The sequence below is a fragment of the Erythrolamprus reginae genome, chromosome 4, assembly GCF_031021105.1.
Source record: "Erythrolamprus reginae isolate rEryReg1 chromosome 4, rEryReg1.hap1, whole genome shotgun sequence".
Lineage (NCBI taxonomy): Eukaryota > Metazoa > Chordata > Lepidosauria > Squamata > Dipsadidae > Erythrolamprus > Erythrolamprus reginae.
In genome coordinates this window covers 66,473,344-66,535,782 of record NC_091953.1, presented here as the reverse complement: position 1 = coordinate 66,535,782, position 62,439 = coordinate 66,473,344, and the positions used below count along the sequence as shown (strand labels likewise).

The 62,439-nt window shown below is 38.9% G+C and overlaps 1 protein-coding gene across 1 annotated transcript; it reads right to left on the bottom strand.

The window, feature by feature from the left end:
- Nucleotides 1-2,140: 2,140 nt before the first annotated feature.
- DIPK2B (divergent protein kinase domain 2B) lies at nucleotides 2,141-41,050 on the bottom strand. The gene is made up of 5 exons (XM_070751792.1): nucleotides 40,719-41,050; nucleotides 31,781-32,045; nucleotides 10,945-11,118; nucleotides 7,978-8,266; nucleotides 2,141-2,807 (listed from the first exon to the last, which is right to left on the bottom strand). The coding sequence occupies exons 1-5, from the start codon at nucleotides 40,922-40,924 to the stop codon at nucleotides 2,467-2,469; spliced, it is 1,275 nt and encodes a 424-aa protein (XP_070607893.1). The 5' UTR covers nucleotides 40,925-41,050; the 3' UTR covers nucleotides 2,141-2,466.
- Nucleotides 41,051-62,439: the final 21,389 nt, after the last annotated feature.

The window sequence follows — 62,439 nt, the reverse complement described above, 5'->3', positions numbered from 1 at the left end:
GCAATGGTCATCCCTATCTTCAAAAAAGGAGACCCCTCTCTTGTCGATAACTACAGACCAATTTCACTATGCTGCGTCCCATGCAAAGTCATGGAATCAATTATAAACCAATCAATTACTCTCCATCTAGAAACTAATAATTTGCTCTCTAAGAAACAATTTGGTTTCAGAAAAAAACTATCCTGCAACCTGCAGCTCCTCCACTACAAAAATATATGGACAACTCATCTAGATCAAGGGAAATCTATAGATGCAATTTATATCGACTTCTGTAAAGCCTTTGATTCAGTGGTCCACGACAAACTACTCCTCAAACTCAAATCCTATGGCATCTCAGGATCCCTTCAGAGCTGGATTACAGCATTCCTGTCAAACAGACAACAAGTGGTCAAAATAGGAAGCACCATATCCACCCCCGTCCCAGTTAAAAGCGGTGTTCCCCAAGGTAGTGTACTGGGACCAACGCTCTTCATTTTCTACATCAATGACCTTTGCGATTACATCACAAGCAACTGTGTCCTCTTTGCTGACGATGTAAAACTCTTCAACACCACCGATAATACAACTACTCTCCAAAAAGACCTGAACTCTGTTTCTGAGTGGTCTAACACATGGCAACTCCAAATCTCAACTAGCAAATGCTCTGTCCTACACATTGGGAAAAAGAATCTGAACTCCAAATACAAACTGAATAATCAAATTATCACAGATAATCCCCACTCGGTTAAAGACCTCGGTATACTAACAACAAAAGATTTAAGTTCCAAAGCCCACTGCAACAACATAGACAAGAAGGCTTCAGGTGTTGTAAACCTATCCTACGTAGCTTCTGCTCTGGCAATCTCACACTACTTACCAGAGCTTACAAAACTTTTGCCAGACTCATCCTCGAATACAGCTCATCCATTTGGAACCCATATCGCATCTCAGACATCAACACCCTTGAAAATGTCCAAAGATACTTCACCAGAAGAGCCCTTCACTCCTCCACTCGAAACAGAATACCTTACGAGACTAGACTTTCAATCCTGGGCCTAGAAAGCCTAGAACTAAGACGCCTTAAACAAGATCTAAGTATTGCCCACAAGATCATATGCTGCAACGTCCTGCCTGTCAGCAACTACTTCAGCTTCAACCACAACAACACAAGAGCACACAACAGATTTAAACTTAATATTAACCGCTCCAAACTTGACTGTAAAAAATATGAGTTCAGTAACTGAGTTGTCGAAGTGTGGAACTCCTTACCGACTCCATAGTGTCATCCCCAAACCCCCAACAATTTACCCTTAGATTATCTATGGTTGAGTTATCCAGATTCCTAAGAGGTCAGTAAGGGGCGAGTACAAGTGCACTAGAGTGCCTTCCGTCCCCTGTCCTATTGCTCTCCTATATCTCCTCTACCTTTCTTCTATTCCTGTATCTCTTCTTCTATTCTTTCATTGATATGTTCTATTACTATATCTTCTTTTCTATTCTTTCTTAGATATATTTTACTATGAGTAGCTCCTCTATAACCCTCATCATGTATTTTACTATGTTTGTATATATATATATATATATACCCATTAAAACTGTCATTGTGTATTGGACAAAATAAATGAACAAATAAATATACTCAAGTTGCTAAAGTCTTGAAAGGCCAACAGGACCAGACTGCTTTATGTAAGAAGGTTTTTCTGAGAGGTCAAGCTCCCTTTTTGAAATCATCAAGATGTTTACATCATGTAACCATCTTTGAATTCCAAAAGTACTAATTTTAGCATGCTTCAATGCTATGAGCTACAGTTGTGCCTCTGGAGACAATGGGAATATTGAAAGTGTACCTTGTGTCTTGTTATACAATATTGTACCCTCTGTAAGGATCCTGGGACTCATCTTGCAATTCCTTACCTGATAAAAAATCCAGGAAATCCTGAGTTTTTTTATGTACAATTATTGTTATCCAATTAGTATGTAGTTTACTTGAACACAGCAAAATTCTGTTGTACTCCTTGAAAAATTAGACATACCTTCATTGATCTACTGATGATTCCACCATCAATTGTAACATTCTTACCATGTTTTTATTCTTTTAATTTTATTTTATTTTATTTGAAATTAGGTTTTGAATCACTGAACAGAATGAATAAGAAGCAACTTAAAGAATCAATATTTCTTTTAAAATATGTTGGCTCTCTAAAATATCTTGTGAGAAATACATCTTCTTGAAATAATTCAATAACAGAAATAAATATGAAATGAGAGAATAAGAACAATAAGATATAGGTTTGACATATGTAATCATATGGATGCTACAATTCTTTATGAGTCCTCAAAAAGTAAAGCAAATAGTAGACGTAGAGCTTTTAATCTGGAAGACAGTCAATGTCCAATACAAATCCTAATGCTAATGTTCTGAAGAATTTGCTGGTTCCACAGAAGAAGCAGGTAGTTTATATCCCAAAGAGTCCAAAAAATATTCAATTATTGTTTTGTACTATATTTGCAGTCAGGATATCGGTAAAGAAAGCGGGAATCACAAATCTGCAGAGGTTTCAAAATGTCTACTAGCAGTTGGGTTGCTGTAATAATCTCTTGGTCAGAAAGAAAGCTGTCTGCACAGTTACTTAAAGCGCTGTTAATCTTCTCCTGCAGAGGTGATTGGAATTTTTGTTTTAAGAGATTGGGTAAAAGTTTCTCGCATATCATGATGAGGTTCTGGCTTTTCTTGATGGAATTACAAGAAGGGAGCTCAGGCTCACAATCCACAGCTAAGCAGCTAAATATATCCTTGTATTTCTGTTGTCTATTCATCAAGTCTCTGCCTATTATAAAGAATGGGGAAAAATCTGCTTAAAATGTAAGTAGATTGTTATTATGTTTACTAGACAATCAATTTTCTGTGGGTAAAGCACAGAGACATTTAAAGTATAAAAATAACAGTAACATGATAATAAAAGTGTGTTGAATAAAATTGAATCAGAAACAAAGAGTAAAAAAGTAGTGCAGTCCAATATAACATTAAAATAAAAGCCAACAACAAATAAATCAATACAAAAATCTAAAAACACTCAAAAAAATTTAAAAAACAGAATAGAATGGAATGGAATGGAATAGAAAATGGAATAGAATAGAATTCTTTATTGGCCAAGTGTGATTGGATACACGAGGAATTTATCTTTGGTGTGTATGCTCTCAATGTACATGAGCAGAATAAAATACATTCAGCAAGAATAAAAAGATACAACACTTAGTGATAGCCAGGATTACTAATAAGGCATCAAATCATACTAGGACAAATAAAAACAACATAAATTGAAAGATACAAGCAAGATGATTATAGTCATAAGTGGGAAGAGATAGGTACTAGGAAGGGTGAGAATAATAATAGTAATACAGTCTTGGTAAATTATTTTACAATGTTGTGGGAGCTATTTTTTAAGGAGGGTGATGGCATTCATTCTGTCCTTGTGTCTAGTTGTTCTAGTGCGCAGTGCTCTATAGTGTCATTTTGAGGATATAAGTTGGAACAATTTATGTCCAGGATGTGAGAGGTCTAGATATTTTCACAGTCCTCTTTTTGATTTGTGCAGTATATTTGGCAAAAAACATACCCATGATATCAATACTGTTATTGATCGCAGCAGGCTATAAATATAACAAGGAAATAAATAAATTAAAATATCATTTTGTAATGAAATTCTTTCATTATAACCATATGAAATGTTGACTTTGATATTGCTTCAGTTTTCTGATTCATATATTTATTTAACAAATGACAAATTTAATTATTTGTCTTTTATCGTTAATTTTTGAAGCAGCATTGTAAGAAAACTTTATTAAAGATAATATACAATTCCATATAGTTTGACAACCAGTTCTTCAGTCTGGCTTCATCAGAAATATCTATCACATGTTCATTTTGACACTGTTTTCTGCATATGTTGTTAGTTAATTGGCCTACCATTATATGAGTGTTAAGCTGAAGGAAAAATGAATTGAATGTATTTTCAACTCACCTGTCAGTTCTACTAGATAGACCAGATCAGGAAACTGATTCTATAGGAAAACTAGAACTACCTTTGTCAAGGTTGGCTATACTAACAATTTTGATTGCTCTATACCAGTGATGGCGAACCTTTTTGAGACCGAATGCCCAAAACGCAACCCAACACCCACATATTTATCTCTGAGTGCCGATAGGACAATTTACTGTGTTTTTCACACTATAAAACAGACCAAGATTGTGAAGAGGTAAGTTAGAAATTATTTTTGTCCTTCCTTCCCCCCACCCCCAAGCAGGAGCACTTTGCAGGCCTCTCAAATCCTTTCTACCCCACTTTTCACAAAAATGGGTGAAAAACAGGCCCATTTTGCAAAAATGGGGCACACAGAGGGTTTGGGAGGTCTGCAGAATGCTTCTGAAGGCTCAGGGAAGGCACATAAGTTCACCATCACAGGGCTAGGGAATGAACTTAACAGAGAACAGTTGATGAAAGGGATTTGCTTCCCATTTCATTTTATGATGCAAACTCATAAAAAGGCTGCCAGTTAAACTAAACTCTTTTCATTGCCAATTTTAGAGAATGTCATACAAGTAAATTTGAACCAATGCTGCAGTCTACCAAGCAGGTATATAATGCTCAAAAAAATAAAGGGAACACTTAAGCAACAGAATATAATTCCAAGTAAATCAAACTTCTGTGAAATCAAACTGTCCACTAAGGAAGCAACACTGATTGACAATCAATTTCATTTTGTTGTCAGCACATTTAACTTTGTTCAGAACAAAGTATTCAATGAGAATATTTCATTCATTCAGATCTAGGATGTGTTATTTGAGTGTTCCCTTTATTTTTTTTGAGCTGTATATATGGGCTGGAAAGTCACTGGCCAAACAGAAATTGCTGAATTTCAACTCCCTCCTGCCTCAGCTAATTGATGCCATGTTGAGCATTTTAATTCAGTAATATCTGCAGGGCCACAGATTTCCTATTCCACTCAAATACTGTACTGGTAAATAGCTTATGGTCATTGGAAAATATCACCCAACTTTTTGGCACCCACTAGCTTGTGTTTCTTGAATTCTTTCATGTCATGGGCAAATCTTTGTATATGTATTTGGAAATTTATTTGATTGATTTCTATAATCACCCATCTCAGCACGCAAGTCTCTACTTCATAGGGCCCTTTGGAGTAGAAGACCTGGTCTGCACTCCACAGTATGAGCAGCAGCCTCTGTCATCAAAAATACATTTTGAAATCTCTTAAGTCAAATCTAGTCTGTCTCATTTTCTAGAGCAGATAACCATCATGGATTTTTAAATTTGAAGCCCTAGGTGGGCAGCCTACCTGCATCTCGCTGCATTTAGGATACCAGATTGGATAAATTCACGGAGGGAAGGAGAGAGGGGAAGAGAGAGAGACAGAGAAAGGAGGAGGATATTTTTGAGGGGAACTGGTTAACCCAGGGGTTTCCAACCTTGGCAACTTTAAGCCTGGAGGACTTCAACTCCCAGAATCCCTCAGCCAGCAAAGCCTTTACATCATAAGTGACCTAAAGGGAGATTCTGGCCCTGCCTCCTTTTCTTGCCACACAGCTCTTTTCTCACTTTTTTCTCTTGTCGCCAGGCAGCTTGAGGGAGGAATCCTGTGGATGGGGAAGGAGACAAAGCAAGCACCTGAAAATGCCAGCTTCTTTCCTCTTTCCTCCTGCCCATGCCAAATCTTTGCTGGCTGACCAGTAGCTCTAAGTGGCTTTGGGTGTGGAGATGTGATCACTTTCCTCCCTGTTCTGCTCTCTTGCCGATGGGCGGCTTTAGGCAGGGCATCCTCTTCTCCTTCACTTCCTCTGTCAGTAAACAGCTGCCCACTCCAACTCAGCCAGCCCCTCCCCCCAGCCCCTTGCCTTGCCGCAAAGATGACTGGCAGATAGAATCCTGGGGCAAGCTGGTGAAGGGAGCCGTGCACTCGCCTCCCCCATCCAAATCAGCCTCCCCATATCTTCTGCCCATTTCCTCCCTTGCCCCTCAGGCAGTTGGGGCTGCAGGAGGAAGTATTGACAAAGATCAGCTGCTGTCAGACAAGGATAACTGCAAGGTGGCAACTCACTCCGGTGTAAGGTGGGAGGGGGCAAGAGGAGGGGAAAGAAGTAGGTAAGTAGACAGGCAGGGAGGGAGAGTGAATAAAAGGAGCGGACAAGCTGCATGCACACACAGTACACACATAAACACAGACCACGCGAGATCTGTGCAAGGGGTGTGCAGAACTTGATCCTTTCCCAGAGCTAAACTCCTCCCCGCTATCCATCTGCTACATTTACACTATCTGCAGGGGAAAAGTGGTAGAAAAAGATATTTGTATAAAAGACGGCTTACCCTTAACCCCGCTGTCTTCTTTAGTTATCAAAATACCAAACCACACAATTGTAGCAAGCTGATATAATTTAAAACCTCATGCTTCAAATTTCATACTCTTAACATTTGGAAAACACTGCTCCATCTGTTGAAGTATTTCTTTTTAAAAAAGAGACCAGACCGTTTCTGAGGATGGGAGGGGAGAAGAGCCTGGCTGAAGCTTTAGCCAGACTGGAGCCATGCGGGAGAGGTAGCTGGAGGCCAGGACAGTGCCCATATATATGCACGGCAGCTTCCTGATTCCTTTTGTGTGCATGTGTGTGTTAAGGTGCGCGTAGGGAGAGGCAGTGGTTGTGGCAAAGGAAGCAGAAAGGTTTGTTTGGTCTTTGACAGAAGAGGTGAGGAGGAGAGCTGGGTGCTGTGAGAGGGCAGGAAAGTAAGCCAGTGCCTTTTCCGCTTTGCTCTTTAATTCTTTTTAAAAGCAGACTGGAGCCGCACAGGAGGGTTCCAGCCACCTCTCCTGCACGGCTCTGATCTGCCGGCAAAAGCTTCAGCTGGGCTCTTCCCCGCTTCCCTCCCGTCCTCAGAAACGGCCCAGTCCCAGCCTGGGGCCACCTCTCTGGCATGGCTCCGGTCTGGTTTTTTTAAAGAAAAACTTGAACAGACAAAGAGCAAAGTGGAGAAGGCACTGACTCAATCGCCTGCCCTCTCACAGCACGCAGCTCTCCTCCTCACCTCCTCTGTCAAAGACCAAGCAAACTTTTCTGTCTCCCTCACCACAGCTGCCGCTACCCTCCACGTGCGCCTCCACATACACACCCACACCCCACGCACATGGCAGCCTCCCGATTCCTCTCTCTCTCTCTCTCTGTGTGAAGGCTCACATGGAGGGAGGCAAAAAGGTTTGCTTGGTCTTTGACACAGGAGGTGAGGAGGTGAGGAGGAGAGCCGGGTGCTGTGAGAGGACAGGAGAGTGAGTCAGTGTCTTCTCTGTTTTACTCTTTATCTGTTCAAGTATTTCTTTTTAAAAATGGACTGGACCTCTACAAGAAAGCTCCAGCCGCCTCTCCTGTGTGGCTCCAGCACACTGGCAAAAGCTTCAGCTGGGCTCTCCCCCGCTTCTCTCTTGTTCTCAGAAACACATTAGGTGAGCTCGAAGCGTGCCTGGGGTGAGGCAGGAGTGCACCTACCTCTCCAACTCCTCTAGCTGTTTATCCAACACCAGGACTCCCCATTGGTACAAGTGACAGCCAGACCAGTCAGCAGCTTCTGCGGGTCCAGCAGCCGCTCCTCCCTTTTCTCTTTTCTCGTTGTTGCACATGCACACCAGAAACCTGGATGTTTCATGGCTGCCGCCTGGGGTGTTTGGCAAAATGGCTCCTTATGCCACCTGTGGCACACGGGCCATAGGTTCGCCATCACAGCTCTATAAACTCTCCCCCCACACATACTTTTTAAACTTCAATGAATCAGGGAGGTGACTGCCTGCTTCATTTCTGAATATTATCTTGTTTCTCAAGGCTTTAAAATGTTTATACCTCCTTTGCTTACATAACGGTTCTTGCATATATCTATTAGTCATTGTAATCCCTCTTCATAGTGCCTGCTAACTTGTGACATGTTATTTGCATCTGAATACCTTCTTGTTTGTCAATGACTCCTAGCATGCTGGCATCTTGGATAATGAGTTGTCCATTGTTGAAAACACCAAAGGTGTCAGCATCAACATGAGTAAAGTAGAAGAAATAGTTCAGGTCATTATTCATCATGAAATCAATAATAGTGAGGAGCTGAAGAGCTAAATCCGTTGTCACATCAAAAGATGAGCCATAAAATTCCTTCAGAGGTCTAGTACTAACTGTTACTATTAATCGGCCACAGGATCCCAAATATTTTGGAAAGGGCCATCCTTCTGCTCCAGGGAACATCTGCCAAAAAGAATAAAAAGGAAATGTGGTGTATCCATGATGACATGGAATTATTTTCCTAGCTTTCCCCATCTAATAGCCTCCTGATATCATGCACTTCCACTCCTTTGTCCCTAATTAAAGAAGACTAATTCTAGAGAAATCAAAGAATGGTTATTCCTTGGGTATAATTTTATTAGGGCTAGTATGGCTGAGTGGTAAAACTCCAAATGATCACTGAAATTCCAGCACTGAAAGTGAAAACTGCAGCACTGCTGCAATGTAGTAGTCACCAGTATTCTTTTTTCAGATTTTGTCTTTTCTGTATGTTTTCTAAGTCATTTCTAAGTCATTACAAGCTTGCAGGAAAATGAAGCAAACTAAAAGACAGTGTAAAGTGCAAATTCAAAATTTGTTGAGTTAAATTTGTGAATAAAATATTATTTACATTCTTATTAATTAAGTTGATAAAATTATGCAGTAATTACCAAAGAAATATGGGTTTGAAAAAAGTATTGCTTAAAATATTAACATATTAACATTTTAGATAAGTTAAAACCATTAATGTTTAATCATTAATCAAATAATTATGTCAATATCATAATATCAGTTAATATTTAGATTCCATACAAACTACAGTGTAATACTAAATTTCAATTAAATTATATTAAATTATAATTATTATAATATTACATATTATATATAATATTACATAATGTTATAATTATTAAAATATACCATGCAGAGCATGCTCCTAGAAAAACATTTTGATATGTTGCATGATTTTAGATTTCTCATTCCTAAACTCGTCCTTGAAGATTTGAACTATTTCATGATGTCCTGCTCTTTGCATTTTTAAAATGTGTACCTTTTGTTTTTCAGTTTATCAGACATATCTTGTTGCAACCATGGTGATTTCATCAGTGCTCTCGCTCTCTCTCCCTTCCTCCCTCCCCCCCCCTCTCAGAGTTTGGGTATATTTTAATTTTTTTCAAATATCTTTCCTTGTTTTTCCTTTCAGAATTTTCCTACTTTTCTCCTTAGCTTTTTAAAGTCAGCTTTCGTGATGTTTAGAGTACTAATCTGGCTGCCTTCAGTTCTCCCTACCCACTATATGGTAAAATGGAAATATTTCCATTTCTTCAACCACTTTTTGTCTGTTATTAAATATCAAGTCCAATATAGTCAATCTTCTAATTCAGAGGTGGTTTTCTCCTGCTTCAGACTAGTTCTCTACAATTGTGTTCTGCCCCAGCTATGGACCAAAGTCTGTACAAATCCTTACTTTTCTAATTAAAGACTACTAATGAGCTTTCTTAGTAGTCGTCAAACACAAATACAGTTTGAAGCAGTCTTTTCTGAACATTGCCTGTTAATTCAACTTTATTAGCAGCCAGCATGAATCCATGAAATAATAACTCAATTCTGAGTCAACAGTCTTGTAGATATTAGCAAGCTTATGGTTATTGGCAAAATGCCCAGAAACAATTTGCAGGAAAAATATCAAGAGAGAGAACAAGAGCCAATCAGATGTTTCTGGAGTCAAGATACAAAGGAATATGAATGAATGTTATTTCCTGCAAATTGCTGCCTTCATTGTCATCCCTTAATTAGGCTACAGCAATAGTCAATTAGCCCCAAGTCTTGCTCCCAAGGAGACCTCCTCCCGAGGAACCATTCCTGCCTTTTGGCAGCTCTGTGTGCTTGTGCATTGAGAATAGGTTCCTCTTCTTCCTCATCACTGCTGGGAGGTTCTGAAGGCCCTGGCTGAATCTCTGCCTCTGGCACCAAGTCCTCTCCAGACTCCTGCACAGGCTGCTGGTGCATCACTACCTCAACCTTTGCACTGCTGGAATCAGCTAGCAGCTGCACAGGCTGTTTGCTGGCCACAACAAATCAGTAGTAAATTGGTTTCCTGGGTTGGTGGAACTAGCAGCGGTCCAGCAGCTGCCATGCTCTCGAGCTGGTTCAGCAATGGCAGCAAGGAGGACAGGGAATGGTGTCGTGTGTGCTTGTTGTTTGTGCAAATGGAGCTTTGCACACTTGCACACTTGCACCACTACTTGCTTGCATGGCTCAATTTCCAATGGCCCGCCGCGCAATACTAGACTGTAGATAATGGGTTGAGAATACCTGTTGTAGAATTTGAATACAAGAGAACAGTGGTTATCTATCAGTGGTTCGCAGACTCCTGGGGGGACGTGTCACAATGTTATCAAGGTTGAGAACCTTCTATAGAATATGAATTGTACATTAGCTAAAGCAGATTTAAGCGCAAATCCATCCATTAGATTAAAACGATGTTTGTTTCCATTTAACTCTCAGAGCATAGACATGATTTAACACAGGTGTCCTCACTTTGGCACCCTAAAGTTGATAAACTACAGCTCTGATTGCCTCTAGTAATTGGTCATACTTGCTGTATATTAAAAATTGAAAATTTGGTATCTTAAGCACTCAAACCTGGGGAGGTCTGAACTTTGCAAGAGTCAAAGTGGGTGGGATTTAATCCCGCAAATGAGTAGCCATTTTTAACTTAAGTACCACAAAGAGAATAGAATCTCACACCCAAGAAAAAAATTCTGAATCCAGCACAAGGATTATCAGACCAATTCATATCTTTTCTCATACCTCAAAGTGAGTTGAAATGGGACTTCCAAAGGATGAGTTATATTACATGAAAGCAGATGACATTATACCTGTAAAATAATGGGATGAGTATTAATAGACAACATGTAGAGGAGACGCAATTTATCCCGGTCTGTAAAATGGTCCATGTAGACACTACCAGCATCTGGAACTTCAGCATATCGCCGCACTATTCGATCCAACAATCTTTGTGATGGACAGCGAAGCATTGGTGTACGAAGGCCCTATAAAAAAATAATTGAGAAGCATAGTCTTTTCTCTGCTTTTAGCACAAGAACTTAGATAAAATAAGACTGCCTGTTATTAATTTCCCTTTTACACATTCTGGAATAGATTCTCAAAATGAGTAATTAAATAATTCAATATAGATTGTCCTCTTTTAATTACCACTCACTTGGTGACCATTCAAACTTATGATGGTGCTGAACAAGTGATAAGTATGATTAGACCTCATTTTTATGACCATTGCAGTAGCCCTATGCAATAGCAATTTGCAATCTTCTTTGCCAGCTTCTCACAGGCCAAGCTAAGAGGGAAGTCAACGGGTAACAAGAGGTTGTGATCATGTGAGGTACTATTTATTTATTTATTTTAATATATATTTATTAATTTTTTCCTTTTTTTTTAAGTACATAGCCATATTTACAGATGAATCTACATCGTATATGCATGCCTATCGACATTGTCTTCTAATTACTTTTAGATTTCTTGATGTTTTATTCCAATGCTTCTTTTAAGTTTCTTTTTTTTGTCCATTGGTACCATTTTGTACAGGTTTCATAATAGTCCAATTCTTTTCGATTATTAAGTTCCATTGTCAATCTGTCCATCTCTGCACAGTCGTATATTTTCTTGATAATCTCATTGTCTTCAGGTATTTGTGGATTTTTCCAGTTCTGTGCAAATACAATCCTTGCAGCTGTTGTAATATGCAAGCTTAAATATTTTACATTTTTAGAATAGTTACCTCTCATAATACCCAATAAAAAAAATTCTGGCCTATATTCTATTTTTGTATTTGTTATTTGACACAACCAATTTATTTTTTTCCAGTATTTTCTTGTCTCTGGACATAACCACCATAGGTGAAAGAAGGTGCCTTGAGTGTTTTTACATTTCCAACACATTGGGCTGTAATTTTTGTGCATTTTAGCTAGTCTTTTGGGTGGAAGATTCCAACGGTATAACGTTTTATATTGGTTTTCTTTATATATTGTGGATTTTGTTAATTTAATATTTCTCTTCCAAATCTGTTCCCATTCCTCTATATATATATTATGGCCTACGTTTTTCGCCCAGGCAATCATTGTACCTTTAACTATCTCCTCTGGTCTTTCATATTCCATCAGATATTTATATATTTTATATATTGCTTTTTCTTCCGGGCCTGTCAATAGTTTATCTAGTGGTTGGGTAATTCTTTCTATACCTGATTGTTCCATATCCTTTTTATATCTAGATTGAATTTGTAGGTATGTCCACCAATCTATATTTATATTTTGTATTATTAATTCTTCCCTACTTTTGAGTTTACAGTTTGTATCTAATATTTCTTTATATTTAATTTTTTTTGTCAGTTCTATTGTATTTGGGTATATTAGAGCTTCCATTGTGGATAGCCAATTTGGTATTTTTATATAATGTTTATGTCTTATCTCTTTCCATGTTTTGAGTAAAGACTGTCTGATTAGATGCCTATTAAAATATTTTGGTATTTTATCTCCTATGTCCCATAAGTAGGCATGCCAACCTTTATCCAAATCATGACCTTCCAATTGTAAAATTCGTTTATTATCAAGATTGAGCCATTCTTTTATCCACATCAATGAAGCTGCTTTATAATACATTTTCCAATCTGGCATTCCGAAACCCCCTCTATTTTTAATATCTTGTAAATCTGCTATCTTTACCCATGATTTTTTACCTTGCCATATGAATTTTGATATTATTTTATTTAATTCCGTAAAAAAATTAGAGTTCAATTTTATTGGTATGTTTTGAAATAGGTATAGAAATTTCGGAAGTATACTCACTTTAATTGATGCTATTCTTCCCATCAGTGATAATTGTAGCTTACTCCATTTTTCTAATTCTACCTTGGTTTGGTTTACTAGTTTTGTATAGTTATCTTCTTTTACTGTTGAACATCTATTAGTTAAATTTATTCCTAAATATTTAATTTTTTTCATACTAGTGAATCCCAATTTGGTTTCTAATTCCTTGGTTTGCTTATTTGTCATATTTTTGGTCATGAATTTTGTTTTTTGTTTGTTAATTTTTAGGCCTGCTATTTCTCCATATTCTTCTATTTTTCCAATTAGATGTTGCCCTGACTCTAATGGTTCTTCTAAAAAGAAAACTAAATCATCCGCAAAGGCCTGCAATTTGTATTCCTCTTTTTTTATCTTTGTTCCTTTAATATTATTGTCTTTACGGATCTCATTTAACAGAGTTTCGAGTACCAGTATAAAAAGTAGAGGAGATAGCGGACATCCTTGTCTAACTCCTTTATTTATTTGGAACGTTTTTGTTATTCCATTATTGACTATTACCTTGGCCTTATGAGTAGTATATATGTTGTCTAATAGCAATTCAAATTTAGAGCCGAATTCCATTTGCTTTATTAACTTTTTCATATATTGCCAATTCACATTGTCGAAGGCTTTCTGTGCATCCAGAAAGATCATTGCAATTTGTTTATCAGGATGTGCTTCATAGTATTCAATTATATCTAATACAATTCTTGTATTATTCCTGATTTGTCTCAATGGTAGGAAACCATTCTGATCAATATGTATAGTTTTATTTAGTATTTTCTTTAATCTTTCAGATAATATTGAAGTGAAAATTTTGTAATCAGTGTTTAGAAGAGCAATTGGTCTGTAGTCACTAACTTGATTTGTATTGGCACCTTCTTTCGGTATCATGGTGATATATGTCTCTTTCCATGTTTCAGGTATTTTAGCTTCCAATAGTGCTTCATTGTAAACTTTTAACTGTAGTTGTTCTATAGTCTTTCCAAAGTGTTTATAATACTCTCCCGGATAACCATCTGGACCTGGCGATTTGTTACCTTTCTGTCTTTTAATTGCATCTTGTATCTCTATTGGGGTAATCTCTCTATTTAACATTTCCCTATCTTTTTCGTTTATTTTCATCACGTTATTTTGTTGTAAGTACTTATCTATTTTAGTTATGTCTATTTCCTCTTGTGAGTATAATTTCTCATAGTATTGTAGAATAATTTCTTCTAATTTTTGTTCATTGTGTTGTAATCTCCCTTCTACATCTGTTAATTGATGTATCATCCTATTTTCCTTTTCTTTCTTAATTTTGTGTGCCAGCCATCTACCTGGTTTGTTTGCATTTTCAAAGAATGTTTGTTTGGATAGCTTAATATTCTGACTATATTCCTGTTGGTCTATTAGGTTTAGTTCATGTTTATATCCCAATAAAGATTCACATATTTCTTTTTTCTCCAGTAATTCTTGATGTTGCTTTTCTAATTTTTTAATGTTTTCTATTATCACATTATGTTCCTTTCTCCTCTTTTTATTTCTTTCTATGTTATATGCTATAGTGCAGTGTTTCCCAACCTTTTTTGAGCCGCGGCACATTATTCATATTTTCAAAATCCTGGGGAACATTGAACGGGGGGTGGGGGGGCGGCTAAAGAAAAGTTTGGACAAAAAAAATATCTTTCCCCCCCTTTCGCTCTATTTCTCCCTCCCTCATTCTCTTCCTTCCCTTCTTTCTCTCTCTCTATCCCTCTTTCTTTCTTCCTCTTTTTTGCTCTCTCTCCCTCCTTCCCTCTATGTCTTTCTCTCTCCCTTGCTCTCTCTCTGTCTCTCTTGCTATCTCTTTCTTGCTTTTTTCTCTCTTTCTTGCTCTCTCTCTCTCTTTCACTGCCTCTTGCTATATGTCTCTTTCATTCTCTTTGCCTCTCTTGCTTTCTCTCTTTCTTTCTCTCTCTGTCTCTCTTGCTATGTCTCTCGCCCCTGGCTGCTCACCGCTGCCTTCGCCGAAAGCACTTTTGTCCTGGGCTCTCAGCCAGGGGGCTGCAGGAGAGGCGGCGAAGGCGATCTCTCTCGTTCTCCGGAGGCTGGAGAAAGTGATTTTCAATGTCGGGGGCGTGGGCCGGCGTGCGCTCTCCCCATCCCTCTGCCGGCTTACTTTGAATGGGGCAGGGGGATGGGGAGAGCGCATGCCGGCCCGCGCCCCCGACATTGAAAATCACTTTTTCCAGCCTCCGGAGAACGAGAGAGATCGCCTTCGCCACCTCTCCTGCAGCCCCCTCACTGAGAGCCCGGGACAAAAGCGCTTTCAGCGAAGGCAGCGGCGAGCAGCCAGGGGCGCGAGGGGCCTAGAGGCGCAGGGGGGCGGCCGCGGCTTCGCCCTTGGAAAAGGGTGTGCGGGGGGGTGTTTTGGGGTGCGCTGGCGCAGGCGTGCACGGCCCGGCACCCTCCTGCTCCCACCGCCCTCCCTCTGGGCCCCAAAGGACATTGGTTGCCGCCCCCGCCAGGGAAGCTCCAGCTGGGCGGTGCGCTGCTGGTGCCTCTGCCCTGGAGCTCTTGCCACCGCCATCCCCCAGCTACTACTTGGTGCCATTGCTGATGGCGCCCTCCTCCTCTTGCTGCCGGTGCGAAGAATGAAGCTCTCCTTTTTTCCCGCCTTCCTTCTTTGGGGCAGGAGAGCGCCAGCAATAGCGGCATCGGAAAGTAGCCGCACCGGCAGTGCCCCGCCCAGCTGGAGCTGCCCTAGGAGTTTGGCGGCACACCTGACCATGTCTTGCGGCACACTGGTGTGCCGCGACACACTGGTTGGGAAACGCTGCTATAGTGATACCTCTTATATAGGCCTTGAGAGTATCCCACAAGTTCTGGATGGTTGTTGGTTGTTTTTGGTTTTCATCTATAAAAAGTTCAATCTCTTTTATAATTCTTTCATTATATTCTTCTTCTAATAATATATTTGTATTTAATTTCCATCTTCTATTATGATTTTTAGTTCCTTTCCAAATCACAACTAGTGGGTTGTGGTCTGCCCAAACATTTATATCTATTTTGACCATTTCAATGTCTCGTAACATTTCACTATTTGCCCATATCATATCTATCCTTGAATAGGATCCGTGTGGCGCTGAATAAAATGTATATTGGTGTTTTTTTTGGATGCGTCAGCCTCCATAAGTCTGTCATGTTTAATTCTTCTATCATATCTTTGAATGTGTTGGGCAGTGTAGTCCTATTTGTATTTTTATTTTTACTTTTCTTATAATGTTTATCTTTATCTATAATTCCATTATAGTCTCCTATTATGCAAATGTTTTTATTTTCTAGTGTTAATATCTTTTCATGTAGTTTTTTATAAAATTCTTTTTGTTTTTTGTTTGGGGCATATATATTTATTAAATTTATTTTCCTTTTATTTAATTTGATTTCTGTAATTAAGAGTCTTCCTTTCAAATCTGAATAAATTTCTTTCGCTGTTATTTCTTTTTTAATATACGTTACTCCTTTCTTATTTTTATTTCCTAATGATGTATATAATACTCCCAGTTTTGTATTCTCTAAGTATTTTTTTTCTGTTTCTTTTATGTGTGTCTCTTGAAGACATATAATGTCTGCTTTTTCTTTAATTAATTTTGTATATATTTTCCTTCTTTTCTTTGGGAAATTTAATCCTTTAATATTTATCGAAATCAATTTAATTTCTTTATTCATTTGTTTAGTTTGTTGTTTCTCTTAGTTGTTTTCCTTCCTTTTGTTTTTACTTGTTAGTTTTTACTGCCGTCTGCTTTCTAGTTTTTACTCCCTCCTCTTTTTGGATTTGGTCTCTACTTTCTTTAGGTCTTTCCTTTCCTTCCTCTTCCCTCTCTTCCTGTCTATCTTCTTGGCTTATTCCTTCTGATCTATCTTCACTTTCTGTCTCAATTGTTTCCTCTATTCCTTGCAATTGTTCATTTATTTCCTGTGCTCTTTCTAATGTATCTACCTTGATCCTCTTTCCCTCCCAGGTTATTATCATTCCTTCAGGGATGATCCATCTGAAGTTTAAGTGTTTTCTGTTTAGAGTCGATGCCAAAAATTTGTAGTCATTTCTTTGCTCCCTAACTCTTCTAGGTATCTGTTTTAATATGTTGATTTCCCTTTCTTTGTATGGCCAAGTCCTCCTTCTTGTAGCCATAACAATACTATCCCTTATCTTTTTCCTTGCGAATCTAACATGTATTTCCCTAGGCAGATGGTGGTGTTGGGCATAGTTTGCCTGTATCCTGAAAGCTTCGTCTATTTTGTTTTTAACCTCGTTTTTATCTTTTTGGAGTATATCTCCTATCAATTCCGCTATTTTATCTTCTATATCTTCATCTCTTGTTTCTATGATGTTTTGGAACCTCAGAAAATACGATGCCCTATCCATTTCTAAATTTATTAATTGATATTCAAGATCTTTTTGAGCTTTAATTGTTCCTTGTTCTATTTTTTCTAATTTTTTTTCATTACATTCTGTCTTGAATTCTACCGTTTTAATTTGATCCTCATGTTTCTTAATATCTCCTCTCATCAATTCCATACTGGTATTTAACTTCAAAATATCTTATTTTAGATCGGTATGGTTCTGCATCATCATTTCCTGTAGTTTTACCATTGTTTCTTGTACCGTATTTAATGTTAAATTCATAGTTTGTAATAATGTTGTATTGTCTGTTTTCCCTGATTTCTCTGATTTAAATATCTCCTCAATAGATTTTTGACTTGCTGGAGATGCATCTCCAGTGGCCCCTGTTATTTGCTGTTTTTTACCTCCTTTTGTAGCCATTGTGGTTGTATTGGTGGTTGACATTTCTTTCAATATTTTATTTTGCTTTTCTAATATATCATATATTCTATCCCAAACCACCATTCATCAAATCCTCTACACAATATTCTATTATTTTTTCAGCTTACAGCTATTAATATGACTAAACAATTTCTAAAATTATTTCTAATATAGTTTCTCCTTATATCAATATCAACTAAATATAAACAATAATATTCAATATCCCATAAGTAATATATATAACAATCTATTAGTACTATTAAATCTATTATATTTGTTAACTATTGTTAGATATTATTCAATCTCTAATAACCTATAAATATATCCAAATATCCAAATCTATTTAAACTATCTAAACCATCTAAATTATTTAGGCTATATATTTCAGTTTTAAATGCTCAATGTAACTAACTTAACTAACGTGACTAACTTAATCTTTAAGTAAAGGGTAGGAAAAGTAAAAAAGTAAGAAAGTAAGAAAGAAAAGAACAACAGAGCAAAATATATATAAAGTATATATGGTTTCTACTAGATAGAAGAGAGGAAAGAAAGGATAGTTGAATATTCAAAAGGAAAAATACGTATATCTTTATAAAATCAATACTCTATTTGTACTATATCTCAGTATATATTATTATTATTATTATTAGATTGAAATAACTTATAACTTTAGCTTATAACATTATAATGATCTAAATTGAATTAATTATAATAGTGATATCAATAACAATTATATTTTCTATTTGATATAGTTATAGTAAAATTTAGAATCACATTTAAGATTAAAGTTACAATAAATACAATAAATGATAACCAGTATCTAAATATCTAAATAAGTATCAAATATATTTTCTACTTGATTATATGAGCAGATTGTTTGTTATACCATAGAAGTTGCTTCAGCATATAAGTTGAAAGTTTTTGCAAAGATTTTTTTTTTTTAGATCTAACAGGTATCAGATATCTTTTTTCACTGTTTCTTAATAGAATAAATTAATAGAATTTAATGTCTTCTTTTGAGCTTATGAGATAAGGACAAGGATCAAGTTCCTCACATCTGGGAAGCTATTAATTATTATTGTTCAGCATTCATTTCCCTTGTTAAGATGTCCGCTGTCTTCTTTCCGTCAAGTCACTTCCTCTTTTCTTATAAGAATTATTCTGCAAAATACAACGTTGTTAAAGTCTTTGGTTTATAAATTTAAGCAAACCTGAACAAAAACTGTATCTTCGATACCTTCTGCAGCACTTTAAAGCGTTTAAATCATTTACAAAGTGGTTTCTCTGTCCGGGATTTCGGGCTCTTTCAAACAACTTTCACTTGCCTTCCTTTCCCTTCCGACCTCGGACTTTCAATGCCTCCTTGCGTCTTTTCACCTCCTCCTTACAATCGCCGCTTTTATTCAAAGTGTGGAGTCTTTTCTTGCTGCTGCAGATCGGTCTCCTCAGCAATTGACCAAAGTGTTTTTAAAGGCATTCCTCAATGCAATTCATCTGAATTATAAAAGCTTCCTTCTTATACGGATCAGTATGGCTTCAGGCCGCCATGATAAGTCTGGCAGATGTTCCCTCCTGGATAGAAATGATACCCTGTGCCTCCAACGGGCGAATGCCTTCGCCCCCGCTGTGGCTCGGGTTGCTCCTCTTTCCCCACTTCAACCTACAGTCTCCATGCCTCGAAGGGTCTCCAAGAAATGGAAAAATAAAGCAGTCTTGGGGAGCGGAGATCGCTCTTCCAGCTGCTATGCCCCACGTCACCACCAGAAGTACTATTTAAAGACAGCAACCAGGACTGCTAAAACTGTCATCAATAAATGGTGTAGTCAAGTGATATTTTTGACTTATGGCCTCTTTGCTTAATGACAATTTTCAATCCCACTAGCATAGTTAAATGAGGGCTACTTATAAGCATTGAAAATATATTTTAATAATAATAATAATAATAATAATAATAATAATAATAATAATAATAATAATGCATGATTCAGGATTCAATAAAATGTAATATCTCAGTCAGATTGATTCCTACTGTCTTATAGATATCTTCATAAGTCCAACAATGGAGATGTGGAATCCCTAAACACTGCTTATAATTGTGGTGATTGAAGGTATGCATATTTAAACCAGTAACAGTTTCTACATTTTATGACCAATATTAGAAACTACAAGGGCTTAAACTGATAGTTCTAGAATTTTAGATGGCTTCCAATGAAATGTTTAGGCAGATTTTGTTTCCCTGGATCTGAAATGATGATTTCTATTCAAGCCACCCATTGTTTATGTCAGCAGTCCCCAAACTACGGCCTGGGCATGTGGCCCACTGAGGCCATTTATCCGGCCCACAGGTGAGTGACAGGAGCACAGAGTGCGTCCGCATCCTGTGCTCCTGGCCACTGTTCCCTCTAGCCTGTGCGGTCGCGCAGCCGCACAAGCAAAAAACAAAGTTTGCGTAGAGCCGGTGCCGTTTCTCCTGCCTGACAGCTGATCTGCTGTTGGCTGGGAGAAACCCCCATGGGCTCTGAGCACCACCCAGCTTCTCCAGCTGTGTCCGGGGACCACACCCTGCCCACTCCTGCTGATATTCTTCCCACCGCTGGGAAGAAACAGGAAGCAAAAAAACCTCCCAGGAAACAAGAGGCAGTGGTTGGATGGCCTCACCACCTGCGCGCAGAAGCGATGCCCTGGAGAAAAAGCGGTGGGTGTAGACACCGGAGCTGTCACCTTGCCCTCTCTCCAGCTTTTCCGTAAGATGACTTGCGGGGAGTCTCATTTTTTCAGCAGAGAGAGAGAGACAGAGACGCACCCCGTCAAGTTCATTCATCCTGCCTGCTTAGACTTTTTAATATTGGAATTGTTTGTTGAAACAATAAGTGATCACATTACTTGGGTCTCAGTTATGTGTTAAATTGAAAAAGCTTTCTGACAGGATATTTGGTGGGGATAAAAAGCCCACCCTCATAAAAAACCCACCTTATTTGGAGTCCTCTCATTTTTCAAGAATTCTCTCATATTTTTTAGACATTGGCTTTGTTAAATGCTAAGCATACTTTAAATACAGATTGATAATTTGGGTGTTCATGGAGGAGCTTCTCCCACCCCCACCCCCGAGGCGCATGGCGGGGCACAGAAGTTTTTGTGAGAGAGAGGGAAAAGAGAGAGAGAGAGAGAAAAGGGAAAGAGAGGGAGGGAAAGAGAAGTGGAGAGGAAGGAAGGAAGGAAGGAAGAATGAAATGAATGGAGGGACAGAGAAAGGAAGGACTGTTTTTGGGGGGGGGGTGTAATTTTTTTTCCTCTTAACATACATTTAAACAACACAGTGTATCATCTAATTTTCCATGAATAAAACACGGTATTTTGTTAATAACTAATACCAATCATCAAAAAAGTTGCAAAAGGTTTTTTTTCTAATTTTGTCATCTAGTTACATTCATTTTCTTTTAATTAAATTCCCTCCTTAATGTTCCTTCAAAAAGTACAATGCCAATTATATTTCTAACTTATTAACCATTATGCCAAAGTGCTTCCTTTCTTTATACATTTTTCTATAAGCCAAGAAAACCTTGCATAGCCAATCAGATGTTAACAAAAGAAAATTAAAAACAAAAACATAAACATATATGAATTTCAGACTTCTTCTGCCCCCCTCTAAATAGTATGTTCCCATTTTGTTTTTTACTTAAAAATAAGGTATGTGCAGTGTGCATAGGGATTTGTTCATAGTTTTTTTTAATAGTCCAGCCCTCCAACAGTCCGAGGGACAGTGAACTGGCCCCCTGTATAAAAAGTTTGGGGACCCCTGGTCTGTGTAGTTAGGAAAGTATGAGTCTATAAGTCTCTTTATTTCTGTATATGTTGATTGCCTCTTTGCCTTGATTCTAGGCTTGTTTCAGGACCCCCTTCTTAATTTGTATCCTGTTGGTTTTTATCTAGGTATTAGGATAAGTTAGAAATTAATTTCATTGTAGATTTAAATTTGTGAGGCAATGAGAAGAATAATGGAGAAAGATGTGCTGGATATGCAAATTGAGCCTATAGACCAGTGTTTTTCAACCTTTTTTCTTCAGGGAAATCCTTTGATGTCATCAGATTTCTGGTAGAATCCTGGTTGAAAAACACTGCATTAAGCTGTACATCCTGAAGCTGAAATAGAATTCTTTTATTGGCCGAGTGTGATTGGACACACAAGGAATTTGTCTTTGGTGCATATGCTCTCAGTATATATAAAATAAAATATATACAGTAGTCCCTCGCTATACCGCGCTTCACCTACTGCGGCTTCACTTCATTGCGGGTTTCTAAGGAAGTCGATCGGCAGATTTAAACAGCCCGCCGAACTCGATCGGCAGGTTTAAAAAAAATATATATATCTAAAATTGTAAATACTGTATTTAAATATTGTATCTAAAATAAATACTGTGTGGGAAGGGTTTATAAACACTTAAAACAATGAAAACTAACCAAACAATTACAATGTAAATACTTAAATAAGTACTATCAGTCGATAAATTCCCCATCGCAGATTTCACCTATCGCGGCCAGGTCTGGAACGTAACACCAGCGATAGGTGAGGAACTACTGTACTACTCAAAAAAATAAAGGGGTCATTTGAACAACACAATATAACTCCAAGGAAATCAAACTTCTGTGCAATCAAACTGTCCACTTAGGAGGCAACACTGATTGACAATCAATTTCACATGTTGTCAGCACATTTAACTTTGTACAGAATTCAATTAGAATATTTCATTCATTCAGATCTAGGATGTGTTCTTTGAGTGTTCCCTTTATTTTTTTGAACAGTGTACATTTGTCAAGAATCATGAGGTATAACACTTGTCATAGGGGTCAAATAAGCAATCAGGAAACAATAAAAATCTTAAGTATACAAGCAAGTTATAGTCATATAGTCATAAGTGGAAGGAGATGAGTGATAGGAATGATGAGAAAAAACTAGTAGTAATAGTAGTGAAGACTTAGTAAATAGTTTGACAGTGTTGAGGGAATTATTTGTTTAGCAGAGGGATGGCGTTTGGGAAAAAACTTCTTGTCTCTAGTTGTCTTGGTGTGCGGTGCTCACCAAAGTAGTAAAAAGTACTTATCAAAGTAACTTAAGTTGCCGCCACCGCTTGTTTTTCAACTCCCCACCCTCTTAATGTCATTTCAGAAGACAGGGTTCAAGAGAGGGTAGGAGATTGAAAGGAAATATGAAGTGTGAATGAGAAGCACCTATTGCAAATTCGTCTTCATTAGCCAGCTGCTTGTTGTGGTCCTCCTCCTCCAAAGTACCCACCCCGTTATGCAAAGGGATCACATTTTCCCCAAAGAAGTGCGAGCCGTTCGAAACTGGGCGCGTGATGCAGCCGCATTCTAAAGGGCTCGGTTTATCTGTGAGTTTTTGCTCGGAACTGGCCAAAGTGCACAAAAAGAGAAGGACAGAAAGATTCCCCTTCTCTGCTGGCTCAATGCAGGCGATTCATTATCATTGGAAGACTCCCCCGAGCCATCGACTTCCGGAGTCATTGAGCCTTAAATTTCTTTCCAACCCAACTTAGGGCAGAAATGAGACTTTGCCGGGAAGGAAAAGCAGCTGGAGAAATGATGCTCGCTTTTACTTGCGCTCAGGATTAGTCTAGCACAGGGGTCTCCAACCTTGGCAACTTTTAAGACTCATGGACTTCAACTCCCAGAATTCCTGGAACCAGCTTTTCTGGCTGAGGAATTATGGGAGTTGAAGTCCCACAGGTTTTAAAGTTGCCAAGGTTGGAGACCCCTGTGCTAGACTGGTCCCGAGCGTGAGTAAAACTGAGGAGTGAAAGCAAAGCTAGCTGAGGGATTCTGGGAGCTGAAGTTGGAGTTCTATTGCATGAAAGTTATCTCCATAGTGGTTAGAAGCAGCATGCAAAGGCTAGCAGCTAGAGGGGCGCTGCTGCTGCTGTCAGCACCAAGACTGTTGCCGCTGTCACTCCTCCTCCTGCTTGGCAGCTGCTGCTGCTGAGCATGATTGATCTGCCAGACACGAGATGGAGGAAGAAGCTGCCCCACTGCAGGAGTGAGCGGGATTGAAAGGGGGACCTGCCTTGCCTTATTATTAAGTCACGGAATCCCTGGCTGCTCCTTGCGGAACCCTTGGGTTCCGCGGAACCCTGGTTGAAAAACACTGCTATAGATGTTTCACTGCTTAAAGGAGATTAAAAGGCACTTGTTAAATCAAGCAGTGATTTGGATATTATTTTTCTTACTGGATTTATAAAAGAAATATGTTAAAGGTTTGAAGAACCTTATGACAAATGATATGAAAAAGAGCAAATTTTGATTCCTGGATGTACAAAAGAGGCCTAATAAAAATTTGGAAGATTTTTGGGGTAAAAAAAGATGATCCGAAAACAGGTCCTGGGACTTCATTTGAGGGAGTTAAAAATTAAGATAATTAAAAATTCAAAGAAGGAATACAGTGTCAGCTTATTCAATCAAAATTAAAATAGAAAATTAGATGTTTTCCCTAGCTGGACTTTTGTTGATAAAGAAAAAAATGACAGGATTTTTTGAATTTTGTTCTTTAGTTAAGAGATGGGTGAAGGGAGTACATGCAGTGAAGGGCTACCAAATTTTTTACTACCACACTGTGGGCATGGCTCCATTTTCGCTACCCCACTGCGTTCCCCCCCATCCAGGCAGTAGTCCACCCCTGAGTACATGCTGTATTAAGAAATTGTGATAAGCTATTAAAATTATTTTTACTTGTTGGGATGAAGGGGGAAGTTACTTTTTTACTTTTTAATTTCTTTTTTGTATTTCTATATTTTTGTAGTTTGTATTAATTTTTATTTTCTACTTTTAACTGTTAATAAAATTATTGAAAACAAGCACTGTTACCTTTGCTTTACCAACAAGTTAAGCAACACTGAAGAGTGGCATTTTTTTAGCACAAACTCCCACTTCTGCATCAAATCAGTTGAACTTTTCCAATAACTGCTTCTAACCTTATGTGGTTTTGGATATATAGGAGATTTGACTCAAATTATTGGACTGAAGTAATTGTTTTATATAGAGCAGAGAATTATGGCATTGTTTTAATGTACTTGAATCAAAATGACAGACTGTGAAATAAAGGTTTTCATTTTATGTGGATGGTCCTACGTGATCCAATTACCAATTCAGCAGCCGCCTTGTTGTTGTTGTTGTTGTTGTTGTTGTTATTATTATTATTATTATTATTATTGTGTGCCACAGTAGAAATCTTTACTGAAAATTACAAATGGTCCAAGCTGAAAACCTTGCCCGCTAACCTTGTCTGCTCAAAAGATTTGTGTTTATATGCATCTCTTGACAAAACTGTTACGGGCACAGAAATATTACTCTCCAACCATGCCATTCAAGCTGCCTTCATTTCAGTTTGCAGTAGCTGACACTTCTCCCTGAACTGTTTTTTAAAGTGTCTGTATTTGACATTAGCAAATATTGTCATGTAGAGCAAAGGTTTAATGCTAATAACAAACAAGGCATGCTAATTATACCATATACAGTACAGTATTTTAAGAACAATTAGTCTCATTCAGGATTCAATGAGCCTGTTTTAGAGATGTTTATGTAACCTCTGCCTATGTGGTCTCAAGGAGCTGTATTGAAAAGAAAAACTGCAAAGATTTTCTTTGCAGTTATAACAGTATAAAAACAATTTAGTAAACATAGGGTCAATTATAGAAAGATGGTCTAATTTAATCCTAAGTAGATAAACCTTCAATCAAGGAAGGTTATGCTGATCTTGTTTTGAATGTATACTTAACCAGTTCAAACAGCTGTCCATTTTTTCAAGATACTGATTATAGAACATGAATTATAACTTCATAGCAACTCAATTGTAGGCAACAGAATAGCAGCAGCAATTGGGAAGTAAAATGTGCAGAGTTTGACAGTTAATATGGCAAATAAAAGTAATCAGAAATATAGAAATTGGCTCTTCATTCCTTTATACAGTAATTTAGCTAACACAATATTTCAGTGCAATTTATCATATTCATTGTGGTAGCAGTCCATAATTGTTATAAATCTTTTATTATTATAATATCACCTTCCTAGCAACAACTTTTTTCCATCTAAATTTCTTTGGCTGCCCTACTGTGGCTGAACCAAGCATTTAATGAGGGCATTTCTTGCAATCTAAAAATTTAATCAATTATTACTTGTTTCTAATATCAAACTATATACAAACTATGCAGTCAAAACTTCCTTTTTGGTGTGCTATATCAGTCTTGACTGACATAGGCAAGTCTTTCACGGCATAGGCAAGTCTATCAAGTTCAGAAGTGGTTTACTGTTTCCTTGTATATCTCCAAGAACTTTATTCCTCCTTTACTGAAGAGAATAATTACTGGCAGATGACCTGATATATTCTACTGTACGTTTAACAGGAGATCACTGTCCTTTACCACTACTTTCCCCAAATCATCATCCCCTTGGGGGGACCCTGAATCCCCACCATCCAGAGGTTCTGGTTCTTTTGAACCAGACCTGATCCTTCCTGAAGTGGAGTTAACACAGGGGATACTACCAGGGGTCTGGTTTGGGATTGGCATACCCCACCAGACATACTGGCCTAGTCTTTCACTGGCAGTGGTGTGAAGCGAGCCAGGCTGCCATGCCTGAGTTGGCATCAGCCATGGAGACAATGCAATGCAGGGATTTGAGCCAAGCGGTAACACCTGGGAAGAGGACCTTTTAAGTTATGGCGAGGTGAAGGAAAAATTAAGTGGTGTGCTGGTGAGTGATTTCAGCCGAAAAAGGATTGGAAATGTTTTTTTGTTTTTGTTTTCCTTGGAGCTAACTGCTGGAAATGGGAGAGGAAGCAGCTATTTTGCAGTGTGGTGAATAGTGAATGCTTTGGTTTTTCCATATTGCCCAAGACTGGACCAATTAAAAGAAAGCAGATTTAAAGATCCTGAATTTGGACTATTTAAGTATTATATGTTTTTTATTTTTTCCCCTTTAAGAAGTGGGTTTTTTAATGTGCAATGAAGAGATTCGAATATGGAATTAAATATGGAACTAAAATGCTAGAAGCACAGAGAGATGAGAGCTTTCCATCTACTGGTTGAAGGAATCATTACAAGGAGAATTTCATTTCATATGCTCAGCAGATGCTGGCCTTGGTCGTGGATTTTATCTGTCTTGGTCATGAGATCGGAAAGTGTTTATGTGTTTACCTTTGAGAATGGAGGAAGCTAACATCTTCTGCTTGCAACAAGAACTTTCATGAGAAGTAGTATTTGAACTGGCCAATAGAGATATGGCCACAGAGTTGACCAAAAATATTAGAACAAATTAAACACGAGAAGAAGAATTTGAGGACAATCATACAATGGATATTATTACCAGAAAGAGTCTTTGTAATTTGGAATAAATTTACAAATGAGAAAATATGGATGGCAGCAGAATTTCTGAAGAGGAAGATTGAGATTATTATAAAATTATAAATTATAAATGAGAAGAATTATTTTTGTAAAATGATGAGTGGGATGTATGGAAATTAAATGATGAATTTTAAAGTTATTTGAAATTTAATATAGGGAAATTATACTGAGAAGAGATTGGGGGATATGAATGAAATTTAGGAGGGGAATTAATGAGTAAGATATAAGAGTATTAATTGAGCTTTATATCTATGATATGTTATGATATATTTTGGGGACAAATAATGAAAAATGGAATAATGGAACAGTAGAATAATAATAGAACAATGAAAATAGAACAATGAAAATTGAAAATGGTTATGATTATTTTGGATATTAATATTTTTATTATTTCTGATATTAATGGAAGAGAGGTGAGGGGAAAAGGTATGAAGGTTTAATTATAAGAGAAGCAAAGATTAGGAGAATTTCATATGTGGCTGAATTAGGTTTTACTGAAATATAGAATAAGAAGATAGAAAATAATGATGACTATATTAGATGATTTTCAATTTAAGGAAAGTTATTAATGATAGTGGGTAATATTGATTATTGAAGTTATTGAATTATAGAATTTAAGTAAGATAGGTGGATTATAATTTATACTTTATAACTTTTTATAAATTTATAGAAAGTTATACATTAGACTGATAAAAATAAGGGGGACATATGGTCTCTACTGGGGTTATAGTGATTTATATTACAATAGGGCATGAGATTTTTATTTGATTTATTGTCCTGTAAAATAGAGTAGGTTTTACTGATAATTCCAATAGGTTTTCTGATAATTTTATAGATTAGGGCATGATGATTCCACTGGTTTACAGTGATAAAATTAGTGTACGGCAAGAAGATTCCACTGGGTTTACATTGATTTATTAGAATAGGGCGTGATGATGCCACTGGGTTTACAGTGACATAATAGAGATGGGCAAGATGTTTCCACTGGGCTTACAGTGATAAATGGGGTGTGATGATTTAATTGATTCCAGAGTCAAAGAGATACATGGGAGAAGAGTGAAAAAGAGTTTGGGTTTATTGTTGTTTTTCCTCCTTTTTTATTTCCTTTTCCTTTCCTTTTCTTTCTTTTCTTCTTCTCTTCTTCTTTTTATTTTTTTATTTACTTACTAAAAGGAATTATTATTAATCAGGCTAATTGGGACATTTATGATAAATTATTTGGATTTTTCTCCCCTTTTCAATTGATATATGTTAGATCCCTGTAATAGTTAAATAAAATTTAAGACTTAGTTGTTATGATTGGGAATTCTGGTTTCTTTCTTTTCTTTTTAAAAAGGCAATTACAATAAAAGTAATGGTAAGAAATATATATGAAATTGATATTAAGGATATATTGAGGAGATTGAAGCATGATGGCCTAAATGATCAGATGTAATAAGAAAAGAAGCAGCTAAAAGAAACTGAATTAGTTAATAACTTTTAAAATGCATATAAGAAATTTGAATAATTATTTTTTATCCAGATGTCAAAAGTACAGGAGGTAGCACTGGATGGATTATGAATGCCCAATTCAAAAATTTTATTATTGTGTTGTATTTTAAGATTGATGGTATATTATATTGCATACGTGATTGGTGTGGAGAAAAAAAAAATCTGGATCATCCACAGATCATTTATTAACATTTGGGAGACATAGATCAGTATTTTGGACTCTCTAAGTGTACCCACTCAGAAGCTTCTATTTCCTAGTTTACTCCACAAGGTGGGTATCAAGTTAATTATTTGTGTACAAAAAGCAAGCAGGCAAGTTTGCACAAAGAAAGAGTCCTGACTGGAGCATGATATATCACAGAACTAGAAGTGAATGTTGCTTTAGAGAAAGGATGCAGAATTACTGAAATTCTGGCATTCTGAAAAAAAGACAAGGACTTTAGATATCCAAATAGATCAAGACGTATCTCATATGAAAGGAGGAGGCCAATGGGTAACCTGACTGTTATAAGACTGTTAAATGGGGTTGGCTTGAAGAGGTAGGACTCATAATTGTGAATACAGTGATCCCTCGATTTTCGCGATCTCGATCTTCGCGAAACGCTATATCGCGATTTTTCAGAAAATATTAATTAAAAAATACTCCACTTTTTTTTGCTATTTTTTCCCACCCGATGACGTCACTCTCTTCCTTCCTTTCTCATCTTTCTTTCTCTCTCTCTCTCTCTTTCTCTATCTTGCTTCTTCTTCTCTCACACTCTCTTCCTCCCTCTCTCATCTCTTTCCTTCCTTCTCTCTCTTTCTCTATCTCTCCCCCTCTTGCTCTCGAGCGGCGAGCGAGCGGCCGGGCGAAGGGCGGGCGAGTGGCGAGCGAGCTGACATTCTTCATCAGCGGGGGCAGAATTGCACAAGCGTTTTGTTGAGGGAAATTGCATCAGTTTTAAACGCGAGGCTGCAAAAGAGGGAAGCCTCCGGCACGCCGTTTCCTAAACCGCGCACGCACGGAGGCGCCGGAACACCCAGGTGGCTCCGAAGCCGAGGCGCCCGGGAAGCCTCCCATCAACCCAGAGGGCCCAAGAAACCCGGCCCGCTTAGGCCGCTCAGTGGAGAGGCCAGCGCAGCCGAGGCGCTGCGGGGAGCCGCCTCCACCTCCGCTACTACTACTACTCCCGCCACCGTCCCCTCCCAGCCAGGCAACATGAAGCCGCAATGCGGCTCCCCAGGCTCGGTCCCTCTGGCACTCGCCGGGGGACGCCTGAGGGGGCTCCCTGAGGAAATCGCGGAGAGAGAGAGAGAGAGGCGGGCGCGCTTTCAGCTGCCACCCCCTTAAAATCTCTTCTGCACGGAACGACCCTCCTCTGAGAGGAGGAGGCGCAACTCTTTCCCTGCCAGCGACACCCACGTTTCCCTGAGACGCCCCCTTCTTCTAGTTTAAAGAGAAAGCAGAAGACATTATTAAAGCCCAACTTCGGATCAGTTCTTCGCTGCCCCCTTCCCATTCTTCCTTCCCCTGCTCTAGGGAACCGCACGCCCCTCATTCAAGGAGCAGCAGACAACCAGACAGATGCCTGTCTCCCTCCCTTTTCGGGTGCCTGTCTCCCTCCCTTTTCGGGTGCGGAGCCCCTCAAGTTGCTTCACGGGGAGGCGGCGGGAGAAGGAGAACTACGGCTAAGCCAGGCTGTCTCTCTCTCTCTCCCCCGTTTCAGTCTTCCCGGCATCAGTGCCTTTGCCTTCCTCCCCCGACAGCGCCGCGCGCAAGCTCGGGTTATCCGACAGCCAGGAGCGTCCCTCTTGCTACCCACCTCTGAAATAAAAGTGAGCGAGCGGCCGGGCGAATGGCGGGTGGGCTGGTGCCTACGGGGAACGTGGTGGATCGGGCGGGCGGGCGGTAGCAGCGAGGGTGCCGGAGGCGCTGGGGGGGCGGGGGCAGCCAAAAATGGTGTTTTTACTTCCGCGCCGCTACATCGCGAAAAATCGATTATCGCGAGGGGTCTTGGAACGTAACCCTCACGATACTCGAGGGATCACTGTACATCTCTTTATTAGGTAGACTGGTACAACTACCTGACTGGGCTATCTGACTGCTTCCCCTTTTAAAGGGAGTTGTCAGGCAGTTCCAGCTACTGAGATTGCTTTAATTTCTCACCTCTGGTCTGGACCAATGATTTTAAACTACACTTGTTTGCCTCCTGAACATGGATCAGAGTGAAGCTTTCATCCCAGGCTTTATTTCTTATTAACATATTTAATAAGACAGACAAATACACACAGTAGAACATTCAGGATTAAGAAGAGGAGGAAGGCCTCTTCTTTTGACACAATCGTATCAAAGTAAACCCTGCCAAATGACAGCACTAAGTTATATTTAAACTCACTGTGAAGTAAATTTGTGTAGCAACAATGTGATCTCACCCACAGATCAAATACTTTATTGTATTCTATTATGAAGTTTCTTGGGGCGCATTTATGGATGGAGACAAAGTGAAGCTTCAGAAGGGTTTGGGGTTTGTTTGTTTGCTTGTTTAATTATCCAACTTAGTTTTTTTACTATTGTGTCTTTTTTCCTGATCAGCAAGACAATTTACTGCTTTACAGTAACTTCTGGTAAGTCTTCAAGAATGATGCAAAGCAGCCTATGGTAATCATGAATCAATCAGGGTGGGTTCTGGATTCCACTACTGCCGATTTGCTCAGGGATGTGCCACATGGCACGCATTGAGCACACATGCACAATACTAAAAAAAAAAAAGCATCTCTGCATGTGTAGAAGTAACAAACAAAATGGTGGTGCCTATGGCACCACTGAGAGATCCAGCTCAGGGCCATAGCAAGCCTGGAGACCCAGGCCACCAAGTTATTAACGGTTCTATAGATTCAATAGAAGATTAAAAGCATGTATAATCATCAATGATAATGACAACAGAATTTATTTTACTCCATGGTTTCTTTCTTTATTAAAGTAATCATGTACTAGAAAAACTGGGACATTCAGCAGCTCGTCACCTTACTACTTGTGATTTGTGAGGCTTGCATGTGTAAGGAAGGAGGAGTAAGAAGCAAGGATGATCCAAAATCCATATTACAATAATTGTTTTCGACCAATAGGCAGCTTTTATACAAGACTGTGTTTTACATATCAGTTGGGTATTACAGAAGACTGTATACAGACCTGGACCAAGAAAGGGGTCAGGCGTTTTGCTTTCAGCCATTTCTGGAATCTCTCTGTCTTCCATAGAGCCCTCTCAATGCTACATCTTTTAGTCTGGGTAAGGGAAGTGCAAATTCTCTCATCAGATTTGTCATGTTGGTATTTTGTGGTTAATCGGGAGATCTCAACCGGTCGCCAACTTTTGCTGTCATCTGAATAGTTCCCAGGGTAACGGGAGAGAGAGCTTGGAGGAAAGATTAAATGTGAGGAGAGCCAACTGTCAAACCTGTCATCAAAACACAAACATAAAAGAGTGTTAATCCACCTTTACCCAGATTAGCATGGGAATGTTTTCAATTCAATTCAATTCAATTTATTAGATTTGTATGCCGCCCCTCTCCAAAGACTCGGGGCGGCTCACAACAGTAATAAAAACAATATAACAGTAAATAAATCTAATATTAGATATATAAGAAAAGATATATAAAACCCCAACAATTAAAACCATACAACACATAGATACCAAACATAAAATATAAAAGCCTGGGGGAGGTGTCTCAGTTCCCCCATGCCTGGCGATATAGGTGGGTCTTGAGTAATTTGTGAAAGACAAGGAGGGTGGGGGCTGCTCTAATCTCCAGGGGGAGTTGATTCCAGAGGGCCGGGGCCGCCACAGAGAAGGCTCTTCCCCTGGGGCCCACCAAACAACATTGTTTAGTTGACGGGACCCGTAGAAGCCCAACTCTGTAGGACCTTATCGGTCTTTGGGATTAGTGCAGTAGCTTCCAAAAAGAGATCTATAGAATGGCTAAATAAAGGCCATTTTTGATAGAATATTAATCTTGTGGACAGAACTTCTGTGAAGTTTGTCTAAAGCATAAAGAGAAACTCCCAACATTTGTTATGGAAGATTATGAAGGTCGCTCAGAAAGTAATGCACCATATTATTTTTCTTCAACAATTATTTATTGAACACAATGAAACTTATACACAAGTAAGAATGATGTTTCTTCTACACTCCCTATTTTCCCTGACACCAGCAAGAGCAATGGGAGCTGCCAGCTCCCATTGGCCTGCCGCCATGCCGCCCCCCATCCCCTGACGCTGGCACAAGCAGCCTGCCTGCTCCACCGCACCGCGGCTCTTACCCGCGATCTCCTGTTCGATGGCCTATGGTGCGGGGAGCAGGAAGGGCGGCCCCGAGCTCTGTGCTCTCTCACATGTGCCAAGAGATGCCTCTGGTGCGGGAGAGCAGAGAACAGGCCACCTGGCTGGAGCTCGGGTGGGCGATTGTTGCTTGTTGGCCCCAGCTGCCGCTCTAGGCGCCGCAGCGGGATTTGGCTGCTGCGCATGTGCAGCAGCTGAAATCTCGTGTTGACGTCCTTGCAGTAGCGAGATTTGGGTAAAAATTGCTGTTTCTTTGCTTCTGTGCATGATTGTGGTCCACCTTGCTGAATGCTTTGCTAAAATCCCAGTATATTAAGTCCACTGCATTTCTCTGGTCAATTGATTTGGTCACAGTGTTGGCATGATTTGTTCTATGATTGTTTCTAGGAAATTTTATGGCTTTTGAATGATTTTTCCAGAGGTTTGTGTATGTGTGTGAGAGAGAGACTTATAGATCTACCAATGTTAATGAATAAAACTCCCAGTGCTAGTTGTTTCTGTTGGGAACAAATGCCTATTTCCTAGAATATAAATTTGTGAACATTCTTTCAACATTCTTTCAACAAACTTTCCTCATCCTGCAGCTACTTATCTGCCATCTAACATGCTTTGGTAATTCAGAAGGAGCTTTTTAGAGAGATGTCATCAAATTCTGTCCAACGAATCATAAAGGGCATCTAGTATTAATATGAGTGGAGAAGACATCTGGATCCTTAAAAACATGTATTATATAGACCTACTGTATCTATGTGGTCGCTAAGAATTGACCCCAACTGAATGACACCTACTCAATCATCGATCAATATAAATCAAAGACATAAATATAAAGCAAAGCAAACTGAAGCTCCACTGTAAAACCAAATTTAAACAACAGGCAGACCAAAATTATTTTACAAGGTCCTTTTTCATAAACCTTCATACTAGAGAAATGTTGTGAATTTGAGCTTTTTCTATTTTGTGTCTCCCTTGCAAACTGTTATATTTATAAAGCTATAAAATGTTAAAATAATGTTGATGGAATAGTGCTCTAACAGCCTCCACAGACATACAACATGCACATGCACAGATATACACTAAGTGGCAGACATTCACAAAAATATCCCAAATGTTGCAATGCTTCCAATAAATCAAAGGAACCTATTGCAATTTTCTTTTGTTATAAATATATTCAAACCTGTAAACATTCAAACTTGAGGCTTTGGCAAGATGATCAGGAGTGTGTAATAAAATTACTTTAAAATTGATATGACTTATGACTCATTTGACTTAATTAACTAATTTTTAAAATGTATTGAAAGATGCATATGATTTTGAAGACTGCCTTAATAATTCCAAGCAATATATTTCAAAACTAATTTAAGAGCCAAGCCTTGGGCTACAATGTTCACTTAGAAAATGATTCCAGTAGAATCTTTTCAGAGTATGTGACCTGATCATTTGATACATTAATGCTAAATTTATTTAAAATTGCAGGGGGGTTTGCCCTCTAGCTCCAAAAGAAAATGAAATCTCTGCAAAGTCTTTGACTTTCGAAAAGCACTGGATTCTTAAGTGATGTTTATGAATGACAATTCTTTTGACAGTACAATCCTGTATATATTTACTCATAGATAAATCCTATTCTTTGTAATGTATGAAAATATATGACAGCAACTGTCTCCCCATGACGTCTGCAACCAGACATTAATTTATGTGGTGCAAGAATTTTCAAGTTCTGTTCTGATACTGAAAATGTCCTGGTATAGATAATGTACCTTACAGGCTTTGGGATACAACAAAGAGGATAATTTGATGTTACAGGAAAAAGCCATGTTCCTGAATTTAAGTAGTGGATCCAGCTGTCATCTATGTTTGAAAAAATTTTGCTCTAAAAAATGAGGAAGAGGACTCATTGTTATCTTATATGATTCAGATTTTAGCTTAATGTTTGAATTAATTTTGTATAATCCTGTATTTGCATTTATTATATGTATCACTGTTATTGCTGTTACTACATTTATTTAATCATCCTCATATATTTAGCTCTTCTTCACTGTATTATCACAATGCAGTTTAGACTTTTTTTTTTGTAATTCACAATCTTAACAATAGTTAAGGTCAGGCTTATTTGAAGTTATTTTCATCTTTCAACTTTTAATTTGAGAATTCTTCAGACTTTAAATAGCATCTAACCAAAAGCCAATGTGATCTTATGAAGATCATGTTGGATTTGAGATTTAAAATCTCTGGTTGATTCATGAACTGAATGCTCTCTCATTTACTGAAGCTTCCTTGGCCTAATTTCAACATACTGTATGTAACAGAGGAACCTCAAAGGTATGTGTAATAGTGTTCCTTTGAGGATAAACTCAATAAAGATTGTTAGGAAGCTTACTTGCCAATATTTTAAAATCAGAAATAGTCACTACAATCTGCTGAACGTGTTGCAGCCTGTCATTGAGTATTCAGTATAAATGACTAAACAGATTAAGCCCAAATAGATCTTTTCCCATGGAATTCTTTAGGGCAAATTCAAAATGCTCTGAGACACTGACCTAACCTTCAGGGAGTTGGATTCCAGTACCATGTTGTATAACTTACTGATAACTTGAAATGTTTTGTGGAAACTCAGCAAGAATAGATTAGAATATAGTTCATTATTGTGTCATGATAGACTTGTATTTGAAAGGTTTTATATTTTGAGTAGAGATAAACAAATACTGTATCTCATTTCTACATAGAGTCATTTTGCTATCAAGTTTTTTCCATGATTCTGTTTCATTCTTATTAATTTGCATCTTTACTCCCAATCCTCTCCTAAATCCTTTAGAAAATTTTTTTTAAATATGCTTTTTAAGAGTAAAACCACAGTATTTAGAGATATGCAAGCCCCCTTCAAAAGTAAATTCTGCTCTATGTGCCAGTTTATTACATGTGAACCAAGTAATTATGCACATACCATATTTTTCAGAGTATAAGATGCACCTTAGTTTTGGGGGAGGAAAATAGGGAAAAAATAATCTGACTACCAGGTATTCATCTGGCTAGCATTCTTAGTCTAGTCAGCTTCAGCACATTAGTTTGCTGTTTTTGAGCCCATATGCTTACTTTTAATCCCTGGTTGTGGATAAAAAACAGTTTTTAAAACACTTCACTTCTTTCTTCAGAGAAACAATGAGAAAATTAGGCAAAGGAAAGGTAGCTATGCCAGCAAAGCACAGAAGATCGCTACACTTGTGAACCCCCTGATAGGGCAATCAGAGAGAGTCAGGGGTGCCTTGGAGATGGAGGAGATGGAGGCGGCAGCTGAGATATACAGAGATACTGTATATGGGAAGGAATTGGGAGTGCTGGCCGGTGGCAGTGGCCAGCACCAAAGTGCTTGACCAGAGACTTGGACGTTCCCACTGGACAATTTTAGAACTCAGCCGACTTAGAACTTGGTACCATTTTGCTTCTAATAATTAATATTTATTGTTTGTATAGTACTTAGTTTTATATTTTATATATATTTTATTTATTTTCTTAATTTTTAAACTATTATTAATTCAATCTATATTTTAATTAAATTATTGGCTTTTTTTTAAATTGACGGATATTGGGGGGGTGAAATAATGTATGGTATGAATGATTGGGATGGGTGGGATGGGTGGGGTGGGTGGCATTATGGTATAGATGGAGTGGATGGGAACAATATGAATGATATATTTGGCCCACCTGGCATTGGAGAGGCAGGAGGAAAGGGGACATTTATCTCTGGGGAGGCAGAGGGTCAGAATATCCTGGTGCTGCTGGGGAGAGGCAGATATGGCGGGAGCCACGGAGCTAGCCATTCGAGGGGAACGAGGGATCGCTGCTTAATAGCAATCCCTTGTTCCGGTTCCGCGAGCTCAACTCAGGATACTGGTAACGAGTGTAATTCTGGCCTGGGCTCAGACTGCTGCTACTCAATGCCAGGTCGGTGGTAAATAAAGCTGTCCTCATCTGGGATTTGATCCTGGATGACAAGGCCGACCTGGCATGTGTGACTGAAACCTGGCTGAGCCCAGAAGGAGGAGTTCCTCTCTCTAAAATTTGCCCAGCCAGGTTCCAGGTATTGCATCAGCCTCGGCCCCAGGGAAGGGGTGGGGAGGAGTGGCTATTATAGCCAGGGAGACCCTTTGCTTGCGTAGACTCATTGCTTCAGAGATTGCGGGTTGTGAGTCCCTCCTGGTGAAGTTGGATTTAGGGGTTCAGGTGGGCTTGTTGCTCATGTACCTGCCTCCCAGCTGCGTGTCAACAGCCCTGCCTATGCTGCTTGAGGAGGTAGCCAGGTTGGCAGTGGGGCTCCCCAGACTTATTGTCTTGGGGGACTTTAACCTTCCGTCACTCGGCAAAACCTCTGGGCTAGTGCAGGAGTTCATGGCCACCATGACAGCCATGGACCTGACTCAAGTAGTACAGGGTCTGACTCATGAGGGGGGGCATGCACCCAACACGGTATTTCTCTCTGAGCAATTGAGCAATGGTCTGAGACTAAGGGGCTTAGAAGTGTTGCCTTTGTCATGGTCAGACAATTTTCTATTGTGGCTTGACTTCCTTGCTCCAATCCTTCCCCGCAGGGAGGCAGAACTGAGTAGGTGGTTCTGCCTCAGATGCCTGATGGACCCAGAGGGCTTTCAGAGGGTGCTTGGGGTTATTCCAGATGCACTCGTCAGCAGAGTCTCTTGCTGAGGCCTGGAACAAGGCTGCAGCGGAGGCTCTTGACCGGATTGCACCATTGCGACCTCTCCGTGGCACTAGACCCCATAGAGCTCCATGGTTTAACGAGGAGCTCCAGGAGTTGAAATGCCAAAAGAGACATCTAGAGAAGCGATGGAGGAAGAGTAAGTCCGAATCCGATCGAACACTTGTAAGAGCTCATACTAAGACTTATAAAGTGGCGCTCAAGGCGGCAAGATGCGAGTATCATGCCGTCTTGATTGCATCAGTGGAATCTCGCCTGGCCGCTCTGTTTAGGGTGACCCACTCCCTTCTTAATCAGGGGGGAAATTGGGGAGCCCTTGCAGAGTAGAGCTGAGGATTTGAACACATTTTTCGCTGATAAAGTCGCTCGGATCCGGGCAGACCTTGACTCCGATTGGATAACAGAGTCGACTGACAACGAGTCAGTCAAGGTGACTGGCGCGCGTACTTGTCCATCTGTCTGGGAGGAGTTTGATCTGGTGACACCTGATGAAGTGGACAAGGCCATTGGAGCTGTGAGTTCCGCCACCTGTCTGCTGGATCCGTGTCCCTCCGGGCTGGTTTCGGCCAGCAGGGAGGTGACACAGAGCTGGGTCCAGGAGATTGTCAATGCTTCTCTGGGGAGGGGGTCCTTCCCAGCTCCCTACAAGGAGGCACTTGTGTTCCCCCTCCTCAAGAAGCCTTCCTTGGACCCAGTCATTCTTAACAACTATCACCCAGTCTCCAACCTTCCCTTCATGGGGAAGGTTGTTGAGAAGGTGGTGGCGCTCCAGCCCCAGCAGTCCTTGGAAGAAGCCGGTTATCTAGGTCCTCAGTAGTCAGGATTCAGGCCCGGCTACAGCACGGAAACTGCTTTGGTCGCTCTTATGGATGATCTCTGGTGGGCCTGGGACAGGGGTTTATCCTCTGTCCTGGTGCTCCTTGACTTCTCAGTGGCTTTCGATACCATCGACCATGGTATCCTTCTGCGCCGGCTGGAGGGGTTGGGAGTGGGAGGCACTGTCCTTCAGTGGTTCTCCTCCTACCCCTCCAGTCGGTCGCAGTCGGTGTTAGTGGGGGGTCAGAGGTCGACCTCTAGGTTGCTCCCTTGTGGGGTGCCTCAGGGGTCAGTCCTCTCCACCCTGCTATTTAATATCTACATGAAACTGCTGGGTGAGATCATCCAAGGGCATGGGGTGAGGTATCCTCAGTACACTGATGATACCCAGCTGTACATCTCCACCCCATGTCCAGTCAGCGAAGCAGTGGAAGTGATGTGTCGGTGCCTGGAGGCTGTTGGGGTCTGGATGGGTGTCAACAGACTGAAACTCAACCCTGATAAGACGGAGTGGCTGTGGGTTTTGCCTCCCAAGGACAATTCCATCTGTCCATCCATCACCCTGGGGAGGGGAATTATTGACCCCCTCAGAGAGGGTTCGCAACTTGGGCATCCTCCTCAATCCACAGCTAAAATTAGAAAACCATCTTTCAGCTGTGGCAAGGGGGGCATTTACCCAGGTTCACCTGGTGCACCAGTTGCAGCCCTATTTGGACCGGGAGTCACTGCTCACAATCACTCATGCCTTCATCACCTCGAAATTGGCTTGTGTGTGTGTACATATCTCAGAGCATTTTAGATATAAGGCGAGCCCAATTTACCTCCAATCACACATTTAAGATTCATATTGAATAGCAGAAGGAGGGAAAGATGCACCAATCTCTCAACTCATTCAGAGAATTTGCAAAAGTTTAAAGAATGCAGAAATATGCAAGATATTAATAGGACCCTCGCAATCTGTAGACCCAATCATGTATGTCTGTGCTGGGGCTTTAAATATACAAATACAAAATAGCTAAAAATATATCTAGGTTTTACCAAGGCTGGCATGATTATATTATATTACCTTCAATATGAGAGCATAGAGAAAAGAAGTCAATTTATCTTTCTGGTTCAGTAGCAATAAGCATCAGATAAAATTATACTGTAGTTTACTAGCACAATTTCTATCTGCTGTGCTACCATTTGTTTTAAAGCATTTAAAATTATATAAATCATTGGAAAAGAATGAGCATTTCTCTCAGAACTCTCTCAGCCTTCTATCATATTTTTTTCTCTTAGAAAACCTGAAAGTGGACAAATCATGACAAGAGCACTAATAATTTCTGCGAATTAGAAAAATATATTAGCTTAAATTGCCATATTACTTTAGCATAGCTCAAGTATGATAAAAGTACTTGAGCCTGATTGATATTTTAGTTCATTCAAAATGATGTGAACTAAGCACATATTGATTTGGGAAACCTCAACTATAATAGTCTCAAAAATGTTTATTCCAGCACTAAAATTGCAGCTTCATGTACTTCCAGGAAGTAAGTCCCTCTGCTGAAAATATGCTATTTTCTCATATGCTCTGTGTTGAACTTAAGATAATCAGATATAGTTTATCTTGGCATCACCATTACTGAGCAGTTCAGCAATTAGCCAAATGTTTCAGGCCTTCTTTGTTGCAGAGTCCCTTTGAATTGCCATGTCTTTAGAACTATATCAACCCAACAACCACATAGCTGGAGCCGCTTCCAAAGTTCATAAAATTGGTAACATAAGCATAGATATTAATAAAATAAATAAGTACATTGATTTCATTTTGAAGGGGTTAACTATGTGTCTAATATTAATTGGATTCAAAATCCATGACAGCAATCTGCCCCATGTCATTTCCTTAGCCAAAATGTTTGAAAAGTAAAGCAAAGAGCAAGCAGCAGTCAAAGCTTAAGGCATATTGTAGTGATAGGTTTACATATATTTTATGGTACAATTGTTAAGGACAAACCTTACTTATGCAAATTATAAGGAACTTTTTAAAAAAGCGACTAAGCCTTTGAAACAATATTGATGTTAAGGTCTTTCTAGGGCAAAAATGGATGCTTGCATCTTTAAATGATTTAGTGATTTATTAATAATTTCCGTAAAATCATGTGTTCTAGCATATAAATGTGTGCCAGGTTGCATGATGACGAAGTTATATATTTGAGGGTTTTTTCCCTCCTCCAAAGAACTAAATCCCATTTTTCCTTCATCCCACCCCAAATATGGTATGGATATTCTGACCTTATTTCTTCTTTAAAGAATTTCTTGCAAATGGATGTTCCAATGCAGGCATTGCACTTATCAAGTCCCAAAAAGGTCCGACCAAAAGTGTAGCTGGATTTGACTCGGGGCCCTGAAGAGGGGGAAATTGTTGCTTCTAAGAACAGGTTGCAGTTCACAGTGAAACTCAGAAAAGAGAGCAGGAATTTGGAGCCAAGGTGATGCATCTCTAGAATCTCTTATGTCTATCTAAGGTCTAATATTCTCAGCTGAACAGCATTTACAAAAGAATAGAATTTGATCCAAGAGGCTGGAATGTTTTTCTCTTACCAACTAGTTGGTAGCTTTAGTAGAAGGAGTATGAAATAGGGTGGGCACAAGGAAATACATGAGGATGCAGATAACATTTGTTGCTATAGTTACCTTTCCTCTTCTAAGAGCAGCTGCTGACCCACCCATCACACAACACAGCATGCAAAAAAGCTTCACTCATCATAATGTTCATGGAGACAAATAAAGGATATCCTGTTGAAGGAAAAGAAGTCATTTCAAAGTGAAAACCCCAAAGGCATGGCTTCAAATATAGGCCACATTTATAGCCAAGACATGTAAAGTAATGGAAAATTGCACTTCAGTTTTGCCCTACTTTGTAAAATCCATGTTATAACTCAATTCCATTTCACTGGTATTTGTATTTGCAACAATTTAATCTCAGAAAGCCTTTCTGTGTACTTGTGAGTCGGTGTGATTTAATAGATCTATTTTCCTATGGTGCTGAAAGGATGTGATTTATTCCAAAACACAAGGCTTCCTCATTTCTCTCATTCTTATTCCAGGATACAAATACTGGAAGCGGTGAAAAAAAACCCTATTGGGGGGAAAACCTGATTACATAAGAAATCACGAAGCTTAGTACCGGGAATAATACATGCATTAATGGGAATAAGGAGATTGCTGACCATTTAAATAGGTACTTCTGTTCAGTTTTCTCAAAAGACACCTTACAAAATAATACTATAGAGGAATATAGCATTGCTTCCAGCTGTACGGATTCAGCTCCAGTGATCTTAGAAGCCGATGTCTTAGAAGAACTTGAACGATTAAAGATAAATAAGGCAATGGGTCCAGATGGCATCCACCCCAGAGTTCTTAAAGAACTCAGATCTGTCATTGTTACCCCCCTGACTGATTTGTTTAACCAATCCCTGTTAACAGGAGATGTTCCTGAGGATTGGAGAATGGCCAGTGTTGTGCCTATCCATAAGAAGGGCAGTAGAGAAGAATCTGGTAACTACAGGCCAGTTAGCTTGACATCGGTTGTAGTTAAAATGATGGAGACTCTACTCAAAAGGAGGATAAATTAGCACCTAAAAAACAATAACTTATTGGACCCAAATCAGCATGGCTTTACTGAAGGCAAATCATGTCAGACTAATCTCATTGATTTCTTTGACTATGTCACAAAGGTGTTGGATCAAGGTGGTGCCGTGGATATTGCCTACCTGGACTTCAGCAAAGCCTTTGACACGGTTCCACATAAAGAGCTGATAGATAAATTAGTGAAGATTGGACTTAATCCCTGGATAGTTCAATGGATTTGCAGCTGGCTGAAGCGTGAAGAGTTATTGTTAATGGCGAGTATTCTGAGCAGAGACAGGTTACTAGCGGTGTGCCACAAGGGTCTGTTCTGGGTCCTATTCTTTTTAATATGTTTGTGAGTGACATAGGGGAAGGTTTGGTAGGGAAGGTTTGCCTATTTGCCGATGACTCTAAAGTGTGCAATAGTGTTGATATTCCTGGAGGCGTCTGTAATATGGTAAATGATTTAGCTTTACTAGATAAATGGTCAAAGCAATGGAAACTGCAGTTTAATGTTTCCAAATGTAAAATAATGCACTTGGGGAAAAGGAATCCTCAATCTGAGTATTGCATTGGCAGTTCTGTGTTAGCAAAAACTTCAGAAGAAAAGGATTTAGCGGAAGTGATTTCTGACAGTCTCAAAATGGGTGAACAGTGCAGTCAGGCAGTAGGGAAAGCAAGTAGGATGCTTGGCTGCATAGCTAGAGGTATAACAAGCAGGAAGAGGGAGATTATGATCCCGCTACATAAAGTGCTGGTGAGACCACATTTGGAATACTGTGTTCAGTTCTGGAGACCTCACCTACAAAAAGATGTTGACAAAATTGAACGGGTCCAAAGACGGGCTACAAGAATGATGGAAGCATAAAACGTATCAGGAAAGACCTAATGAACTCAATCTGTATAGTCTGGAGGACAGAAGGAAAAGGGGGGACATGATCAAAACATTTAAATATATTAAAGGGTTAAATAAGGTCCAGGAGGGAAGTGTTTTTAATAGGAAAGTGAACACAAGAACAAGGGGACACAATCTGAAGTTAGTTGGGAGAAAGATCAAAAGCAACATGAGAAAATATTATTTTACTGAAAGAGTAGTAGATCCTTGGAACAAACTTCCAGCAGACGTGGTAGATAAATCCACAGTAGCTGAATTTAAACATGCCTGGGATAAACATATATCCATACTAAGATAAAATACAGAAAATAGTATAAGGGCAGACTAGATGGACCATGAGATCTTTTTCTGCCGTCAGACTTCTATGTTTCTATAAAAAAGAAACATGTTTAAATAGAATTTCAAGGGGGAAAACATAGTTATGATTATTTGCTTTTTAATTCTTCAGGCTGCAACACTAACTCATAATCATTACAATGAAAGCAAATGTCAGTGATTTTGAAACAACATATACAAAGCTGAATGGATTGAAAATGCAAACGTGTGTCCTGTTCTTTTCAGTAAATATGATAATTGCTTAAAGAAGTGAAGAAGTGTTCTCTGATGGAAGCCTGGTTTGATGAATGGTCAGTCATTAACTAACAGACAGATTTATTAAATGAACTTTGAAAATAATTTTTCAGTAATGTTTTCTTTTATTTTCCAGGAGAGAAAAAATACTCTTTTTCTTCTGGTTTCATTTCTCATTAATTAAGTAAAATAAATGGCAAAAAAGGGAAAACAAAAAAAGGGAAAGAATAAATATGCATGCATAAAATAGACTTTATACTAAAATAAAAGTTGAAATGAAACTAAGATTATAATTTTTTAAAAAGGTTAAAGCCAAAAAAGGCAAAATATTTTAAGGAAAATATTCAAGTAGCTTCCTTCTTTTCTTTTCCCCCCCTCCCCCATTGCTAATTTACACCAAAGTACAAATATTTTGTACTATACTTTGATCATCAACTATTGCTATTTGATAACTTGTAGTATTCAATTTGTTTGCTAAACATATTCCAAATATTTAGTTGTGACAACTTCTCACAACCAATTTGCCACAGCCAACTCATTGTGGCCAATGCCCCATGGTCAACTCTGTGCAGCTTCCTAGGACCAATTTGCCATGGGCAATTCGCCATGGGACAATTAATCATGGGACTAATATCAAAAAAATGGTGGATTAGAATAATTAAAGAAAGGATGCAAAAGGAGGGACAAAATAAAATGTGGGTGAAATTAATTAAAAGTTAAAAAATAATTTTAAAACTATTTTAAATAATTAAATTGAATTGTTGATTTGTCCTGTGGAGGAGTGTTCTATGGAGAGTTGGCCTTGGCAAAGTGATTGCAGAAAGTTATCCCGTTCCATGTTGCTTATGAGGGAACCATTCCTGCTTGATTTGATTATCCTTCTGCTGTGAAAATATACTGTCAATTTTTCCATTGTCATGTATTTTCCAATTTTAGTCTCCCAGTCTTGTATTGTCGGCAAGGTTTCTCCTTTACAATGTGGTGCTATACTGATTTTTCCTGCTGCCGTTGCAATGCTTTTCATTTATATTCACTAGGATCGTATCTGTAATATGTGATTTTTTTTTCAGGATTGGTTTGAAAAAGTGCTATTTACCTTATAGCTGTTACTTATAGTCTTAAAATGATTTATATATACAAATGGCTTCTTGTCATCCCAGAGATTGCTCGATGAGGTTTCGTTGCCTTTAAAATATGTTCAGAAATTAGAAGAAAATGCATCAAATCCATAGTGAAGAAAATTAACATCCACTCCTCTTAGAAGAATGAAATATTCTGGGAAATATTAACAAGGCAGAATATTATATTTCCCTGGATGAGAAAAGGAGAAACATATTTTTAAAGACAAAGCTCCCTGCAACTCCCTACCCCCCCTTTAGCTCCAGGGTGGTGGGATTAAGAGATGGCCCTCAGGACATGTAACAGCAGGGCTCACTGCATTGTGAAATCAGCTTGGGACATTATATCAGCCCATAGTTCAAGCATACTTAAAGTAGACAAACTCCTAGGATTTGCACATGACCCCTACATACCTGCCCTTAAACAGAAACAGGAAGCTCCAAGGTGGGGTGGAAGAGAGGGTATAAATCTCACCCATGTGTACATTTGCCCAGAACCCCCAAAAAACATGTGATCTGTCCACCATTAAACCATCTTTCCAAACAGCCTCCCCACTTGGAACTGAACCCAGACGGACATTTCTTCCAACAATAGTTTTGCTTACTTGAAATGTCAAATCCAGGGCTAATTTGAAGATATATAAATTGCCAACATGGCCAATCATTAATCTTAATTACATGTGTGTTTTATGTACTGCTTGACTCATTGGGTCATAGTCTGTGGGCATTCTATGGTAGGAGCATAGCAATGAATCAGTGTGGATTTTAGCCATATGTGGTCAGGCTTGATTATGCGGAATAAAATAATATATCATTTTGAGAGATTGCTTTGAATATTACAAAATATTTTTTATAAGGAAGTGTGTACCCTTGATAATTTCCTTATGTTAAAATACAGTATATAGCAATAATTACTTCTTTTCCCGTTTAAGATCCCCACAAATGTCTTTAGCCACAATTGCTGAAAACCAATTAAACAATTTTGAGGTGAGAAAAACAGGAAAATTACAGTGGAAGCTTTAAAATAGGCTTTATTTTTTTTTAAAAAAATCCTCTGCAATCTTTCTACCACAAGTCCAGGGAAAAGAACAATCTTGGCTTTGTTTGCATGCAAAGACATACCTACAGGAACTTGTCATTATTAGCAAATCTTTACCTAGTAAATCTTTTTTTTTACTCCAGATTCTCTCAGTATTAATTCTATTCTAAAATTAGTTATCCTTACTAGTGCTTATCCCTTCGTGGATTACTGCCTTGTCGTGGTGAAGGAGCTTGCATAGCTCAATGAAGCTATGAGCTATGTTGTGAAGGGCCACCCAAGATGGACAGGTCATAGCAGAGAACTCTGACAAAACATGATCCACTGGAGAAGGAAATGGCAACCTACTCCAGTACCTTTGCCATGAAAACCCCATGGACAGTACCAAAGGCAAAAAGATATGCTGCTGGAAAATAAGCCCCTCAGGTGTCCAATATGCTACTGGGGAAAAGCAGAGGGCTAGTACTAGTAGAACCAGAAAGAGTGAAGTGATTCGGCCAAAGCCGAAAGGATGCTTAGCTGTGGATGTATCTGGTAGTGAAAGGAAAGTCCAATGCTGTAAAGATCTTTTCTCCATAGGAACCTGGAATGTAAGATCCATTAATCAAGGCAATCTGGATGTAGTCAAACAAGAGATGACAAAACTGAATATTGACATCTTAGGAATCAATGAACTAAAATGACAAAAATAGGTGAATATCATTCAGATGATCATCAAGTATGTTATGTGGGCAGGAATCTCTCAGAAGAAAGGGAACAGCCTTCATAATCAATAAAAAATAGGAAAAGCAATACAATCCCCCAAATGAAGAATGATCTCAGTTTGAATCCAAGGCAAACCATTCACTATCCCAGTAGTCCACATCTATGCCCCAAACACTGGTGCCGAAGAGGATGAAATTGACCATTTCTATGAAGCCCTACAGCACCTTATAGAATTCTTTTAATTTTTTGGCACTGTTCATGTGCTTACACATATACATTATCTACAATATATACTGCATGTGTATGTACACACATACACCTTTTAAAACTATACACATTCAACCTCACTTACTGCATTTCAAAAAACACACCCAGAGTCCAGAAATTTAGCCATAACTTCTGTACATTAGAACATTGCACATACCTTCAGATGTATTTCCATAGCTTGCACATCGCTGTTAACAGTCAGGAAATTTATTTATTTGTTTATTTATACGATTTCTATGCTGCCCTTCTCCTGAGAGCAAGTAAATACAAAAAATGTAAGAAATCTAATATTAAAACAGTCTTAAAAATTTCTATACTAAAACATATAATTTAAAATCTAAAACCCCAATACAGTAGTACCTCTAGATACAAGCTGCTCTACATGCGAGTATTTCAAGATACGAGCCACAAGGGGAGAGACATTTCTGTTCTATTCCCGAGCTGAAATTCAGGATCCAAGCCGAGCGTCCACTAGGTGGCGCAAGAATCCTTGCTTTTGGTTATCTCGGAAGGGAAAAACAACTTGTTCCAGATACAAGTTGCCTCGAGATACAAGCTCCCTTATGGAACGAATTATGCTCGTATCTAGGGGTACTACTGTATATTTAAAAATCTAGACAATGTAAGGTTTCCTGCTGCAGCAGGGCATTGGACTAGATGACCTCTGAGATGTCTTCCAGCTCTAAATTGCTGTGCTGTTTCAAAGTGTCTTCTGAAGTCACCTCTATTGCCAGGGTTTGTAGCCTTCCTTCCTCTTCTTTCTCTCTACCCACTTTCTTTCTTTCTTTCTTTTCTCTCTCTCTTTCTCTCTCTCTCTCTCTCTCTCACTCACACACACACACACACACACACAAACACAAAACACACCACTCTACCAGGTCTGGGCACACAAAGTATCTGTACCTCAAATTAAAAAAAAAAATTTTTTTAAAGGCAAAAATAAATAAATAAAAATATTTTTTTTAAAAAGATGGCAATGCCAAGTTCAGTGACATCATTGTGACTTCACTAGTGGGCCACTACTGGTTTGAATTGGTAGGCACTCACCCCAACTTCTACAGTTCTTCCCAGGTTTACTTGGCTATTGTCTTATGCTCCAGAAATAATCTTCTTGGTACTAATTAAGGAAAAAAACAGATGGTGTTTTTACTTCCGCACCTGGGAAGACCCAGGGAAGGTTCCTTCCACCGCCCAGCAGCTGATCTGCTCGGCAGCGCCGCAGCAGCGAGGAGCCGAAGATCCGGGTTTCCCCGCCGCCCACGCAAAGGGGAAACCCCGATCTTTGGCTTCTCGCTGCTGCTGCGCCCACCGCTTGTCCGCCCGCCGCTTGTCCGCCCGCCGCTTGTCCGCCCGCCGCTTGTCCGCCTGCCGCTTGTCCGCCGCCTCGCTTGTCCGCCCGCCGCTTGTCCGCCGCCTGCCTGCCTGCAGCAGCAGCGAGCAGACGAAGATCGGGGTTTCCCCGCCGCCCACGCAAAGGGGAAACCCCGGCTCCTCGCTGATGCGCCCCCCGCCCGCCGCCTGCCAGCAAGAGGGGGAGAGATAGAGAAAGAGAGAGAAGGAAAGAAAGAGATGAGAGAGGGAGGAAGAGAGTGTGAGAGAGGAAGAAGCAAGATAGAGAAAGAGAGAGAGAAAGAAAGATGAGAAAGGAAGGAAGAGAGTGACGTCATCGGGTGGAAAAATCGCGATATAGCGTTTCGCGAAGAACGAGATCGCGAAAATCGAGGGATCACTGTACTTCGAAAAATATGGTATGTAGTCAATTCAATAGCAATTCATAACAAATGGTGAGCTTTTACATAGACCAGTGGCTTAAAAATGGGTTTTTTAAGGTCAAGAGTGCCCTCTGGAATTAATTCCAAAGGACACTCTTGACCTTAAAAAACCCGATTTCACTCCAAACTCAAGCTTCTAGCAAGGCAGCCTTTAGGATAAGTGTTGACTCTCAAATCCTCTGGTTTTGAGGTCAAAGGAAGGAGTGTGTTCATTCTTTCAGATGTGAAGGGATGTTAGGAAGTTGGAAATCGGGTGATCTTTCAGTTTGGATTATTCTAAATTGTGTTTCACAAAGCTCTGTTCTTTATCTTACTACATGGCAGGGCAGACCTTATTTTCTAATCATGACTAAATATAGAAAGATAACTGGAATGACAGAACTTCTCTCTCTGTAACTGCATGATATGTCATCATGAACCCCTACGAAATGGGTGACATATAAAGTGAATAAATAAATTCACTGGAAAGATAGAATGGATGTCTATTTTGTAATCTGGTATATCTGATGTGATTCACTGAAATGGTATTTGATACTATTTCTATCAAGCACAGAAAAAGCAATCAATGTAGATCCAACTATGATATGATTTAGTTGATGCACAATCAACATTTTGAATCTATCCATCTCTCTTAGAAGAGTTTGGAGCAATATTTAAAAAACAGAATTAACTGCTTCAATTTCCAAGGAAGGAAGGAAGGAAGGAAGGAAGGAAGGAAGGAAGGAAGGAAGGAAGGAAGGAAGGAAGGAAGGAGTCAACTGTCTGACTAACAGACCCAGTAAAAGCAGGCGTCTTCAGGAACTTTAAAATCCCAAAAGCAAAACTTTATTGAGTACAGCCCTACATAGCTAAAAATGAATTTCATCTCCTCCTCCCATGGACCGTGTCATATTGTCCAATTAAGAATCAAGCTTTTGTTTTGATTACAGTCCACATCTTGGCAGACATCTGTTCTTGGCTCTCAAGATTGAAGATTGTAGCCTCCTCATCAATGTTCCCTCTACTTTTTTTGGGGTGTGTGTGGAAAAGTAGTGTCTGAGCAGCAGCCCCCTTGGGACTGGGTGGCATACAATTATAAATAAATGAATGAATAAATAAATAAGAAAAAAATCCCTTCTTTTTTATTAAAAGAAATTAATAAAACAAAACCAAAATCTATTATTATTAATAAAAGCAGGTGAGGGCTGGGTTTTTTTCCTCTGTCATTATTTAAGTGCTTTTACCATGTGCTTTAAATCAAGAGTCACTTCTCTCTCTGTTTCTCTCTCTTTCCTGTCATTCTCTGCCTCAGTTCTCTCTTTCTTGTTCTCTTTCTCTCTCTTGTTTTCTTTCTCTTTCTCTCTCTCTCTCTTGCTTTCTCCCTCTCACTCTTTCTCTCTTGTTTTCTTTCTCTCACACTCTTTCTCTTGTTTTCTTTCTCTCTCCCTCTCTTACTTTCTCTCTCTCCCTCTTTCTTGTTTTCTCTCTCTCTTGCTTTCTTTCTCTCTCTCACACAGCTTCTCTCTCTTGTTCTTTCTCTCTTGCTATCTCTCTTTCCCTCTCCCCCCCCCCTCTCTCTTTCTCACTTTCTCTCTATCTCGCTATGTCTGTTGCTCTCTCTCTCTCGTTATCTCTTTCTCTCTCTTCCTTTCTTCTCTGCGGAGACCGGAAAAGGTTTTATTTTGAATGGCAGGGGGATGGGGAGCGCGCATGCACGCATGCCCGACAGTCCAAATCACCTTCACCTGTCTCCACTGAGAGAAGAATGCCCGCCCCGCCTCTCCTATAGCCCCTTCGCCGACAGCCGGGACGAAAGCGCTCTCGGAGAAGGAACTGTGAGAGGGGCGGGGCAGGCATTCTTGAAGCAGCTAGCGGCCATATCAGGAGGAGGAGAAGCCGCAGTCACCAGCACCGCTGCAGCCACCGCTGTGGGAGGAGCCACACCCCAAGGCGGGAAGTGGAGGAGGAGAAAGAGTGGTGGATTGGGTGGGCGGGCGGGGGGCAGCGGCGAGAAGCCAGGGGCATGAGGGGGCCGGAGGCGCTGGGGGGGCAGGGGCAGCCACAGCTCCTTGCACGGCCTTGGAAAAAGGTGTGCGGGCCGGTGTTTTGGGGTACGTGGGTGCACACCTTAGAGGGTACATTGCTCCTCATTCCATCTCACCATTCCCTCCCCCCAGGTCTTTGGCAATAATAGTCACAGGAAGTTTAAGCAGTTTTCAATCTTGGCAGTAGGTCTGTAACTGATTTTAGTTAAAATAAAAATTAATAATTTCAGCTGAGACACTGTGTTGGATGTAAAGGAAGGAATGCCTAATTATAGCCTTCCTGCAACTGGTAAAGCTATTTGTTTAGGATTGAAGAATTAGTCTAAAGGTTGAATTTACTAACCTTTGCTATAGAATAAAACAATGGTTAGCAGTTCAGAACAGGAATAGAATAGAATAGAATAAAATTTTATTGGCCAAGTGTGATTGGACACACAAGGAATTTGTCTTGGTGCTCAAGAAAATGTTCAGAAGGAAAATTGTGATGATGAAACAATGTGAGTGATGCAATAAGGATATCCTACTGTCTGTCCTGTAATTCTGCCACAGCCAAGTTGCTATTACAGTGGTACCTCTACTTAAGAATGCCTCTACTTAAGAACTTTCCTAGATAAGAACCGGGTGTTCAAGATTTTTTTTGCCTCTACTTAAGAATGATTTTCTACTTAAGAACCCAAACCCGGAAAAAATTCCCAGGAAATTTGAGAGCGGCACAAAAGCCCAGCCAGTTTCCTGCCATTCCCCCTTTAATCCCGGCCATCTCAGGCTTTTCTGGGCTGCCAGAGGAGCCTTTCGGTGGCGCTTAAGGAGGCTTTGGCAGCCCAAAGTGAACGGAGTGTTTTCTTTTCTCTGGGCGCTTGGGGAGGGAATAAACCACTTTGCTGTGATGACTCCCTCACGCTGCCTCCTATACACCTGGCGCGAGGCTGCCTCCCGGAGCATCTGGGTGCAGAAAGACAAAAGGGGGTACTTCGCCCCAGCCAGATCAACTCAGCTTCAGCCAAACCGAGGAGTCACCACAGTGAAGGAAAGACGTCGGCTACAAAGCAAACAAGCGAACGAGTGAGAGGAGAGGGGGAGCCCTTCAGCATGGAAAGAAAGAGTCAGCAGGTAGTAGCATGTAGCAGTGGTCAAAGGAGTGGGAGGTTCCCTCCTCTCGCCCGCCTGGGTTTCTCTCCCTGGTGCAGTGTATGGGAGGCAGCCTCGCACCAGGTGTATGGGAGGCGCATGCTCCCCCTTGCCGCCTCAGAGTCCCCCCCTTTTTTAAGCCTTAAAGTTTTGGATTTTTTTTATTCCCCTCACCTTACCTTCTTGCTTTGGCAGCACTCCTCCTCCTCCCACCCACCCAAATTCCGAGCTTTTATTTCTTTCCTAATGGTTTTTCATGCATTATTTGCTTTTACATTAATTCCTATGGGAAAAATTGCTTCTACTTAAGAACGTTTCTACTTAAGAACCTGGCTGTCACCTTTTGAAACAGTTGGGGGGCTTCCCAGCAGCCTCCTGAATGCCGAACGCCAAACCCGAACTTCTGGGTTCGGCGTTCGGGAGGCCGCCGAGAAGCCCCCCGGCTGTTTTAAAAGGTGACAGCCAGGCGGCAGGGCTTCCCAGCGGCCTCCTGAACACCGAACCCAGAAGTTTGGCAAAAGTTCGGGTTCAGGAGGCCGCTGGGAAACCCCGCCACCCAGCTGTCACCTTTTAAAACAGCCGGGGGGCTTCTCGGAGGCCTCCCGAACGCCGAACCCAGAAGTTCGGGTTTGGCGTTCGGGTTCAGGAGGCTGCTGGGAAGCCCCCCGGCTGTTTTAGAAGGTGACAGCCGGGCGGCGGGGCTTCCCAGCGGCCTCCCGAACCCAAACTTTTGCCGAGCTTCCGCATTCGGCGTTCAGGAGGCCGCTGGGAAGCCCCGCCGCCCGGCTGTCACCTTTTAAAACAGCCGGGGAGCTTCTCAGAGGCCTCCTGAACGCCGAACCCGGAAGTTCAGGTTTGGCGTTCAAGTTCAGGAGGATGCTGGGAAGCCCCCCCGGTTGTTTTAGAAGATGACAGCCGAGCTGCGGGGCTTCCCAGTGGCCTCTCGAACCCAAACTTTTGCCGAACTTCCAGGTTCGGCGTTCGGGAGGCCACTGGGAAGCCCTGCCGCCCGGCTGTCACCTTTTAAAACAGCCGGGGGGCTTCTCGGAGGTTCGGGTTTGGCGTTCGGGTTCAGGAGGACGCTGGGAAGCCCCCCGGCTGTTTCAAAAAGTGACAGTTGGGCAGCGGGGCTTCTTGGCGGTGGCGGTGGGTTCGTAAGAAGAAACAAATTCGTAAGAAGAGGCAAAAATTTTCTAAACCCCGGGTTGGTATCTTGGGTTGTTCGTAAGACGAGGGGTTCGTATCATGAGGTACCACTGTATAAAAAACCCAATCCTGATATTTGACAGATACAAAATAATTTTGAAATGGCAAAACTTCCAAAAGTATCAGAAGAAGTTAAGGATATGTTAAATAAACAGATCACAATAACAGAGATGAGGGAAGCCATTAAAAACCAAAAAAATAACAAAACCCCGGGATCAGATGGCCTGATAGAATTCTATAAAGAAATGTTAGAAGATTTGGAAGAGATACTGCTAGAAGTATACAGTGTTCCCTCGATTATTGTGGGGAATGCGTTCCGAGACCGCCCGCGAAAATTGAATTTCCGCGAAGTAGAGATGCAGAAGTAAATACATCATTTTTGGCTATGGACAGTATCACAAGCCTTCCCTTAACACTTTAAACCCCTAAATTACCATCTCCCATTCCCTTAACAACCATTTACTCACCATTATTACTGGTACTCACCATTGAATAAAGCACTTAGTGATCCTGATATTTATAAATATAATTATTTATTAACAATAATAATTATTTTTTGTTGTTTATTTGCAAAAATTATTAGTTTGGTGATGAAGTATGACATCATCGGATGGGAAAAACCATGGTATAGGAAAAAAACCACGAAGTATTTTTTAATTAATATTTTTTAAAAAACTGTGGTATAGGCTATTCGCGAAGTTCGAACCTGCGAAAATCGAGGGAACACTGTATAACAGTTTTAGAAGATGGGAAATTGCCTGCCGCCCGGCTGTCACCTTTTAAAACAGCCGGGGGGCTTCTCGGAGGTTCGGGTTTGGCGTTCGGGTTCAGGAGGACGCTGGGAAGCCCCCCGGCTGTTTCAAAAAGTGACAGTTGGGCAGCGGGGCTTCTTGGCGGTGGCGGTGGGTTCGTAAGAAGAAACAAATTCGTAAGAAGAGGCAAACATTTTCTAAACCCCGGGTTGGTATCTTGGGTTGTTCGTAAGACGAGGGGTTCGTATCATGAGGTACCACTGTATAAAAAACCCAATCCTGATATTTGACAGATACAAAATAATTTTGAAATGGCAAAACTTCCAAAAGTATCAGAAGAAGTTAAGGATATGTTAAATAAACAGATCACAATAACAGAGATGAGGGAAGCCATTAAAAACCAAAAAAATAACAAAACCCCGGGATCAGATGGCCTGATAGAATTCTATAAAGAAATGTTAGAAGATTTGGAAGAGATACTGCTAGAAGTATACAGTGTTCCCTCGATTATTGTGGGGAATGCGTTCCGAGACCGCCCGCGAAAATTGAATTTCCGCGAAGTAGAGATGCAGAAGTAAATACACCATTTTTGGCTATGGACAGTATCACAAGCCTTCCCTTAACACTTTAAACCCCTAAATTACCATCTCCCATTCCCTTAACAACCATTTACTCACCATTATTACTGGTACTCACCATTGAATAAAGCACTTAGTGATCCTGATATTTATAAACATAATTATTTATTAACAATAATTATTATTTTTTGTTGTTTATTTGCAAAAATTATTAGTTTGGCGATGAAGTATGACATCATCGGATGGGAAAAACCATGGTATAGGAAAAAAACCACGAAGTATTTTTTAATTAATATTTTTTAAAAAACTGTGGTATAGGCTATTCGCGAAGTTCGAACCCGCGAAAATCGAGGGAACACTGTATAACAGTTTTAGAAGATGGGAAATTGCCTGCATCCTGGAAAGATTCCAACATAGCATTAATATCAAAAAAAGATACTGATCAGACTTTAATATCAAATTACAGACCTATCTCGCTTTTAAATGTAGATTATAAAATATTCAGTTCAATTATGGCAAACAGATTAAAGGGGTACTTAAATAAAATTATTCATGTCAATCAAAATGGATTCTTACCAAGAGGCAAATAACAAATAATTTAAGAATTATAATTGATATTTTGGAATATTATGAAAGTCACAACAAGAAACAAATAGCACTTATATTCATAGACACCCAAAAGGCATTTGATAATGTAAATTGGGATTTTACGCTAAAACAACTTGATTATATGGATTTCTGTCAAAAATTTATAAGGGCAATTAGTTCTATTTATATGAAACAATTTGCAAATGTTATAGTTAATGGAGATAGAATGTCTAAAATTACAATACAAAAAGGTACAAGACAAGGGTGCCCATTCTTTCCACTTCTATTTATTTTAACATTGGAAACACTCACAAGAATAATTAGAAATAATGAACAAATAAAATGTTTAAAAATCAAGAAGGAAATATGTAAATTACAGGCCTTCACAGATTATCTCATTTTCATCCTTGAAGGCCAAATAGAATTGGGTCCTAACTTATTGGATATATTAGAAAGATTTGGGAACTCCGCAGGCCTAAAAAATAAACAAAAAAATAAAATAAAATGATAGTTAAAAATATGAGGGAGGATCAAAAATAGGAATTGATCAAAAAATTAAACATTCAGATAACAAAAAGGATAAAATGCTTTGATGACAAGATGCATAACATAAAAAAAAGATAATTATGACAAATTAAATGAAAAGATTAAAAAAGATTTAGACAAATGGGAAAAACTCCAACTTTCATTTATGGGAAGAATTGAGACAATCAAAATGAATATCCTTCTCAAAATTCTTTTTTTTATTTCAAACCATACCCATAACTAAACCAAGAATATTTTACAACATTGAATAGATTAATTAGCAAATTTATTTGGCAACATAAACAATCCAGAATTGAACTTAAATATTTACAGTAAGCAAAAGAAAATGGTGGATTTTGTCAACCTGATTGGAGAGGGTATTACAATACAGCAGTCTTAACATGGATTCAAGTAGAAAATGATAGGTTATTGGAATTAGAAGGACACGACTTATAAGCTGGATGGCATTCTTTCTTGTGAAATGGGAGACAAAAAACACACAGATATTTTTTAAATCATCATATTAGAAATTCACTGATAAATGTTTGGCTAAAGATAAAAAGACAGATGTATTGGGGCATCTCAAACTGGTTTTCTCCATTGGAAGCTTTTGTTCACCCAAATTTTAGGAAACTAGGTAAACCAATAGCATATAAACATATGATTAAAGATGATGGGAGGATCAAGACTAGAATGGAAGTAAAACATGAAGGAATTAAACTAGAATGGTGGGAATACTTACAAATTAAATCAAGATATGACAAGGAGAAGAAGGAACCGGGAATAGAGAAGGAAACAACATTAGATAAACTTTTATTGGGAACACGGGAAAAATCAATTCAAAAACTATATCGATACTTGTTGAATCATAAAATGGAAAATGAACAAGTAAAAGAGAATATGACAAAATGGGGACAGAACTTTGGATACTGTATTAATTTAGATGAATGGCAACAGATATGGGAAAGAAATCAAAAGTTGACGTTAGCCACATCATACAAAGAAAATTGGTTTAAAATGTTTTACAAGTGGCATGTAACACCGGTCCAACTAGCTAAAATAGATAAAAAGTTTACATCCAAATGTTGGAAGTGTAAAATAGAATTTGGCTCATATTACCATTTATGGTGGAGGTGTGTGAAAGCAAAGATTTTCTGGGAAAAAATTAAAAGCTGGTTGGAGGAAATCCTAGGGAACAAAATAGAGAAAACCCCCAGAACTCTTTTTATATATATATACATATATATATATATATATATATATATATATATATATATATATATATATATATGTAGATTGTTCTGAGTTCGGGTTTTGCCCCGTGTAATATTTTGAGTGTCTATGCGACGTTTCGGTGAAATCACATTCACCATCATCAGGCTGAAGTTATGAGCTTCGTGCTGCTGTAAATATGGAATACATATATATATACTATGCCAAAAATTTGAAAAAAGTCAGACATATTTGAAAATGTACCGATAGAAAAAGATTTTATATAGAAAATAATAGCTTGTGCAGAGATGGACAAACTAACACTGGAAATAAAGAGTCGGAATATTATAAATGTTGGGGCATGTTCTATTGCTGGCTGGAAAAATGGATAAAGTAACAAACGTACATTTAGTCATAACAATAGTAGTACAAATGGAAAAGTTAAAAAAAAAAGAAAAAAGAGCTATTTCTTGATGATCAATGGGTTAATGGGAAAATAGATATAAGACTAGATATATAAAATATGATAATTGTATTTCGGAGAAGGAATTTATTTTATTTATTTATCTAATAAATAAATGTAAAAATAGTTGTGTAATAGAATGTGAGCACAATAAGAATTGTAACACAGATTTGTTACACAAATGTCCAATGTTTTTAAATGTCTTTGTTTTGTGTATTATGTGTATATTTGTTTATAAATAAAATTTCATTGTTTTTTTAAAAAAGGATATCCTTTCTTCTGTAAACACCTGATTTTATGAAAAAGCAATATTTTCACTTGAATCATGACTAGGAATCAGTTTTAATAGAAAACTTTTGTTCTTAATAATAATAATGGAAGACTAATATCTCTTGATCTTAGGAAACTGAAGTTAAAATTGAACATTGATCAACTGATATAAAGAATTGGCAAACTATGTCATACCCCTCTTCCTTAGAAAAATCAAAATTACCATTTGTTCAATGAAATACTTCTCTTCAGTAGATTGAACCTCAAGATGGCAGTCTTGAACTATCATCTTTTCAATGAATGTTGATTAAAAATTACTCATAGGAGGAAACTTAAAGAGAGAGAAAACAGGATATCTTGGGGAGGTCTAACTTAAGCAGGAACAACTGCAGCAATGTTCAAACAGAACAACCACATCAGACACCAAGAGCATGATTTACTGATATTTATATGCTGAGAATTAATCTTCTTCCAAATTCTAGCTGAAACCATTCATTACTATTGAAATTACTGTTCTTCTAAGCTGAATGCAGTTTAACTCACCACTGGAACAAATGAAAATGCTTTCATCTTGCCTCTGAACTTTGTACCCTCAAATTTTAATTATAAAAGTTCTCATATTATATAAAAGAAGCACATCTTTATTATTATTTTTCTTTCCAACCTCTGTTGTTATTTCTTTTTTCTGGATTCACATTAGAGTGAGCTATGGTTGCTTCCATTGCTAAGCTATGCACAGCAAATGAGGGAATTGCAAAGCAATACATTGTAATTTTTTTCTAAATGTGTATTTTGGAATATTATTTACTCTATATCTGAGGTTTTCTCTTTTTTATCAATATACTTTTCCTATTTTCATGCAGAGATGTTCAAATTCCAAGTATTATTACCTCTACTAAGTTTGTGGAAAACAGGGAGACAGGCAGACTATCACCAAGTATGGTCCTTTGCTCATCTTTTAGAAAGCTTTGAAGACCTGGCTGTTTCTATCCACCTCAGGGCTAGGAAAGTAATATAGCTTCAATGTTGGTAGATGGTGTCTTGGGCAGCTATTTTTATTATTATTATTTATTGGATTTGTATGCCGCCCCTCTCTTGTGCTATACTTATTATACTTTTTTATACTATACTTGTTGTGGTTGGCTCTGGGCCACCTCCTGCCCCAAGGACTGTGGGGATGGATGTGGGTGACTCCTCCCAGTGTCAGAGGCCAGTTTTACTGCTGACTGCTTCTGACAGTAAAGCATCTGTAGCTGATAGTGAAAGTGAAATGGGATCCTCAGAGGGGGTAATGGCAGACAGCCCATTAGATAGTCACCCCGTGAGTAATTTATCATCGTTATCATCACTGGATTTGGAAGGAGAGACATTCATTGATGTGTGCGGACACAGGGCAATGTCTAGGAAAGAGCAACTGGGTAAATACTACAGGAAATAAGGCAGATCATCTGTGGCTGGGTGTAATTAGACTAATTGGGGGCTGCTGTTAAATTGTCAGCGTTCTGGCCTCTGGGTGAGGAAGTTTATCCGTTCGGTGAGGAAGAGACATGTATTTTTGTATCAGGATTCTACAAGGACTCTCTTTGAACTGTTTCCAGGACTTTTAAACTAAATCATAGTCAAGTTTGTGACTTGAGAACTCTTGAAGGAGAGTGGCTGTGACGTCTTCACAGCTGCTTGTTATCTGCTTTGTGTTTGTTTATTGTTCTTCACAGCATTCAAGACTGTTGCTTTGAAGGTGAACCCTTTGACTGACTAAAAGTGTGTTTGGCTCCTATTTTACTTTCGATAAAAACAGTGTTTTTGACTTTACAACTGTGTGTGTCTGAATTCCTACCTTTGAACTTAATCGAGGGCTTGTGCTGAGAAGCCCGGCAGAACAATACAATACTTTGAAATCGTATTGCATTGTCTGGTATTGTATTTTTTTGATCAATTACTCAAATTCACATTTGTCAAATGGATGATCATAAAAATCAACTTAAATAAATCGGACTTCCAAAATTAGGACAGCTTCTAGATGTTGTGAGTGGTCCATGTCTGGCTCAGCTGGTCATGGATTTCGAAGATCAGGAGACAGAGGAGTACTGGCATCGCAGGCCAGTGTTCTTGCCCTCTGAATATGAGAGTGAGAGTGAGGGAAAGTTAGAGACCGAGAGACCACCAGTTAGGGTATTGTCTGAGTCAGAGGATGAGGGGGACTTTGATGATCAGAACCCTGCAAGATGCAAGAATAAGGAGGATGAGATCAGACATGAATATCTCTCTAGAAGGGGTTCTTGGCATTGATTAGATCTATGGGACATTTGGCCACACCTTGGCAGTATATAAAGAAAGACTGATGGGAAAAGGAGTGTGGTAAACAATGTTCAGCATGGAGAACAGTCACCCAGGAACTGAGAGCCTTTTCTGTTCTCATGGATTTCAATGTCTGCTTTTGCTTTGAGCTGTATTTTCCACTGGACTCTGTGAGTAATTAGTTAAAAAAGAGATATCAGTAGCAAAGATTTATGACTCTACTCTGGTTGGCATCCCAGACTCCAGTTATCTTCTGCTAATGATAGAAATGTGACCAACATCACATTCCATTGAGTTAACCCTTATATGGCAGAATTTTGTGTTATAAATAGACTTTCCCTATGAGTACTTCTGAACCAAAGTGTGAGTGGGTCTTTATTCCTGATAATTGATCTGGCCAGACAGAACCCTAGGTAGCAGCAAAGAGTTTGGATTTTCTATATGTTTTTCTATCTTTCACTTTATGATGAGTTTTGTAATAAAATTTATAATACTGCATACAAGGTACAGAGTAAATGGTTTGAGGCTCTGCATCTGAGCTAATTTGCCCTGACATCAGAAAATGGGGCTTTATAAATAAGAATTATGTTCCATAATTCTACTTAAGGTAAACAATTAAAATAGCAAGAACATATATTATCAATGAATGTGAAGTCTCATGAGCAGAATTTAACTTTCCAACACAGTTTGGTTAATTTGGAAATGTGTTAAGAGACATTCTTACTGTTTTAATTGCTTACTTTATTGATTTTCTGCTTATCATTTCTTTGGATTTTTTTTATATTGCACTTGGTTTTGTTTACTATTCTCTGTCACTGTAACCAACGTAAGTTAGATTTAAAAATATTTTATTTCAAGTTATACTCATATTTTCTCTCTTTTTTTGGCAAATAATTTTTTTCACTCCAATCTCATATGCAAAATAATATACCATCAATCTTAGAATACATTACAATTAATAATTTTTTTGAATTCGGTATTCATAATCCATCCAATGCTACCTCCTTTACATTTGACATTTGGAAAAAACAATAATTATTCAAATTTCTTATATGCATTTAAAAAGCTATTAACTAATACAGTTTTTAAGTTGCTTGTTTTCTAATTACATCTAATCATTTAGGCCGTAGTGTTTAAATCAGATATAATTGAGCTGTATATGCAAGATAAGTTATGAATCTTTTTAAAAAAATATTCTTGGGGTAAATAATGAAAAATGGAATAGTAGAACAATGAAAATTGAATATGGTTATGATTATTTTGGATAATTAATATTTTTACTATTTTTAATAATTATTATTTTTAATATGAGTGTGAGATAGGTGAAATAAAATTTTGAGGAGGAAATTTATAGCTATGGTTTAATTACAAGATAAGCAAAGATCATGTGGATTATATATGTGGATGAATTATGTTATATTGGAATAATAGAATTAAGAAGATAGAAAATAATGATGATTTTTTATTTTAAGAAAAGTTATTAATGATGGTGTGAAATATTGATTAGAGAAGTTATAGAACTACAGAATTTAAGCAAGATATGTGGATTATAATTTATATATTATAACTTTTTATAAGTTTATAGAAAGTTATAAACTAGATTGATAAAAATAGAGAGGCCATGATGTCTCTACTGGGGTTGCAGTGATTTACATTACTGTATATTAAGGTATGAGATTTTTATTTGATTTATTGTCCCACAAAATGGAGCATGTTTTATTGATGATTCCAATGGGTTCACAGATATTTCTATAGAATAGGGCATGATGATTCCAGTGGGTTTACAGTGACATAACTAGTATAGGATATGAGGATTTCATTGGACTCATAGGTTCTTTTTTTCCTAGAATAGGGCATGATGATTCCACTGGGTTCACGGTGATGTAATTAGAATAGGGCATTCGGATTCCACTGGGTTTGCAGTGATCTTTTAGAATAGGGCACAATGATTCCACTGGGTTTGCAGTGATACAATTAGAACAGTGTATGATGATTTCACTGGTCTTACAGTGATAAATGGGGTATGATGATTTAATTGGATTTATAGTCAAAGCGATATATGAAAGAAAAGGGGAAAGAAGGTCTGTTTCTTTTTCCTTCTTTTCCTTTTTTTGTTATTCTTTCTTCTTTCTCTTTTTTATCTTCTTTGCCAAATCTGTGACCATATCTCCATCAGTCAGTTCAGATGTTTCTTCTCACTCAAAAGTTCTTGTTCCAAACAAAAATTGATAACTTCCTTTCTTCTCAGAAATAAGCACATATTAAACACATTCCATCCTCAAGACCAAAACAGATAAAGTCCACCACCAAGGCCAGCATCTGTTGAACAACTGTTAAACATATAAAACAAGGTTTTCTCTGTAATAACTCCTCCAACCAGTAGATGGCAATCTCTCATCTCTTCCATGATTCTAATATTTTTAGTTCCATATTTGTTTCCATATTTAATTCTCTTCATTGCAAAGTGAAAAAACGACTTCTTAAAGGAAAAAAATAAAAGCAATATTTTAGTAGTTCAAATTCAAAGTCTTTAAATATACCTGTTTTTTAAATAATCCAATCTTGGGCAATATGCTGTAACTGAAGCCTTCCGCTATTCGCCCCTCCACTGAATAGTCACTTCCCTCCAATTTCCGGCAGTTTTAGCTCCATTGATAAAAAAAATCAGAAAATAAGTTCCAGATGACTTTTCAGGCAAAATCACTCACCAGCACACCACTTAGTTTTTTCTTCACCACACCATCACTTAAATCATCCTCTTCCCAGATGTTACCGCTCAGCTCCAATCCCTGCAATGCAGTTTCTCCGTGACTGGTGCCAACTCAGGCATGGCTGCCTGGTCAATTTCACACCACCGCCAGCGCGAGACTAGGATGGTACGCCTGGTGAGGTATGCCGACCCCAAACCACACCCTCGGTAGCATCTCCTGTATCACCTCCCCTTCAAGGAGGATCAGGTCTGGTTCAAAAAGA

Coding starts and splice junctions, on each gene's coding strand:
- DIPK2B (XM_070751792.1), bottom strand. CDS start 40,924: ATGCATCACCTTGGCTCCAAATTCCTGCTCTCTTTTCTGAGTTTCACT. Junction 8,267..10,944: donor CTCATCCCATTATTTTACAG/GTATAATGTCAT, acceptor TCTTTTTGGCAG/ATGTTCCCTGGAGCAGAAGG. Junction 2,808..7,977: donor AGTCATTGACAAACAAGAAG/GTATTCAGATGC, acceptor TCTTTATAATAG/GCAGAGACTTGATGAATAGA.